The following is a 72,089-nucleotide window of genomic DNA, read 5'->3' as shown; positions in this document are numbered from 1 at the left end:
CTGGCGATCTAGTCCTTAGAAGAGTCTTCCCTGCAACCCAAGACCTGGGAGTGGGGATTCTAGGACCAAACTTGGAAGGACCCTATGAAATCAAAAACTAAATATGTTAGGGAACGTATCGCTTAAGGCGATTAGACAGAATGGAGGTCCCAAGTGTCTGGAACGCAGCACACCTCTGCCAGCACTATCAGTAGTCGGGAGGATCTGATTCTGTTTTCCTTGCTATTTTTTTTGCAATGTACGTCCTAGGGCGATTTCTTGTTTAATGAAAATGGTGTGCACAAAACATCATAAGAAATGTTGTAAGCAAAGAAAAAGTTCACGTCCGTCTTAATTTTTTACAAAAAAAAGTGACCTAAGACTACACTCTTCGATCACTTGGGGCGCAGGGGGGGGGGGGGGGGGCGGGGTATGACCATCTATAAAAGTAAGTCCAGGAATAAAGACAAAACAGGATGCAAAGCTCAAATCTTAGTCCTAATCTGGACTCGTATAGACTGGGGTGCAAAATCCAACTCCCAACAAAATAGGATGAAAGGCTAAAAGCCTAGTCCTAACCCGGAAATACAAGGTCTTGGGGGGTTAAAAACCCAATAGGGCGCAAGGCTCAAAGCCCAGTCCTAACCCGAACATACATGGTCTGGGGGGTTCAAAACCCAATAGGATGCAAGGCTCAAAGCCCACTCCTAACCCGGACATACATGGTCCAGGGGGTTCAAAACCCAATAGGACGCAAGGCTCAAAGTCCTATCCTAACCTGGACATACATGGTCCGAGGGTTCAAAACTCAATAGGATGCAAGGCTTAAAGCCAAGTCCTAACACGAATGTACATGGTCCGTGGGGGTTCAAAACCTAATAGGATGCAAGGCTAAAATCCCAGTCCTAACTCAGACATACATGGTCCGGGGGGTTCAAAACCCAATAGGATGCAAGGCTTAAAGCCCAGTCCTAACCTGGGTGTACATGGTTCGGGGGGTTCAAAACCCAAAAGGACGTAAGGCTCAAAGCCCAATCCTAACCCGGACATACATAGTCTGGGGGGTTCAAAACCCAATAGGATGCAAGGCTCAAAGCCCAGTCTTAACTTGGACGTACATGGTCTGGGGGGTTCAAAACCAAATAGGATGCAAGGCTCAAAGCCTAGTCCTAACCCGAACGTACATGGTCCGGGGGTTCAAAACCCAATAGGATGCAAGGCTCAAAGCCCAATCCTAACCCAGACCTATATGGTCCGGGGGTTCAAAACACAACTCCTAAAAATTGGTTGACCTAACATGCTCTCAAATAACCAAATCCCTATTCATGTTTCCTTTATAAAGGCCCAGAACCATTGGAACGTGAGTCTTTGGTTTAAGTTGTTTAAAATTAGTCTTATAAATGACCCAAGTCGTTGGAACCTGAACCTTAGGTTTGAATAAGCTAATCAACTAATCTTCGATGGTCTAGACTATTGGAATCTGAACACCAGAGTCAGGACAAATAAATCAGACGATAATTATTAACTCCTTAATGATCCAGGGCGTTGGAACTTGAACATCAGGTTTAGAACGAGTTAATTAATTAAGTCTTTTCTAAAAGAAATATCTAACGGTCCAGGCAATTGGAGCCTAAACTATAAAGTCAGGGTAAATTAGTTAAGTTATGTTGACAAGACCAAAACAGTCCAGGTCGTCAAGAACCAAGCATGGGTCTTAAGATAGGCTAAATGCCTTCTATAACATTTCCCTATTGGTTTGGGCTGTTGGAACCAGGACCCAACATTCGAACCAGATTCATGCAGAGTGATAACACACTTTGTGAATTTTGAGGAAAAACAGACGAATGTAAAATGGAAATCATAGTACAGAAAGTAAAATCAATATATAAATACGAATCATAAAAATTGTCTTAGACGCATCCGTGTCCATAAAATAATACAATTGCAAAAAATAGGAAGGAAGCCCAAACTAAAATACAAAGGCCCAGGCCTTGGCTTCATCCTGAACCGAGATATTCATAACATTCTCGCCTTCATCATCCCCAACTAAGAGCACTGCATCAACTTTCTCCTTGGCCTCAAATTCAGCCATTTTTGTAGCCTGATCCGAATAGACGAGGAGATTCATGTTCTTGTCCTAGAGCCAAGCCATGTAAATGGACTTGTCAAAAGTGGCCTCCAGCAATGCATCAACCAGCTCCTTCGCTTGGCAAGCCTCCTCGTTCTACTTCATCTCCACTGAAGCATGCCATCCAAAGCTTGGTTCTGGGACTCAAGGTTTGCCACCTTCTCCCGCTCCCAGCAAAGTTGAGCCTCAACTGCCCCCAGAAGAGCCTTGATCGAACCCTCTGAACCACAAACATGATGCACCTCCACCTCCAGGTTTTCCACCAACTTCTTATGGTCGGCGTCCTTCCTGGACAAAGCTTCCTCATGCTGGGCTTGAATCCGGGCAGTTTCCTCACAATCAGCCTTAATTCGGGCAGCTTCCTTGGCCAGGGCCTCCTTATCAACTTCTCATTGGTTAACAGCCCCCTCCAGCTCCATTTGAGTCGTCTCCAGCTTCATCGCCATTTCTGCCACAAGATCCGCGTTCCTATGTGCCAACAGGGCATCCTGGAACAAACGAAAGTTAGAAAATATACAAGCAATAAGTATGGTAAAGTAAAAGATCATACGGGCATGTGATTTACCGCGATGGCCTGGGAAACAAATATGGCATCCTAGCTAGCAATGGTAACATACCTCTTCAACTGGAGGGTGGACATGGTATTCCCCACCTGGGCTAGCAAATCAGCAGCCAATGGAGCTGTGTCTTGACCCAACGCAAGCTGAAACTCGATATCGGCCACCAATCGGTCCACGATGGGTTGGGGACCGTTAAAGGCCTCCAGACGAGTGGAAAACTCCACCTTCCGTCAGATGAGTAAAGCCCAAGCCACTTCATCCCATTGGTCCTGACCTTCATCCCATGACCGGGAAACCACTTTCATCCTCTCTTGTTGGAGGTTCAAGTCCTCCTCCTCGGGAAGGGCTAGATTGATAGAAAACCTGGGCGCATCCGGAAGCTGGGACGTGATGATCAGGCTCTCTCCATATGAGTGTTCCTTGGCCAAGGGAAGATCCTTGGTCCTGGCCCTCTTGGCCCGCTTTGGGGACTCGGCAAAAACAGGGTCGGCTTTCCTCTTGGACGCCTCTACTCCACTGAAAGGCTCTTGATCCAAATTGATAACTTGGAGATGAGCAGACGGGGATGGGACTATTTCGGCATGAGTCACCGGGAGGGTACTTGCAGCTGGAGCCTTCTTAGAAACTTCCTAGACTGGCCTTGAATCCCCGAGGATCAACTTTATGACCTTCTTCTTGGCTAGGCCCTTGGCGGCTCTCTTTGCCGATGCCTTGGCTGCGGCCGCCCTGGCATCGATCATTTCCTTCATCTTGGCCACAGGGTTGGACATCTCCGGATCACTTGAGATAGACAGACAAAGAAACTAATAAGCAAAATATACGAATGGGGATAGAAGTAAAAAATGAAGTAAATATTCAAGTCTAAAGTCCTCTAGGACGAACCCTTATCTAAAGAGCTGACACGACTCAATTCCCATAGGGTGAAAGAATGAATTTTGTCCCCCATGTCATCTAGGTCCAAAAAGTTACCGTATTGTAAGAACCAAGACGAGTATGTGAGGGTCAGTGTCTCTATAACAATGTGGCAAGGAAGCCCCACTTTCCTGCCGGTCCCGGTCAGATATTCTCGGTATTGTTGCCTATTCCTAACCAAGTCCTCAAAATGAGGAGCATATGTTAAAATTGGAGGCGAGTTACCCTACCCTGAAATGCTAGATCTGGGAGATCCAGTGTTTGGCTGCCTCCCCTTGAGAAGGGCATTCGGTAATTCCGGAACTCATTCTTCTCTCTGTCCATTTCCCACGTGTTGCTAGTGGGGAGTCTGGACCCTTCCAGGATTAAAGGGCCCACATGGACGACATCTTCTAGATGAAGAGTGACACCACGACTCATGTTTAGGGACCTGCAAGCGACAAAGAAGACAAACACCAAGCAGTTAGCACCAAAACCGAAGAAAATTGATTAAGGTACGGGGGTTCTCCTAAAACTGCTTGGAGATGTCCCCTTCGGACCCAGGTCCGGGATCAATAAAGATCCCAAGAGCTTTAGTCAGGAACAAAAAATCAGAGGTTTCTCTAACTCTCCTAAGTCAACCTTGGGACGTCCAAATTGATCCGGGACATCTAGACATAAATTATCGCCTAGAAAATCTACAATTCAGACCTACATTATCTTACCTAGAACCACCCTACACAGAGGTCATGGCCCTAACAGTTTTATGGTTACAAGAATAACATTACAGTAAAAAAGAATAAACAGAGAAAGAAAAATGACCAGAAAACTTACTGATAGGTGTTGGGTTTGAAATTTGTAAAGTCTCAGGTGACAAAGTCAGCAGAATCTCAGCCTTAAATCTGAAAAGGCGATGCAGCAACTCATCTGCTGGCAGAACTGAGGCTAAACTATCGGATGGCTAAACAGAAAGAGGTCTGGTTGGAAACAGACGGACACGGAAATGAACTAATTGCCAGAAAAGCTCTTCAGCAAATTAGGACATAAAAAGCTTTCTTTTCTGCTCTGAATATATATAATGTGTAAAGTTTGAAATAAAACTATCGAGGTATTTATAGGGCAGAAATCCACTATTTGATCCAACGGTCCACGGTGGGGATCCCAAGAGTATCCCCATCTAATGGTCCCAGATGCTGCAGAGGATTTAATTGCCCTAATCGACTCCTAAATCATGGATTCGTCAATCCATGATCCACACCTGCCTCATCCAATGGTCCATGTTGAAAATCTCAAGGCTATCCCCATCCTACTATCCCAATTGGTGCCAAAGCATTAAACAGCCCACTCGAGTACCCAATAGACTTTTTTCGTACAGACGAGACGTCTCGAGAAATATGCTGACACCCATCAGTCACTTGGGTCATCAAAAGATTCTTTCCAGATCTTTAGGGCACGAGTGGCACAGACGCACCATCAACCTGAAGACACGTGTGTGAAACATTGTGAATCTGAAAGGACGGGGATCGCCCAAGTGGCCCCCAAGTAAATGAACTCGACTTCTAGAAAACAAACTGGGATATTTGAATATGATCTAGGAGAGTAAGGCAAGTCTCCACCATGAAAACACGGATGAAGACTTGGGGGGTAAATGTTATCCTTGTTTTCCACTCGTAACAGGTGGCATGTCCCAGTGGGTTTGGGGGCTCTCTTAAGAGATCCGAGCCCATCCTGAGCCCGATGAACAGGGAAGAAGAGAGTCCTGATAGCCCAATCATCAATGATCCCAACAACGTTCGATAGGCATGACCATAACATGGGAACTGGGACCAAGATGCAGGCCCAACTCATCTTCCCGATCCCAACCTACCCGTATCCTCTGGGATGCCAATAGAGGTGGCAGGCTCACTAGTCTGGGAATAGACCTTGTTAAGAATGAACCCAAGTCCTGGTAAACGAACCAAGACTCTGGTAAGTGAACCGGGACATTAGCAAAGGAACCCGGATGCTGACATGTCCCCAATAAACACGAAAGTTGGTCTCCTCAACTAAACTGCAGAAGAGGTTACGCATGGAACGTACACTGTTCCTAGGAAATAGTACTCCCACTACTCTGGCAGATCCTATCCCCAGGATTCCCTTAGAAGCCCACGCGGACCAGTCTTAAATTACGTACTATTGGCAGCAGTAAGGCTTGGTCATGCCCAAGCCGGCCCAATGGGCCCAAATTACTATATTATGTTATATAACATTCTTTGTTTTATGAATCCATTAGTGAGTAAACTGTGATTATATCCCTATTGGGCCCGGATTAGTCCGGCCCAAGCCCACTGCACTTGACTGCCTATAAATAGGGCCAGTTGTGGACTGTAGTGGAAATCCTAGATTTTTGCTAGTAAGCAATTACTCTGCTCAAACTTGCAGAAAACTTCAATGTCAGAAGCTCTCTAAAATCTAATACAAAAGACTCGTGGACTCAGACTCATTAAAACCCCACCACGAAAAAAATTTGTTTGTTTTGTTAGGGTTTTATGCCCTAATTAAAACCCAATTTCTTTGTAATCTCATTTATTATCAATAAATGAATAGAAATCATTTTTTTGACTTGGTCAATCACTTTGCTCACATGTTTTATTTTCATGATTATTTGTTTAATATAAACTTCTATTTAATCCCGAGCATATAGCTAATCGTATTTATAGTGACGTAATCACAATGGAATATAAATATGATTATATGTTCAAAAATATGTTAGTCCTAATATTAGTTAGTGCACATGATTTATGCTAACTTGCCAATCTACGATATGTTCTACTTACACATTACAGTATTATGTTCTTTCCCGAACATTAGCAAAGTAGATAAGATCAGATGTATTTGTTACATCGGACTGGACCGATATTGACAATTGATAGGATAAGTAAACATACTGTTATTATCTATTCTAGTCATATCATATAGTTGACCATAGGTCAATTCAATCTCAATTGTGAGTGGTTAGTATTCTAATTGATTGTATTATTGGAGTTCTTTGACTTGTTCGTTACCAGCTTACCCTACAGACTTACCCATACTTACATCTTGGGAACTCGATAGTATAATTGAGTGGGAGTGTTAATCATAGATATGAACATCTATAGCTTCTGATTAAGAAGTGAAATGATGGTTTCCTTTTAGTTTGGTTCAAGGTGTTAAATGATAGAGATCTCATTTCAATAATTAAATTAGTTTACTGAAATATCATTTACAAGGAACTAAGTGTTTTAAGGATAAAATACAATGAGGGGGTAAAACGGTATTTTAGTCTCATCTCATTGTAGACCATCTATAGAGGATTTAGTGACAATTATGGTTGTAACAATGGATAATTAATAGCATATCTATATTTGTTATAGAGCATTCTATTAATTCAAGAGTGCAATTCTGAGTCTTTAGTGGAGTCACGAGGAATTAATAAGTTAGTAAATTTATTTGTTAGATTTATGATAACTTATTGGAGCTTGATTTCATAGGCCCATGGTCCCCATAGTACCTTGGATAAAATCATCTAGATAGTCTGAATTAATTAATTTAATTATCAATTAGAATTATCAAAGTTGACCAAGTCAATTTTGGATAGTTTCACAAAGTTATGTAATTTTGAGAAGAAAAGAGAAATTAGGGCAAATTTACTAATTAAGAGAAATTGGTATCTAAATTAATAAATAAATTTAAATGAAGGTTCAAATTATAAATAATTAATTTGATAAAGGATTTAAATAATTATTTAATTAATTAAATCAATAGAAAATAATATAGGCCTTGATTTTAAGTCCAATGGGCTCATAATCAAATGAGAAATTTCACGGGCCTAAAGCCCATGATAATTTCGACCTAGAGCTATTAATTGACTATTATTTTATTGATTTTTTTAATTAAATTAAATGGCCTAATTGAGTCTATAAAAGGAGTGCTAAGTGAGAGATGAAAAGAGAAGTTCAGATTTCTGAAACACAAGTTTCTAATAGGTTTTAGATTCTCTCTAAACATAAATCCTTTTCTAAGCCTTATTGCTCTTTTCTCTTCTTCTCTCTGTATCTATCTCATGTGTTGAGAATTGCCCACTCTAGTTTAGGTGACTTTAAGGATACTTTGGAAGGTTGTGAAGAAAATTGAAGATCGGTTCAGTTTCTTGGTAATACTCTGCTACAGAAAGGATACAAGGGTTAGTGAAACTGAAGGAAAGACTCATTCATTCCGCTGCGTATAATGTAAGTATTCTTATCATTATTTCTCTTTGAATTCAATTTTAGAAACGTGTTCTAGGTTATCTCATATTAATTTTTTTAATATTAGATCAACATGAAAATAAATAAAGATCATGTATAAGTTTCCTAACATGTTTATCTTTGATCCTTTCTTTATAGCTCTTATTTCTCATTATATTTCTAGTTTGCGAAAAACACGGTAAACAAGGATAAAATACAATGAGGGGTAAAATGTTATTTTATTCCTTTCTCATTGTAGATCGTCTATTGAGGATTAAGTGAAAATTATGGTTGTAACAATGGATAATTAATAATGTATCTATATTGCTTATAGAGCGTTCTATGAATTCAAAAGTGCAATTTCGAGCCTTTAGTGGAATCACAAGGAATTAATGGCCATAACAGCTCGGGATTTAATATTTAGCTATATGTTCGAGATTTAATGAAGGCGACCTATTCACAATTTTTTGCGAGAAATATGGCATAATGAAGGAAAACTTTAAAGAAGCGACTAGAAGAAGCTAAAGAGCTATGGCCATAGCAGCTCCCGCAAGTGCTCTGGGCCTACAGGACCTCACATCGCTCATCTACTGAGCACGCGCCCTTCTCTCTGACCTTTGGAAGCGAGGCTATGCTCCTAGTGGATGCTCTAGTAACGTCACATAAGCAAAGAACTTGAAACCATGATCAGAATCATGACCTACTTAATGCATCCATGGATTTCATTAAAGAGTGGCAGGAGGAATCTTAATTACACCTCGCCCATTACTAGCAAATGGTTAATCACTACTTTAACTCGAAAGTCAATGGACGAAGACTCGAACTGGGTGATTTAGTGCGCTGAAGGATATTTTTGGCAAAGAAAGATCCTAAAGATGGTGTATTGGGACCGAACTAGGAAGGACACTACAAATTCGTGGAAATCTTACGTGAAGGAACCTTCAAACTGGCTCGGTTAAATGGAGAATGGGTCCCACGGACCTGGAATGCTCTACACCCCAGCAAATACTATCAGTAATAGGACAACTTTGTTAGTTTTTAATGTTTTTAATATTTTTTCGTGTTAGGCTTATTTATAAATGTCGTTCTATTTTAATAACACAGGATTGCTACGAAATTTAAAAGTGGAGTCAATATTTTATCTTATTCTGGTGATGTATCACGAGCTCATTTATAAAAGCGACCTACAATATTCATAAATTCAGATTGCTTTGGGGGCATATAACCCTCGAAGAGTCTTTGAAGTATTCAACAAATTTAGATAAAAATTTCCCAACTTAGAATTAAAAAATTTGATTATTCCACAACTTTTAAAGCTTGAATTTTCAAAGAAATTATGAATACGAACTAAGTTAAGAATATTCAAAGAAACAAAATCTAGAAATCAACTAGAAAACCCTAGATATAACAAGGTCTGAGGTCGGATTCTGTACTGGTGTAACAATATTAGGAGAACAAACCATGGATATAACTAGGTTCGAGGCCTGATTCCAAACTAGTGTAACACTATTAGGTAAACAAACTCCTGAATATAATCAGGTCATCGATAAGAATTAACTGGTCAAGTCATCAGGCATTTATCTCGATCTAAAGTTATCCTCTATGATTATGCAAATGTAGGACTTAAGAAAAAAGTGTTCATAAACATGGAAAGATAATAGGTTAAGGGGAAAAAAAATAGATCAGAAATTAATAAACATGTACTAACGCTAGTATACGAATAACTCAAGGAAAAAAAAACCTCAAACTAAGCTCGAAGGTGATTTTCTCAGCTTTTAAAAGCTTAAGAACAAAGGGTTTTAAGAACCTAGAATGAAACATAAAAATAAAAACGATGAGAGGACCTTAGACATCACTGAGCTCTGACAACTTGCCCATGTGATGTCACCTCATCATCGCCTCGTTCAACAGCCCTAGAAGCATCCACGGTCTTGTAAGGCTTTTGCGATAATTGGTTTGAAACTTGGTGAGGTATAGCCTGATGAGATTTTATGCCCTAATTAAAACCCAATTTCTTTGTAATCTCATTCATTATCAATAAAAGATAGAAAACAACTTTTGACTTGGTCAATCACTTTGCTCACATGTTTTATTTTCATGATTATTTGGTTAATATAAATTTCTATTAAATCCCGCGCATATAGCTAATCGTATTTATAGTGATGTAATCATCGTGGAATGTAAATGTGATTATATGTTCAAACATAAGTTAGTCCTAAGATTAGTCAGTGCACATGATTTACACTTACTTGCCAATCTACAATATGATCTACTTACACAATGTTATGTTATTTCCATAACATTAGCAAAGTAGATAAGATCGGATGTATTTGTTACATCAGACTGGACCGATATTGACAGTAGATAGGATAAGTAAGCATACCATTATTATCTATTCTAGTCATATCCTATAGTTGACCATAGGTCAATTCAATCTCAATTCTGAGTGGTTTGTATTCTAATTGATTGTATTATTTGAGTTCTTTGACTTGTTCGTTACCATCTTACCCTACTGACTAGCCCATACTTACATCTTGGGAACTCGGTAGTATAATTGAGTGGGAGTGTTAATCATAGATATGAATATCTATAGCTTCTAATGAAGAAGTAAAATGATGGTTTCCTTTTAGTTTGGTTCAAGGTGCTAAATGATAGAGATCTCATTTTAGTAAATATTAGTTTACTGAAATATCATTTACAAGGAACTAAGTATTTTAAGGATAAAATGCAATGAGGGGTAAAATGGTATTTTTAGTCCCATCTCATTGTAGACCGTCTATAGAGGATTGAGTGGCAATTATGGTTGTAACAATGGATAATTAATAACGTATCTATATTGGTTATAAAGCGTTCTATGAATGCAAGAGTGCAATTATGAGTTTTAGTGGAGTCATGAGGAATTAATAAGTTAGTAAATTTATGATAACTTATTGGAGCTTGATTTCATAGGCCCATGGTCCCCACTGTACCTTAGATAAAATCATCTAGATAGTCTCAATTAATTGATTTAACTATCAATTAGAAGTATCAAAGTTGACCAAGTCAATTTTGGATAGTTTCATAGAGTTTTACAATTTAGAGAAGAAAAGAGATTTTAGGGCAGAGTTATTAATTAAGAAAAATTGGTGTCTAAATTAATAAATATGTTTAAATCAAGGTTCAAATTATAAATAATTAATTTGATAAAGGATTTAAATAATTATTTAATTAATTAATCAATAGAAAATAATATAGGTCTTGATTTTAAGTCCAACAGGCTTATAATTAAATGAAAAATTTCAAGGCCTAAAGGCCGTGATAATTTTAACCTAATGGATGTTATTATATATTATTTTTTTTTAATTAAAATAAATTGCCTAATATAGCCTATAAAAGGGATGCTTAGTGAGAGTTGAAAGATGAGCTAAGTGGCGAATCTGAGAAGCTCATAAGATGTATTCTTGATGCCCTAGGTTTTAGATTCTCTCTACAACATAAGTCCTTTTCTAAGCCTCAATATTCTCTTCGCTTCTTCTTCTTCTCTTTGTATCGATCTCATGTGTTGAGAATTGCCCACTCTAGTCTAGGTGATTCTTGTAAATGTGGAAAATTTTCCCTTGTGAATTCTACTCACAAGTGAAGCTCTATACTACGAGACATCCTAAAAGCCACTTATTGTCCGCACAAGGGGATAAGGACGTCACATGATGGTGAGGGAATTGGGCTAAGAGGGCCACCCTCGCTATGCGAGGGCCCTCGGCCGCTTGCCAATCCGAACGTCACCCTCGCTATGCGAGGGTCCCTGGCTGGCCATCTGCGTGCGCCCCATCCCATCAAGCATCGAGCCTCACCTCACCTGCACTCGGGAGAAGAAGGCCAGCCTCACTACGCGAGACACCCTTGCTGTGCGAGGGTGAGGCCTTGTTGTGGCGCCCGTGCCCCTTGCCTCACCACGCCTGCACCCGGGGGGAAGAGGGGCAGCCTCGCTATGCGAGGGTGCGGCCATGTTGCTCTGCCCGTGTCTTCAGCCTCAACTCCATGTGACCTGCGTAGGCCAGCCTCGACTCCTAGCGCCTTGGCTTCTCATGACACATACAGGTTGAAGCCTCCTTGACATTGGCATAAGGAGCACTTAGAGACACTTAATGGGATCGCCAAGCCAGCATAGGGTATCAAACGGGGACTGATGAGGACGATCGGGTACAGGACACGTGTACTGACACGGGGCGTACGATTGTGGAGAGAATAGAGGCACGGCCCTGTCATCTGCATCTGAGGAGTAGTGGCGGTACAGACCTGTACGAAGAGTAGTGGTACCACTTGGACACCCCTGACCATACGCCAGAGCTAACAGTACTATGTCCTAGGCCACGACTCTGGCATTATCAGGGTAGACACCACTACACCCTGAGCCACTACACTATCAGATTACCTGCGTACGTCCCTGTCGTCTGGGACTTGTTTGTATTAGGGGCCAATAGAGCCCCCCTATAAATAGGCCCCAACCCCTCAGGTTAAGGGGTTGGAAAACTGAGTGTATGAAAGAGACTTAAGAAATATGTGATCCTGATTTTCATGGTTGCTTTGGTTTTCTTCTGTTGATTCGAGTTCTTTCCATCTGATTCAAAGCTTTCTGTAGTATAGAGATTAAAGTTTTCTAACCATTAATCGTTGACGAGTTCTTACCGTCAACAGTTTGGCGTCGTCTGTGGGAACGTAATCACCAAGCTACTGTTCTACCATTACTTCCGGAAAGAGGAAATGCCAAGACGTTCGAAGCGACTCACGCAGCCACGAGAGGTGGAGGTCCACCTTAACGGAGTCCAGCAGAAGGCTTCCATGAAGGGTCCACCTCCACCCCGAGACGTGGAGCCCCCAAGGGACCCTGCGGTTTGCGATAATGACAGGGAGGCCTCATCACCGGCCATCCCGCCCGGTGAGAATCCTCCAAGGACAACTACCGCACCACCCGGGAGTGCCAATGAGTTCCCGCCTCCCAAACCACCGCAGGTACCGAACTCCAGCCGGCAGGATCCGGGCCCCTCGACGCGTAGACGTGATAAACAACCCCGGGTCCATTCTGTGAGCTCGAGTTCTAAATCTAGTTTCTATGAAGAGGAGATTTGTGAGCTGCACCGCAAGAATCAAAGGCTGGAGACCACCCTGGAGAACATGCAGGAGGTGCTGAATGGCCTGTTGCAAGGTAAGTCGAACGTGACCGTGCCCAAGAGGAAAGAGAAAGGTTAGGAAACCACTGTCTCGGTAGACGACGGGAGGACCATACACTCCACCAGTAACACCCCCGGGGAGAAGCCGCATGAACATCCCGGACCATCAAGGCCACCCCAGGCGCCAAGGCAAGGGAACAATGTTGGCTCTCGCAATGACATCGAGGTCACCTCAAAGAGGGCGCCCTCGGATCTACGAGAAGAGCTCAACAAGAAGAGGGCGGATAAGAGGACTACCCCTCCTACTGTCCCCCGGGACGGCAAAGGAAAGGAAGATGTCAACCCGTCCATGTTGAGAGACTCCCTGAAGAAGAGGAGGCAAGACCTCGATACAGAGATGAGGAGCCTGCGGAGTAAGATTGTCACCGCGTCTGGAGGGCAAAGCCTAGAGGAGGAGTTCGACCATGAATCACCCTTCACCAAAGAGATCTAAGCCATCCGACTCCCAGCCAACTTCAAGGAGCCTCATATGACCCCGTATGAAGGAAGCACCAACCCCAAATACCATCTAGACGCATTCAATGACTTGATGAAGTTGAGGGGGATTAGTAGCGGGGCTAGATGCCACTGTTTCACGGTCACGTTGAAAGGACCTGCGTACAAATGGTTTAAAAGACTTCGACCAGGATCCGTCAGGTCTTGGCAGTAGTTTTCAGATGAATTTCTCCAACAACATCATGCCGTGCGTGATTATACTATGCCGGGCACCAGCCTCGCCAATGTAAAACAGGGCGAAAATGAGAGTCTAAAAAGCTACATCCACAAGTTTAACATGGAAGCAGCCAAAGTGGGGAGCTTGACCCGCAGGGAGTTAAAAATGGCCATCACCACTGGGGTGCGTCCAGGAAGAAAATTGTGGGATAATATGCTCAAAAGGGAAGTCACAGACCTAGATGACTTCTACGAGAGAGTGCAGAAGTATATTCGTGTAGAGGATGGCCATGCGAACTTAAAGGCGGGAAAGTGTGAGTCCGCTGCAGAGCCCCCAATTAATGAAGGGTCGAATGGAGGAGAGAAGAATAGGGCATACGAAGGGTCGAGGGACGATCAACATAGAAATCCCAAGCGGGGAAGCGACCATAGCCAAGTGGCCTATACTTTCTATACGAACCTGACAGATACCAGGGAGCATATCTACCTCACCAACGAGAAACGAGTCCCCTTCAAGAAGCCCCCACCAATGAGAAAGGACCGGTCCCAGAGGGATCCCAATAGATACTGTCAATACCACAAGGATATTGGTCACACCACAGCAGAGTGTATTCATTTGAAAGAAGAAATTGAGGAGCTCATCCGCAGGGGGCATCTAGGCCGATATGTCAGGAGAGAAAGCCCGAAGTCGGAGGATGAACCAGTGGTATCTAAGACACAAAGAGGAGCTCCAGAGATCCAGGGAGAAGTGAGAACTATTTTCGGAGGTCCGGGGTTGGGAGAGACTCCCGGAAAGGACGAGATAGGTACGCTAGAGAAGCCAAGCGAAGTCCACCACCCTGTGTCATGAGTTTGGAACAGCGCCCCCCGAAAAGCTTTAAGGGAGAAAATGAGTCAATCACTTTTACAGAGGAGGATGCACGAGGGGTGCACTTTCCCCATAATGATCCTTTGGTTTTGACAATTCAGTTGGCCAACCTACGGGTGCATCGGGTCCTCGTAGACAATGGAAGTTTCGTAGATATCTTATATCGCCCCGCCTTGGAGAAGATGGGCTTGGGCGTCAGACACTTGAAACCTTGTCAATCCTCCTTATACGGTTTCGCGGGGGACTCGATACAACCTTTAAGGGTGATCGAATTAGCACTCACCATGGGAGAACAACCCCGACAGACCACAATCATGGCAAACTTCGTCGTAGTAGATTGTGCTTCAGCTTTCAATGCGGTATTGGGGAGACCATCCCTAAGAGAATTGAAAGCAATCACTTCAATATATCACCTCACCGTCAAGTTCCCGACTCCTGGTGGGGTAGCAAGTATGAAGGGAGAACAAAGAGAGGCGAAGGAGTGTTATTACACCTCCCTTCACATGTCTACGAAACCGCGAGAACTGATGGCGATGGTGGTGCATGGGGGCACAGACCCACAAGAACTAAACCCCAGAATCGTGGAGGGCCCAACCGGGTAAGACTAGTAGTAAGACTCCCACGTCTGATGCAAGTAGTATCTATGTTTAATTTGTTGCATTTTATGTTAGCCTAGTAGACGAGAATCAAAGGGGTGGCCTATATAACCTCCCAAGTAGATGTAAGCCTTTTATATGTATATCGTTGTAATCTGACTACTATGAATGAAAATGTTCTCAACTTCACATGTGATTTTTCTTTTTCATGCGAGCATCAACCGAACTGCCTGCTGAAATAAATCTCACCAAGCACTTGGGGGGTAGGACAGGAGGCACGAGTAAAAAAAAAATCTCTTATATTCAAAAGGATTAGCTACCCTTATGAATATCAAGGGAACAGTTTAGAAGGATGACCTCTAACTAAAAGCCGACACCCCAAGAGGTGAGGCCGTAAGGAGGGAATCACCCGATAAGTCTAGATTGGCCATTAAGCCGGCTAGCCAAAAAGGGTCTTACTAGGGACCCTTGAAAAAATAGTACTATGTATAAGGACGAGAAGGACGCTTCTTGCAAAAATTAACAAGCGCGCGCAAAGAATATAAAAGGACCCCAACAGCCCAACGGGTTAACGTGTCCTTACAAGTATAATCAAGGTGCACCAGAAAGATTATCGCCATCAGATCAAAGAAAAATATGTAATCCACGAACAATAGTAATAAGAGGGACTTACCAGAGCCCCTTAAGTTTGATAGAAAAAAAAAAGAGAAAAAGAGAAGAAGTGGTGCAAGGGATTACATAGCAAAAGCATACATAGACTGAGTACAAAGGAACCTACAAATCTCCACCTCGACCTTTCCACTCAGAAATCTTCTCGACGGCGTAGTCCCCAAAAGGAGATAGGTCAACGGTGGGGTTAGTCCTCCAGACAGCATGCAACATTTTCTCGATTATGCGATCCTCAACGTTCACAAGCTCAGCCTCGAGCACAGTTATCCTCCCGTTTAGAGTTTGGATGGTAGCCTCCAGCTGAATGTTGGTATGAGAGGTGGATGCAGCCCGGGCCAAGGCGGTATCCCTCTGGCACACCGCCTCTGCCAGTTGACTTGACAAGGCACCCTTTGCAGTCTCGGCCACCGATAGGTTCCCTAGTGCCTCCTCAAGCTCTTGTTGCAACCGTTGGGCCGATGAAGAGTGGGAGGCGAGCAGCCGATGGTTCAAGATGGAAGCCTGAGTGAGGGCGAGAATATGAAACAAAGCCTCAAGGGTCAAATGATATACCAGAAATAATATAAGAAGTATATATATGGCCATCATAAATGAATAAACCAAGTATCGCGACAAATACCTGCAGGGAGGCTCGCATATAGGCGTGCTCTAGCTCAGCCTCGGGGATATTGTGCAGCGTCCCCCACTCACCTTTGGGAAAGTTTCCCAAGTGATGGCTCATGGCTTCCCCATACTGGCTCGCCAGAGGATGATCTTCAAGGATAGAAACATGAGATGGGCTGGGGGAGGTGTGAGTGCCTGCCGAGGCCCCCTTTGGCAAGGATGGGGACCGAGAAGGCCCTGACCCATCTGCAGTGGTGCGGGGAGCAGAAGAGTGTTGAGTCGTTTCCTGGGGTAAAGAGGCGCCTGTAGATGCCCGCCTGGGATACCTCCTCGGGGGTGAAGGAGCCCCATCAAAAGGAGGAATGACAAAATTCCTTCTAGGCACGGAGGGGCAAGGGACAGGGGCATCGAAGGCAAACTCGCCGCCAGGCATTGACGGCGACATCCGAGAGGTAGCACCACCAGTGTGACCGTCATCGGCTACACCCTTAGCCCTGCCAGCAACAGAGTATAAGCAGGAGTAGTTCTCAGACACTACGGTCTCCTTAACGTCCATATGGTCGCCCGGGGGGTAGACACAATCCCTATCGGCTACTTCATCATAATTTCTTTCATCGTGACCATATACCCACGGACTCTCGAGTACGGGTGCCGCTGGGGGTAGATCCACAGATTCGGGTGATGTAGGGCGTGGACCCGCAGGAACGGGTGACGCGGGGTGTGGATCCTCAGATTAAGAGGAAATGGAGCATAGTGTAACTTTCTGGTCCAGGGTCAGCAACCCATACAAGTGGAGATTGCTCTCTGTGAAAAGGGCGCTGGCTTGTTTGCATACCTTCGACATGGCCAGGATTTGTATTACTCGGTCATGAGCCGACCGTTTCAAGTTGGGACCAACAACCCCTAAGAGACCTGCCATCAAACGAAAAGAAATAACCACAGTTAGAAGAGCTATAAAAGAAAAAGAGAGAGAAGTCGAATGATAAGAGAAACCTCTGATATATGGGATCAAAGTGAGAATAGCCTTACGTGGGGTGTTGAAGCTAGAGTGTCGGGTCTGCCCGCTATAAGTAAAGAAGTAGTATGACTTCCACGACCCCCTATTGGAAATAGATCCCTCCACGAGGGAACTCCCTTTAAGGGCCGCGGCTTTCTGGAGTTGGTAGAACCCGGGGGCCGATGTATTCTCCCTCAGGGTGAAGAAGTAATGAACCTCGCTTATCAAAGGCCCCCTAAAGTACACCTGACGATACAACACATATAGGCAGCTAAGCATCACCCAGGAGTTGGGGGACAATTGTAGTGGCGCCAATTCAAAGTAGTCCAACACTTTGATGAAGAAAGAGTGAAGTGGAAAAGCTCCACCAGATCGGATTATGGAATCGCTGAATGCCACGAACCCTTTTGGCAGTGCGGACGCGCGTTCCTTGTGCTCTGGTATAACGAACTTGAGATTCAAGGCTAACTTATGAGCTTTCAGCATGTTGCCCAGTTTCTTCAGGGTAACTGTGGACCTGCCGGTTTCATCGGAAGTGTCCAAGGCTCTCTTCAACATCTCGGGTACCTGGACAAAGATAGGCAGTTTATGAGCAACAGACTTTCTGAGGGTCCTGGAAGATCCCCCATATGTCCTATGTCTACCAGCGCTTTGCTTGACCCTAGGGCGCAAGACATGGGATAGGAGAGGAAGCACGGGCGGAACAATGGAAAGGAACTCCAGTTCAACCAATTCATGACTACCTCCTTCGAAGGAGGAATCCCTATGATCGGGAGACTCGTCATGACAAAAGGAAAAAGGCTCAGGGGGCAAGTTTTCTTCTAGGCAAGCAATTTTAGAAAGGCAATCCTGGAGGATTGATTGTAGCTGGGAAATGTATGTCGCTTGCTGGGGGGAGAGACCAGAACCCGCGTCCCTGGGATGGGATTCTAGATCCCTCTCCAGGCCGCACGCTTTATGTCTGAGGTAAGACAGTCTCCTGAGGTATAGCGCCTGCACACCCCCGTGGTTAGAGGGTCTGCGTGCGTCGACCTCTGAGTCGGAGGGTGACAACTCAATAAATTCAACATTGGACGGACCTTCGGGACATCGCCTAGACGCCATGGACCAGCTAAGACTCGAAGGCGTGTACGCATAAGGGTGACTCTATATCTACAACATGAGTGTGAGGGTATAAGAAAAGGGCCTATGTATGGGTACTGGAAAGGCTATACGAAGAGAATGTTAAACTCTGAAGAATGAGTTTCGTGCAACCATTAATTCTACCCTCGCATAATCAATGCAAAACAAAAGGGAGAAGAGAGGAAGGAGGCATACCTGTCGGAATAAGAAGCTGAAGGGGTGCAAGGATAGACTTGCAAAGGAGCAGGGGCAAGACCATAGGAGCAAGGGAATGCCCAGTGTCACCACGAAGCTAAAAAAGAAAAGGAAACAAAAAATATATATATATAAAAAAAGATGAGTAACGAAAATAAAAGAAAGGGTACCTCAAGAATGCTTTGGAGGAGGATAGAACCCTTGAACTCTTTAAAATAAGTTGGAGAGCATGTCATAAGGCTAGGCAAGTCTTGGTGTGGAGAAGTGGCTTCAAGCCTTGGGGTATTTATAAGGAAAGTCAAGGCTCCCTAGCCATTGGATCTATCTCCCTGTGAATGGTGGAGATCAAGAGTATGGGTAACCTTGGGATCCGCAATTAAGGATGATTGGTCCTTATGCAATCTTAGGAATTTTCATGGATCCCCCAAGAGTTAGGTGGTTGTTGTGTTTCTTTGGACATTATAAAGAAACACAACTCCAAGCCTCACCTCGTATTTCTTCGAGCGACGTTGGGAAATTTTCCAAGGCTAAGTCCCCCAAGGTTGGCCGTACTTGTCAAGCAAGAGAAATAGAGAGAGTCTACAAACACACTTAAAAGTGTACTTATAGACTCGGGGGGAAGTGTAAATGTGGAAATTTTTCCCTAGTGAATTCTATTCACAAGTGAAGCTCTATATTACAAGACATCCTAAAAGCCACTTATTGTCCGCACAAGGGGATAAGGACGTCACATGATGGTGAGGGAATTGGGCTAAGAGGGCCACCCTCGCTATGTGAGGGCCCTCGGCCGCTTGCCAATCCCAACGTCACCCTCGCTATGCGAGGGTCCCTTGCTGGCCATCTGCGTGTGCCCCGTCCCATTAAGCATCGAGCCTCGCCTCGCCTGCACTAGGGAGAAGAAGGTCAGCCTCGCTACGCAAGACACCCTCGCTGTGCGAGGGTGAGGCCTTGTTGTGGCGCCCGTGCCCCGAGCCTCGCCACGCTTGCACCCGGGGGGAAGAGGGGCAGCCTCGCTATGTGAGGGTGCGGCCTTGTTGCGCTACCCGTGTCTTCAGCTTCACCTCCATGTGACCTGCGTAGGCCAACCTCGACTCCTAGCGCCTTGGCTTCTCATGACACATACAGGTTGAAGCCTCCTTGACATTGGCATAAGGAGCACTTAGAGACACTTAATGGGATTTCCAAGCCAGCATTAGGTATCAAACGGGGACTAATGAAGACGACTGGGTACAGGTCACGTGTACTGACATGGGGCGTACGATTGTTGAGAGAACAGAGGCATGACCCTGTCATCTGCATTTCAGGAGTAGTGGCGGTACAGACCTATACGAAGAGTAGTGGTACCACTTGGACACCCCCGACCATATGCCAGAGCCGACAGTACTATGTCCTAGGCCACGACTCTGGCATTATCAGGGTAGACACCACTACGCCCTGAGCCACTACACTATTAGAGTACCTGCGTACATCCCTGTCGTCTGGGACTTGTTTGTATCAGGGGCCAATAGAGCCCCCCTATAAATAGGCCCCAACCCCTCAGGTTAAGGGGTTGGAAAACTGAGTGTATGAAAGAGACTTAAGAAATATGTGATCCTGATTTTCATGGTTGCTTTGGTTTTCTTTTGTTGATTCGAGTTCTTTCCATCTGATTCAAAGCTTTCTGTAGTATAGAGATTAAAGTTTTCTAACCATTAATCGTTGACGAGTTCTTACCGTCAACAATTCTAAAGATACTTTGGAAGACTGTGAAGAAATTTGAAGATCGGTTCAGTTTCTTAGTGATACCCTGCGACAGAAAGGATTCAAGGGTTAGAGAAACTGAAGGAAAGACTAATACATTCTGCTACATATAATGCAAGTGTTCTTATCATTATCTCTGTTTAAATTCAATTATAGAATTATGTTTTATGTTGTCTTATATTAATTTGTTTAATATAAGATTTTCATGAAAATAATTAAGATCCTGTATAAGTTTTCCCAACAACTGGTATCAGAGCCTTTGGTGATCTTTATTTTCTTGCATGGACATGGTAAAAATTGAATTATTTGATGTGTTGAGTAATTGGATGGATTTCATATTTTTTATGTGATTAGTAGCAAATTTGGGTCATTTTGTTGTGTTTTCTTTGCAAATAATTTTTATACAAATGTTTTATTTGATGTAAGACATGGTAAACATTATTTAGAAAACATTTTGGGGTTGAAAAATTACACAAATTTTATTAATTTTTTTTCTTTCGGGATGTGGTCACAGCCTGGGTAATAGCGGCTAGTGGCCGCGACCACCATTAATCTGTGGCCGCGGCCAGAACGCAATTTTTTTGCCCAGATCGTCCCGTGGGCACGACCACCAACTTTCACTGGCCGCAGCCTGCGATAATTTTTTCTTAAAATTTGAATTTTGAATGTATTTTTTGATGGGTGAATACAAAAATATAATATCTTTTCTATTATTTAAAAATATCTTTTTTGAAATACGATATTTTTTGTTGTTTGATCTTTAAAAAATAGATATCTTCTACAAAGATTCAAATTCAAATTTAAAAATAGGTTAACTAATTAATTTTAAATATTTATCAAAATATTAGAATTAAGTTATCAGATATTAAAGATATTTTTGAAATCTTTTATTTGAAAATAATAATATCTCATTATTCTATGGATTTTTATATTTAAATAATTTCAAATTTGAAAATTTGTTGACTAGATATTTTATTAAATATTTGATTTTGCTTAACAGTTTAACATATTTTTTCAAAAACAACAGATGGTATTTGTTTTAAAAATTTATAACTGGTTAAATTTTAAAAAATATCACGTTTTCAAACCAATTAATTAAATATTTTTAATAAATAGGATTTAAATTAACTTTGGTTAATTATTGATAAATCATATTTACATTAAATTAATATTTTTCAAAATGACCTAAACTAAGTTGATTGTTGATAAATGAAAGTTAAATTAACTTTTGTTAATTGTTGATAAATTTCATTTAAATGGACTTGTTTATTTTTGCAAAACAGCAATTATTTCAAATTTTTGGATAAATTCTAGAAAATTAATTGTGGTATTTTTGCAAATGAAATAATATGTGGTAATTTTGCATAAATTTGTAGACTTGCTCATATAGTAACATGATTAGGCCCATCCAATTAAACCATGTTTGTTTGCACTAAATGTGGTATTTTTGCAATTGGGCTTAGATGCATATAGTGGCCCATATGTTTGCTAAATATATAGATTTTGCTAAATAAAACATTCATAAACTGATAGGTATTATTTGGGCCCATTAGAAAATGTAAAGTTTAAATTCCTCTCTTGTGGGTGATTCCACTTGTGAATGCCCATTTGCTTTACATGACTATAGTGGACCTAATCAATTAATAAAGCGAAGGTTTAAATTCCTGTCTTTTGGATCTTGTATGGAAGTATGAGGGCCTTAGTAGTGGGAACGGCATACTGGACTCAGTCCTCCTCCATACAAGCCTAATTGTTAAGGCCTATTTGCCTGAGTTGGACTTAATTCTATAGGTTCATTATAATAGTTAAACCTAAATATTGATTAGCAACAAATTAATTCTAATTTAATTGAATTTGTTTCAATGTGACACTTTAGAATTAATAGAAGATTATAGGACTTTGGTTTTAAAATTTAATTTTACAATTTTTTGGAGAACCATAGTCATCAATTTTCAAAATTTAATAATAAAAATACTATTTTTATAATGAGCTTACTTTAAGAATTAAGATTCGATCTCCACCATTAGTTTAACAACGTCAATACCTTAATGGGGCCTTGAGACACTTTGATTTGTCCCCCTACGGAAGGTGTTCATTAGTTATTTTGACAAGGTTGGTGTTGACCACGTTTTTGGCCAACGACATGAGAACGTCAAATACGACAAAAACCTTCAAGAGAAATAAACGACACAGACGATTTTGAAAAGAAAGTAAATAACACACGTAATTTTTATAGTGGTTCAGCCCCAATATGTTGGTAATAGCCTAATCCACTTAGAGTTGTGATTATAGACCTGTACCCAAGATCAGATGAACCTGAGTCAACTGAGTTTCTTCAGTGCAGATTACAAGAATACAAATACTCTCTCAATTACAAGCACTTTCTCTCTCTAGAAAATAAGAGTTCAAAAAAGAAGAGCCCCCTTTTATGATGCCATAAGCCTTGTATTTATAGGCTTAGGATCGTACAGATGATATCCCCCCACAATCGGGATATTTTATTATATTTATTACATTTAAATTACAAAAATATTCAAAATGTAACAGAACACCAAATTTGTGGGAAGAATGAGAGATTCCCGTGTATGCCAAGACCGATTCTTGTTGAAGCCGTTTTTCTGGGAATCTTGACGTAGTCTGTTCTACCTGGTTGATGAATATCACCTTCTGGTCGGCCATACCTCTACTGGGCAGTCATGCACTTAGCTGGTAGGACATGCACTTGGCTGGTAGGACATGCACTTGGCTGGTAGGACATGCACTTGGCTGGTAGGACATGCACTTAGCTGGTAGGACATGCACTTGATTGGTCGGACATGGCCATGACCGATTGGCCAAGTTCATGACTGGTTGGACAAAGTCATGCCTGGGCAGGTAAGGTCACTCCTGGGCAGACAAGTCACTCTTAGGCAGACAAGTCATTCCTGGGCAGACGAGTCACTCCTGGGCAGACAAGTCACTCCTGGGCAGACAAGTCATTTCTGGTCGGTCATGACACTCCACCGGTCTAACATGACACATCTCTGGTCTAACATGGCACATCTCTGGTCTAGCATGACATTTCTCTGGTCTAACATGGCACATCTCTGGTCTAACATGACACATCTCTAGTCTAGCATGACACATCTCTGGTCTAACATGGCACTTCTCTAGCTAGTCAAAATTCTTCAATGGCTTACTGAGCTACTCCTAAGCCAAGTCACCCATCCATTCCTTGCCACTTGTCATTCCTATTGCCATGTCATCGATCTCCATTTTTTCGAGATAACAGTTGGATTTCTAAAGATAGAAAATTATAGGTCAAATTCTACTAGACTCACCCCTACGGTGACTACTAGGACTAAATCTATTGATTATCAAAATCGTGGGTCTGGCTCATAAAATAAGAGATTTTGTTTTCTTATTTTGATCAAATAGTAGATTGTTAATAACAGTGTCCATTATTAAATGAGCTTACAACTATATTTAACTAATGCTATTTTTTACTCTTGCCAACCGAGACATGCATATCATAGATTAGTTAAAAACCTAAAGAAATAGAGATATGATTATTTTGGTGTTTTTTACATATTTATGGTATATGTTGTGCTATTTCTTGAAATTAGAGTGAATAGAAGTTTCATTGAGCAAAAATGATTGATTTCTATTTTATTGATAATTTGTAGTTTTAAGTATGGTTGTGTCCACTCCCATCCTTTCTCAACTTTCTATGGAGAAACTCACTGGAGAAAAATTCCTTAAGTGGAAGCAGAATATCAACATAGTGTTGATTGGTGACAACGACAAGTTCATCATGACTGATGAATCTCTGGAAGTTCTAGTTGAAGGAGCTACCGAGGTTGTTAGAGATGAATTTGAGCATTGGCAGGCGGCCAATAACAAGGCACAATACTACATATTGACTAGTATGGTCAAAGCTCTCAAGAAAAAGATGGAGAATGTTGAGACGGCCTACGAAATCATGGATCAGCTCCAAGACATATTCGGTGCAAAGTCTGTGTAGACTTGTTTTGAGGCCACGAAGAAATATGCCAATGCTCGGATGGCACCATCTCAGCACGTTCGTGATCACTTGATCAAGATGACCAGCTACTTTCAGGAAGTTGAACTGCACGAAGCCATAATAGATGATGAGATTCAAGTCAGCTTATTCCTCAACAGTCTCTCTCCAGCTTTCCTGCCGTTCACCACAAACTATGTGATGAATAAACTCAACTATGGTCTGACGCAGCTCATGAACAAGCTTCCGAATTTCAATTCTATCATGGGTGGACCTAGTAAGGGAGGAGAAAGGAAGACTACTGTTGTTGCTGCTAATCCAGCTAAGGTTGAAACTAACCAAGTTTCATCTTTGAAAGCTGGAAACAAGAGGAAAGATGGACAAAACAACCCCAGGCCTGCAAAGGCTGCAAAGATGAGTGCACAACCAAGTGAACAGACGCCTAAGGGGAAGAAAGAAAAACAAGAAAGGTAAAGGTAAATTTTTTCACTGCAAAGAGAAGAGGCATTGGAAACAGGATTGGCCCAAGTTTCTAGCAGCGAAAAACAAAGGTAATGATTATAGTTCCTATATCTTAGAAACATGTGTTTGAGAGAATGATAAATCTATTTGGATTATTGATTATGGATCTACTAACCATGATTGTAACTCATTACAACTTCTTGAATCGTGGGAGGAAGTGGATGAAGGTGGATTAAAGCTTAGAGTTGGGAACGGAGCATTCATTACGGTCCAAGCTAGAGGAAGAGCTCGCCTAAAGTTCAGAAATAAATATTTAATCTTGAAGGATGTATTTTTTATTCCAGATTTTAGTAGAAATTTAATTTCAGTTTCCATGTTGCAATTACAATAATTTGTTATGACTTTCACAAGTTAAAATATTTCTTTCAATGGATCACAATTGTGTATTGCATGTTTAGAAAATGGGCTTTATATTCTGCGACCTAACGAACCCCGCGCTCTTAACAATGATTTATTCAAAGTAGCTAAACCTAGGACCAATAAACGTCAAAAGACTGATAATAAGGTGATGTATTTATGGCATTTGAGACTAGGTCACATTGGCTATGATAGAATTCAAAGACTTACAAAGGGCGGGCCTTTGAGGGAACTCACCTTAGGTGAATTACCTGTCTGTGAATCTTTTCTAGAAGGCAAACTGACCAAGCGTCCAGTCTTTGCAAAGAGTGATAGGGCCAAGGAACCACTTGGACTTGTTCATTTAGATGTTTGTGGACCTTTGAATGTACATGCCAGGGGTGGTTTTGAGTATTTCGTCACTTTCATTGACGGTTACTGTAGATACTCATGCCTTTAACTAATGTAGGAAATCAGAAACATTTTCAAAGTTTCAGGAATTCCTAGCTATGGCTTAGAACCAATTGGGTAAAATGTTAAAGATCTTGCGATCTGATAGGGGTGGAGAATATTTGGATATGTAGTTCCAAGATCATTTAACTGAACTTAGGATTTTATCACAACTTACTACCCTGGGTACTCCGCAACAATATGGTGTAGCGGAACATCAGAACAGAACTTTATTGGAAATGGTTAGATGCATGCTAGTTACTCAACTCTGCCAACTTCAATTTGGGGACATGCAATTGAAACTGTGAACGACATTCTAAATGTCGTACCAACGAAATGAAATCCCAAAACACCTTTAGAACAATGGAATGGTCGTGAACCTAGCTTACGTCATTTTAGAATCTGGGGGTGTCTCGCCCACGTCCTGAGGAAAAAGGAAGCAAAGCTAGAACCGCAAACTAAAGTTTGCATGTTTGTTGGCTATCCTAAAGGTACTCGGGGTGTACTTTTCTATAGTCATTCAGAAAAGAAAGTGTTTACTTCTACGAGTGTTACTTTTTTGGAAAATGACTATGTCCAAAACTTCAAACCGTGCAACAAAGTAGTTTTAGAAGAGATGGTTGAAGAATTGACTCCAACCAACGTTCCATCGTCATCAACGCAAGTTGATGATGAAGTTCCCATTCTTCATGCACAACCGCTGTAATGCCCCAGATTCCCTAAGATGGTTTAATGGCTGGTTTAGTAGGCCGGGAGGGCCATAACTGTTTAATTATGCCATTAAATGTGTTTATGCATGTTTATGAGAATTATATTATAATATGATGTTAAATGCATGCATGTGGGTCCACATTTGTTTACAGGGGTGTTTTGGTAATTTGGCCCGTTGAGGGTATAATTGAATATTTGTTTGCATGTCAATGATGTATATTGTGAGACCACATTATAATGTGGATTGGTTCGAGTATTTCGGCATGAGATGATCTTTAAATGTGATTTATTGGTTTGGTCATAACAGGTTTGAGCTCGGGGCTCGGGGTGAGTCTCGGGGTGATTTTAGTGATTAGAGCGTTACCGGGGATTTTAGGGTAACGGGATATGAATTATTGGTGTTTGAGAATATTGAGATTAGCGGGAATTGAGAAGCGTTAGTTATGATTAACGGGATAGGTGGAAGTACCAATTTTACCCTTAGAATAGTTTGAGAAGCTTTTGGTGACTTAAGGGTATTTTAGTCATTTGAAAGGATTTATATTACCCTTTAGTTGGTTGTAGAAGGTTATAGATTAAACAGAACAAAAACAGGGTTTCTCTTCCTCTTCCCCGTACATCACTTCCCTTCATCTCTTCTATGGTGTTCTTGAGCTCGAGGTGGGATATTAAGCTAGGGAACTTGAAGGCTAAGGTTGTGGACTTAGCTCAGCTGTTGAGGAAGGTTCAAAGATGGTTTTAAGGTGAGTTCTAGCCATTGAATTCAGGTTGTGCTCTGTTTTCCTTTTAGTTTTCAGCTTATGGTTTTTGATGTAGAAAGTGGGGATCAAGGGGAGTTTTTGTGTATGTTTGGTTGGGTTTTGATGAGGGTGAGTTATGGGTGATGTTTAGAGGTTAAATTGAATGTTTGGAGGAGGTTTGGAGCTGGTTAGGGGGTTTGGTTCCAAGGGAAAACACAGGGGAGAAATCTGGTGTGCGAGTTGTCTTTTTGTTGGTCTGGGCTGGGCGCTGCGGCGCGGCTGTGGTGCGCCGCGGCCCTTGGCATCTGGCAGGGAAGGCCCTATCTGTCTGGAGGGCGCGCCGCGGCACATCAGGGGAGGGCCGCGGCCCTTTAGGTCATTTTGGCCAGAATCATGTTTTTAGCTTGGGGATTCAAACCTTAGGCCTCGGGGTTGAACCTAGTACCCGGTTGGGTAGTGCTTGATGTATCGGAGGCTGGGTTTTGGTTTGGGAACCCTCAGTTATCATTTTTATTGATGAATCCTATATTTTGGTTATGACCAGGTGACCGTCAAGGAATTTAAAGGTTGATCGTTCTCAGGGGTCGTTCATATAATAATTCTCACTCGAACCAGAGGTAAGAAAATAGTGTATGAATACAGTTGCACCCTGTATAGGTATATGATATGTTGATTGATATATGTGGACATGGATTGCATATTAAATGCTAGTGAACGCTGATTACTTGTCTATGGCACTGACTAGTCAGGAACCGACCCTAAAGTCGATGAACACGCATTGAATGGCTCTATGACATTAATGCGGGACCGACCCTAAGGTCGAAGAACTTATAAGCGCTTGCCTGGTCTAAGACTAGATGTTTATAGCCAAGGTGTATGACCCCGGTGACCGCTTGTCACATGGCTAGGGGACGTTGTCCATAGTTACGACTCTAGAGTCGGGAGAAAGGTTATGTTGGTGACCAATCACCATGCACCTGTCCTGATCAATTTATGAAAGAACTACTTATTGATTAAGCCCTGGTGACCCTATCGTCACATGGCTAGAGGGAGCTGTACCCACTATTGTGACTTTTGGCTATTGTCACCTATCTGCTTGGACTGTTGATCCTAAACGATTATTATGACTATTGTTGATATTATGTCATGTCTTATTGTGTTTTCTTGCTGGGCCTTGGCTCATGGGTGCTATGTGGTGCAGGTAAAGGGAAAGAGAAGCTCACCCAACCCTGAGTGGAGAGCTTGGGCGATGTTGTGTACATATTGGGCCGCTTGACCACCACGGTCAGGGAGTTCTCAGAGAGACTAGGGGTTTACCCTATTTTTGCCGCTTAGGCCGGCGGGGATTGTAAATTTGAAACAGTAGCGACCCTTTTGGTATTATGAACAGCTTATAAACATTTTGAAAGGCTCATGAGCAGTTTATTTACTTAATGAAATGTATCCTTTCCTTTTACTGATTTTCACCTTAACCCAATAATAACACTTAGATCACGTTTTTAACCAAAGGACTCGGGCAGCGGGTCAAATTTCCAGTTCACTGTTCACCGTAACTGTTTTGGGGTAGCCAGGGCGTTACAACCGCCGCAAGTGGATTCAAATGAAGAAAGTACTACTGTTCTTGAGAAAACAGTCACGGAGCCTCGTCGTAGTGGGAGTGTTTCTAGGAACCTAGTTCGCTATGGTTTGGATGGTGAAACCAATATGGTTGTTGGTGACATGGGTGATGATGATCTCTTGTCTTTCAAGCAGGCAATGGCTAGCCCTGAATAGGAACTATGGCTCAAAGCCATGAAATAAGAAATGGAGTCCATGTACTTAAATTCCGTCTGGGGTCTTGTGGAAGCACCTAGTGACTTTAGGGCCATTGAGTGCAAGTGGATCTACAAGAAGAAACGAGGTGTTGATGGAAATATCAAAACTTATAAAGCTCGATTAGTGGCAAAGGGTTATACCCAAAGAGAAGTTGTGGGCTATGAGGAAACTTTGAGTCTGGTAGCCATGCTCAAGTCCATTCGCATCCTCCTATCCATAGCAGCCGCTCTCGACTATGAGATCTTGCAAATGGATGTCAAGACAACTTTTCTTAATGGGAAGCTTAACGAAGTCATTTATATGGGTCAGCCAAAAGGATTTAAAGTAGCTGGACAAGAAGGAAAATTTTCAAGTTGAATAGGTCCATTTATGGACTTAAGCAAGCTTCTCGCTCCTGATACCTTGGATTTAATGAAATAATCAAAACCTATGGCTTTGAACAAAATATTAATGAGCCTTGTGTTTACCATCTGAGGGAAAATCAAATAGTGGTATTCCTGGTTCTTTATGTAGATGATATCTTACTCATTGGAAACAATCTTAAGAAATTATCATATGTGAAGAATTAGCTGAGCACTCAATTCCAGATGAAGGATTTGGGTGAAACAAGTTATGTTTTAGGTATCCAGATCATTAGGGATAGAAAGAACAAACTCTTAGCTCTATCTCAAGCATCTTACATTGATAAAGTGCTTGAACATTTCTCAATGACAAATTCCAAGAAAGGATGCCTACCGTCTCGCCATGGAATTCATCTTTCAAAGAAGCAGTCTCCTTAGACTCCTGAAGAGGAAGATGAAATGAGAAAATTTCTTATGCGTCTGCAAATGGAAGTCTGATGTATGATATGTTGTGTACAAGACCAGATATCTACTATGCAGTGGGAGTAATGAGCATGTATCAGTCAAACCCAGGACCGGAACATTGGATAGCGGTTAAGCATATTCTGAAGTATTCAAGACGGACTAGGGATTATATGTTAGTCTACAAGGGTGGTGTTCTGAACCTTGTAGGCTACACTGATTCAGATTTTCAGACTGATGTCAATGACCTCAAGTCTACTTCTGGAATGTTGTTTGCTCTTGGGGTGGAGCTGTGATATGGAGAAGCGTAAAGTAGTATGTGATCTCATATTCCACTATGGAGGCTGAGTACATAACTGTGTTTGAAGTAGCAAAGGAAATAGTATGGCTAAAGAAGTTCTATTCAGATCTTGGTGTTATTCCAGATATGGATAAACCGCTTGTGTTGTTTTGTGCCAATACAAGAGAGACAACCAACTCGAAAGAACCTCGAATTCACAAGAGGAGTAAGCATATAGAAAGGAAGTATCGCATAATTTGAGAATATGTGGCTAGGGGAGATGTGAAGATTTTGAAGATTGCATCTGAAGACAATCTTGCAGATCCATTTACAAGGACACTACTAGAAGCTACATTTTATAAGAATTTAAACGAAATGAGTTTAGTAGAATTAAGACATTAGTTTCAATTAGTAAAAGTGGGAGTTTGCTGTGGTCTTATGCCCTAATTAAAGCCCAATTTCTTTGTAATCTCATTTTATTATCGATAAAAGAATAGAAATCAATTTTGACTTGGTCAATCACTTTGCTCACATGTTTTATTTTCATGATTATTTGTTTAATATAAACTTCTATTAAATCCCAAGCATATAGCTAATCATAATTATAGTGACGTAATCACTGTGGAATATAAATATGATTATATGTTGAAAATAAGTTAGTCCTAAGATTAGTCAGTACATAGGATTTACACTGATTTGCGAATCTATGATATGATCTACTTACACATTGTAATGTTATGTTTTTTTCCAGAACATTAGCAAAGTAGATAAGATTGGATGTATTTGTTATATCGGACACGACCGATATTGACAGTAGATAGGATAAGTAAACATACCGTTATTATCTATTCTAGTCATATCATATAGTTGACCATAGGTCAATTCAATCTCAATTTTGAGTGGATAGTATTCTAACTAATTGTATTATTTGAGTTCTCTAACTTGTTCGTTACCAGCTTACCCTACGGACTAGCTCATACTTACATCTTGGGAGCTCGGTAGTATAATTGAGTAGGAGTGTTAATCATAGATATGAACATCTATAGCTTCTAATGAAGAAGTAAAATGATGGTTTCCTTTTATTTTGGTTCAAGGTTCTAAATGATAGAGATCTCATTTCAGTAACTAATATCAGTTTACTGAAATAGCATTTACAAAGGTACTCAGTGTTTTAAGGATAAAATACAATGAGGGGTAAAACAGTATTTTAGTCCCATCTTACTGTAGACCGTTTATAGAGGATTGAGTGACAATGGTTGTGACAATAGATAATTAATAATGTATCTATATTGCTTATAGAGCATTCTATGAATTCAAGAGTGCAATTATGAGTCTTTAGTGGAGTCACGAGGAATTAATAAGTTAGTAAATTTATTTGTTAGATTTATGATAACTTATTGGAGCTTGATTTCAAAAGCCCATGGTCCCCATTGTACCTTGGATAAAATCATCTAGATAGTCTCAATTAATTGATTGAATTATCAATTAGAATTATCAAAGTTGACCAGGTCAATTTTGGATAGTTTCACAGAGTTATGTAATTTTGAGAAATTAGGGCAGATTTATTAATTAAGATAAATTGGTATCTAAATTAATAAATAAGTTTAAATCAAGGTTCAAATTTAAAATAATTAATTTGATAAAGGATTTAAATAATTATTTAATTAATTAATCAATAGAAAATAATACATACCTTGATTTTAAGTCCAACGAGCTTATAATTAAATGAGAAATTTCATGGGCCTAAAGCCCATGATAATTTCGACCCAATGGACTTTATTATCTATTATTTTATTGATTTTTTAATTAAAATAAATGAACTAATTGAGCCTATAAAAGGGTTGCTAATTGAGAGTTGAAAGACGACCTAAGTGGTGAATCTGAGAAGATCATAAGATCTATTCTTGATGCTCTAGGTTTTAGATTCTCTCTATAGCATAAGTCCTGTTCTAAGCCTCAATATTCTCTTCTCTTCTTCTTCTTCTTCTTCTTCTCTTTGTATCTATCTCATGTGTTGAGAATTGCCCACTCTAGTCTAGGTGATTCTAAGGATACTTTGGAAGACTGTGAAGAAATTTGAAGATCGGTTCAGTTTCTTGGTGATACTCTGCGACAGAAAGGATTCAAGGGTTAAAGAAACTGTATGAATGACTAATACATTCCAGTGCATATAATGTAAGTGTTCTTATCATTATCTATGTTTAAATTCAATTATAGAAACATGTTTTAGGTTGTTTTATATTAATTTGTATAATATAAGATTTACATGAAAATAATTAAGATCTTGTATAAGTTTTCCCAACACAAACATAATACTTGAATCGCTCACTCCTGCTTTCTCTGCATTCAAAACCAAGTATGTTATGAATAAGTTGGAATTCAACATGACCCAGCTGTTGAATGAACTGCAGACATTTGAGTCTTTTAACAAAATCATAAACAAAGAGACTAAGGCAAATGTGGCAGAGGAGAAATCTTCAACCTCTGAGGATAAAACCAAGAAGAGGAAGAAGAACAATGAAAAATGAAAGGGCAAGAAGTCCAAGAAAGGCCAGAAGGAACCAAAGGCCAAGAAGAACAAGAATGACAATAACTCCAAAAAGAAAGAACCAAAGGGAAATTGTTTCCACTAGAGTTGAAGGTCACTGGAAGAGAAACTGTAAAAGGTATCTCACTGGGTTGAAAAAGAGCGGTAAATTTGATTTGCTTGTACTTGAAGATTGTATAGTGGAAGGCGATATGTCATCCTGAGTTTTAGATTCAGGAGCCACTAACCATGTTTGTTCTTCTATGCAGATACTTAAGTCATCAAGGGAACTTGCTGATGGCAAGGTGACTATGCGAGTTGGAAGTGGTGCGCTCGTTTCAGCAAGATCAAAGGGAACAATCCGTTTATATTTTGGGAACAATTATCTTATTTGAATAATGTATATTTTATCTTGGATTTTCTAGAAACTTAGTTTCTTTTATCTATGTTGCATGAACAATCTTTTGACATTTCTTTTAATAATAATGCAATTTTTATTTCATAGAATGGTTTCAAAATTTGTCAAGTACAACATACAAACGGAATGTATAAGCTCAAACCTAATTGTAACGCCCCAAATTTGCTAATAAGGCTTAGTGCCTTGATTATTGTGCAAGGAGGGCATAATTGGATGTTTATGTGTTAGTCTAATTTAATCGTAATTATATATGTGAATTTTATGAGTTATCTTATGATATGACTACTTATGTATGTTTAAGTGTTTTAAATGTGCTTATAGGCCTGTTTTTGTTAAAAATGGCATTTTCATAATTTTGACTCGCTAAGGGTATATCTGTAAATATATCTGCTTTATGAGTGGGACCACATTATTATGTGGATATATTTGATATGTGTGGCACGAGGCGATCCTAGTGAGCGATTTGGCAGAAAAGTCACAGAAGAGATTAATACTCGGCTCGGGTGAGCCTAGGATTATTTTAGTAATTTGGTGAATAATCGGGGGTATTAGAGTATGAGTCATAATTAAGGGAAAATATTAGTGTTTGGCAGATTAGTGGGTTAATTAGGAATTTTAAATGGAATCTGAGGTTTAGCGAGAAAGTGGTGTCAAATGACCATTTTTCCCTCAAGGGCATTAGAGCACCAAGGAAATGGCTAGGGGTATTTTTTCCTTTTCCCTAACCTTGGATTACCTTAGCCACCTAGAAGCCTTGAGAAAAATCAGAAACCAAACAAAAGACTCAGCTTTCCTTCTCTCCCTCATTACTATCTTTCTCCCTTGGGCACTTGTTCATGTTTTGAATTTTTGGATGTAAAATCTTGGAAAATCGAAGGAAGATGGAGCTAGAATTAGGATAGGAGCATCATAGAGACGGATTGCACAACTGAGGTAAGGATTTACACTCTGTTTTCTTGAGGAAATTCTGGTTTGTCTTTGTGTTTTTTAAGTTTTAGAACTCTAGGTGGGGATGTTGAGTTTGGTGAGGTTTTGGCTTGGATTTTTGGGGTTTATATGCTGCTTGTTAGGACTTTAGAACCAAATTATAGGTTTGGATATTGTTTGGGGTGAATTTTGAGGGATTTGGCTCGAAGAAAATGTTGGAAATTCTGGGTTCACGGGTTTGTGACGCGGCGCTGTTCTTGGTGCTCTGCAACCCGCAAGAACCCAGAGGATTGGGCAGTTCTTTGAATTGCCTTGGCGCCACAACGCCTGGTCGGTTGCGTCGCGGCACGTGTCCAGGGAGATTGTAACACCCTAATTTATCATAGATTACCGAGAACACAGCGTTGGGTCATAAGCGTAAATATTGCTCTTTTATTTAATAAATACTTAAAAAAAATAAATACATGGATCCATGGTTTTATAAAAATAAAATACTTGTCTTTAACATAAAAATGAGCATATTTAAATAAAACTTTAAAATAAACTTAAGAAAAAATAAATAAATAATTTGGCCCGCTTGATCTTGGTCGACTATATGGTCCCCAACGAATACATCACGATGCTCTTAGGTCCCACTCGCCACCAACCTTTCTATCCTTAATTTCTTGAAATAACAACATCATAAGGAGTGAGCTTCTAAGCCCAGTAAGGAAAATACAAACAAAAGGGTTAGTCATATAATCAAACATAACATAAATTCACCAAAGTCATATAAACACAAACATCTAGATCATATCATATCTTAAGTCATAATTCTAAATCATAAATCTAAGTCATAGATGATAGGTCATACTCTAAGTCATATGTCATAGGTCATAAGTCATAGATCATAAATCATAGGTCATAAATCATAACTATAGGTCATATACCATAATCATAACTAAAATAACAAGTCAGATATAATAAAAGGATGAGTGTTTATACAGGGGTGGCAATTAAGCCCCAAACAATAGTCCGTCATACACCGGACTTAGGTCCGTCATAAAGTTTTGCCAACCGAGCCTACCGGACATAGTCTGTCATACATCATTGGACACCTTAGGTCCAGACACACTTACCCCTTTATTGTACCTGGAATGTTAGGCCATACAAACATAAACTATATCATACATTACATAAACTAGATCATAATACTAAACTATCTAATTTTCCTTACCAACACGGGGATAATTGAGAAAAAATGTGGGACTTGGAACACTCCTAAAACCAGCAATAGAATAGTGAGTATTTCTAAAGGAAAGAGATGAAAAGAATAGAACTAAACCACCAAGAGAAAACTTACCGAAAAGACACCTTAAGTTCAAAGAACTTAAGAACCTAACCACAAAACCATAACAAAAGTTAGAATCTGAATGAGAACTAAAGAAACTAAGGAATCAAACATAAATGAACTTAAGAATAAGGGTACCTTTATTGACCTTATGGATTGGTCTATCCCCGATACCAAAATGCACTAACCTCACTTCCCAAAGTGTTTTATAAAGCTTAAGAATAGAAAAGCTTTTTCCCAACCCAAGTATTTATCACTCTTATGGTCTCACTAGCACCTTGGAGTCTGATCACAGCTGAAGAGTAAGTGAAAGGGCTGGAAACTAGGTCCCATTTATAGAGGTAAGGAGTGAAACTAACCCCATTTTGATTTGAATAAAAATAATGAATTTAATTGAAGATAATTGAATATTCGTAAATTAAAGTTGAAGACTCGGTCAAAACTAACAGAGGTAGGTCTACGGAGTCAAAGGTGGTTCTTTTTAAAAAAAAAAAATTAATATAGGCGATATATCGCCCCTATGTGGCGATATATCGACTGCCCTCTAGTTCCGAGTCTCCGTCCGTACGATCGTGCAACGTCAACGTGTTTTTCGTATTCAGCGTCAGGCGATATATCGGCTCCAATGCTACGATATATCGGCATACATGATTATTTTAAACACGTAATTTCACTTTTTCAGCATAATTAAAGTTGGATAACTACTTTGACTGAGTCAAACTACGACCCTAACAGTTTTTTGGTGAAGACTAAGTCTTATATTCCATTATTTTATCATTAAAATAATAATTCCTTATTAATCATGCTTATGACAAGTATCATAATCCTATTGGCTCTATCTAAACCTTAGGTTATAATAATTATCATATTTATAACCAACAATATTAATCAAACCTTATGTTATAATTAATATTCTTAAACTATAGGTTAAACTTATAAAATCCATAACTATTGCTAGGAGTTTCCAACTAAGTCCCGGTTTGAACCAAAATCCATGAAATTTAAAATACTACAACTACTACTAGCTAGCTAACTAAGTAAAATTCTGGAACACTACAATTCTCCCCTACTTAAAAGAATTTCGTCCTCAAAATTTACTTACCAAACATTTTGGGATACCGCTCCCTCATATCTGCTTCCAATTCCCATGTTGCCTCTCTTTCTGCGCTATTGCTCCACAAGATTTTAACCATAGGAACACTTTTGGACCTTAACTCCTTAGTTCCCCGTTCTAGAACGCGTACTGGTCGTTCTTCATAACTGAAATCTTGTTTTAACTCTAGAGCCTGGTAATCGAGCACATGGGATGGATCTGATATGTATTTTCTCAACATCGATACATGAAAAATGTTATGTGTTTCAGCTAATTATGGCGGTATAGCCAACCGATATGCCACATGCCCTACTTTGTCCAATATCTCAAAAGGACCTATAAACCTCAGGCTTAACTTTCCTTTCTTTCCAAAACACATAATCCTCTTCATCGGAGAAATTTTGAGAAAGACTCGGTCGCCTACTAAAAACTCAACATTTCGTCTCTTCGCGTCGGCATAGCTTTTCTGGCGACTTTGAGCGGCAATCATCTGTTGTCTTATCTTTTCTACTGCCTCTGTTGCTTCTCTTACAGCCTCAGGTCCTAAGTATCGCCTTTCACCAACCTCATCCCAATGAAGTGGTGATCGGCACTTCCATCCATATAGAATCTCATAAGGCGCTATGCCTATCGTCGCTTGATAACTATTGTTGTAAGAGAATTCTATTAATAGAAGATACTTGCTCCATGATCCTGAGAAGTCTAAAGCACACGCTCTCATCATATCTTCTAATATTTGTATAGTGTGTTTTGACTGACCATCGGTTTGAGGGTGAAATGACGAACTTAGTTTTAACTTAGTGCCCATTGCATGATGTAAACCTTCCCAGAACTTTGATGTGAAAATTGATCCTCTATCAGAGACTATCATCTTTGGAACTCCATGTAGTCTCACTATCTCCGCCATGTAAAGCTCTGCGTACTACTCAGCATTATAAACTGTTCTTACTAGTAAGAAGTGAGCAGATTTTGTGAGTCTATCTACTATCACCCAAACAGAGTCATGCTGCTTGGTGGTTCTTGGTAATCCCGTCACGAAGTCCATCGCTATATCTTCCCATTTCCATTCGAGAATCTCCAATGGTTTCAAAGTTCCAGCGGATCTTTGATGTTCGGCTTTAACTTGTTGACATGTAAGGCATTTTGCTACAAATTCTGCTATGTCTTTCCTCATCCCCGGCCACCAGTACATTGTCTTGACATCGCTGTACATCTTGGTCGATCCCGGGTGAAGTGAATACGGAGTAGTGTGCACTTCCTTCATAATACTTTCTCTTAATCCTCCACTTTCTGGCACACATACTCGGTTTCTATATCGTAGCATGCCTTCTTTTGTCAAGGAGAAATCAGCATTCTCTGAACTTTGTAATGCTGGCTTCATCTTAAGAAGAAACTCGTTCTCTTGTTGTTTCTCTTTTATTTCCTCCATTAGAGTTGACTTGATTGCGAGGTCAGCTAGTTATCCGGTTATTAGCTCTATTTTGGACCTCTTAATATCTTCTTGTAAGGGTTGAGTTATCCCCTTAAGTATTGACAAGCTTCCGTAACTCTACTTACTAAGTGCGTCTGCCACAATGTTAGCCTTTCCCAGATGATATAAGATCTCACAATCATAGTCCTTTACTAACTCGAACCACCTTCATTGCCTCATATTAAGCTCCTTCTGTGTAAAGAAGTACTTTAGACTTTTGTGATCCCTATAGATTTTTCACTTTTCTCCGTACAGATAGTGCCTCCAAATCTTTAGAGCGAAAACCACTGCTGCAATTCTAAGACATGGGTCGGATACCGCTGTTCGTACTCCTTAAGCTGTCTCGAGGCATAGGCAACCACTCTTTCGTCTTGCATCAAAACGCATCCAAGTCCCTGCTTCGACGCATTGTAATACACTACAAACTTGCCCATATCGTTTGGAATGCACAGAACTAGGGCTGATATAAGCTTGTCCTTTAACGTTTGGAAGCTTTCTTCGCACTTCTCCATCCATTCAAATTTCTGTTGCTTCTGCGTCAAATTTGTTAAGGGTGTAGCTATTCTGGAGAACCCTTCAACGAATCATCTATAATATCCTGCCAATCCCAGAAAACTTCTCACCTCCATGGCAGTCTTGGGTTTGGGCCAGTCCTTCACTGCTTCTATCTTGGATGGATCTACTTCCACGCCATCTTTAGACACAATGTGTCCTAGAAATGCCACCTTATCTAACCAGATTTCACATTTCTTAAACTTAGCGTATAAAGTATGACCTTTGAGTCGTCCCAACATCAGTCACAGGTGCTCTTCATGCTGGACTTTCATTTTTGAGTAGATCAATATGTCGTCTATAAACACCACAACGAAATTATCCAGGTAGTCCTTAAATACATGGTTCATAAGATCCATGAACGCTGCTGGTGCATTTTTTTAAGCCAAAAGACATTACCAGAAACTCGTAGTGTCCATATCTAGTCCAAAAAGTCATCTTTGGGATATCTTCTTCTCGTACTCTTAGTTGATGATACCCCGACCTCAAATCTATCTTCGAGAATATTGTAGATCCTTGTAGTTGATCAAAAAGATCATCTATTCGAGGTAAAGGGTATTTGTTCTTGATCGTCACTTTATTAAGTTCTCGATAGCCGATGCACATCCTCATACTCCCGTCCTTCTTTTTGACAAAAAACACGGGTGCTCCCCAAGGCGAATAGCTCGGTCGAATAAAACCCTTGTCTAATAGCTCCCGTGGTTGGATCTTTAACTCCTTTAACTCGATAGGCGCCATTCTATAGGGAGCTTTCAAGATTGGTGCCATCTCAGGTGCCAATTCTATTTCAAACTTGATTTCCCTACTCGGAGGTAATCCCGATAGATCTTTTGGAAATACCTCGGGAAAATCACATACAATAGGTACATCCTTTGGTTCGAGCTGCGTCTCTCATGACTTGTCCACCACACTAGCTAGAAATGCCTAGCAACCACTATTGATTAATCGTTGTGCTTTGAGAGTTGAGACTATCGGTATGCGAGTTCGAGAAACTTCTCCTTTGAAAGTGAACTGCTCTCCGCCTTTTGGTTGAAAGTTGACTATCTTACCCTTACAATCTATTGTTGCCCCATGTTTTGCTAACCAATCCATGCCTAAAATTACATCATAATCCTTAAGGTCTAACTCTATCAAATCTACTGGTAATTCTTTTCCTTCAATTCTAATTACAACACTACGCACCCCTCTACTAGATAGCATTCTTTCCCCCGAGGGTAACTCCGTGACAAACTTATCTCTAAAAAGTTCACATGGTCTATCTAAACTATCAATCATATTTATAGAGACAAAATAATGCGTAGCTCCTGAATCGAATAACACATTGCATAATTTACCAGAGATAGTGACCTGACCTGTTACCACTGTACCATTAGTTTCTGCTTCACCTCTAGTAAGAGCAAAAACTCTGGCTGGCACGAGCTTGTCATCTTTCTTTTGATCCTTCAACTTTGGGCAATATTTTTTAATTTGTCCTTCTTCTCCGCAATTGAAACAACCTTTTGTCTTATATCTGCATTCTCCTGAATGCTTCCTCTTACAGATAGGGCACTGGGGATATTCCACGTATGGCTTCTTATTCCCATTACTTTATGACGCAGTCTTATTCTTTTTATTGGCCTTTTGATTTTGACCACCATCATGTTTTCTTTTGTGGTCATTCTGGTCATTGTTATTCCTTTTGGCGTCCCTTCAGGTCTCACCTTCCTTCCAGGTCCTTTCTTCAGCCTACTCAACTTCCAAGGCTACCTCTAAAGTTTCCGCATAAGTGGTTAATTCCCAAATCAGCTTCACATCACGGGCTATCATAGGTTTTAGTCCCTTCACAAATCTTTGAATTCTTAGCATCTCAGTGCGTACCATGTCCGCCGCGAACTTAGCCAACCTATCAAACTTCCTGGCATAATATGTCACAGAAGAATTCCCTTGAGTAAGCGAGACAAATTCATCCACCCTTGTGGCTAGAATCGCAGGACTGTAATACTTCTTATTGAATACTTGGATAAACTCATCCCATATCATAATGCTCACATCCTAGTCTGCTTCACTATATCCCACCAGATGCGGGCGTCCTTCTTTAGCAAGCTTGAAGCACATGAGACTCGATCTTCGTTTTCCAGCTGCATATGTTCTAGAATGGACTCCACTGATCGAAGTCATTCTTCTGCTTCTATTGGGTCTGACCCACCATCGAAGTTCGGTGGTTGCTGCTTCCTAAAGCGTTCATATATCGCCTCGTAGCGAGGTTCTGGAAACTATAGCAATTTCCCTAGAGGAACGAGTTGCTACGCCACTTGTTGTTGTTTCCCTGAGTTTATTTGGAACTCTTCTTCCCTTCTCCTTAGCTCTGCCCTAAGACGGGCATTCTCCTTTTCCAAATTTTCTTGAGTAGCAACATCTATCGGATCTTCCACTACATTGGTTGCCTCTAACTCTCCTGGGGCTGCTAGAAATTCTTCATAGGTTGGGGTGGCGGCTACTCTTCTTCCTCGCCCCCTTCCTCGACCTCGGCCCCTGCCTTGGCCATTTAGTCTTTCAGATCTTCTTGGTTCCTTCTCCATGTGTCTTCTTTGTTTCCCCAAAAGAGAAAAGAATCAAAACAAAAGGGGGTACAACTTAGCCTATTGTACTACTGTCTATTAGGTCCATCTATCTATAAAAACTACCCTATTACAATTAAGTCCAACTCGGGTAAATGGGCCTTAACAATTGAATCTTCCATGGAGAAGGGTTGGGTTCAATATATCGTACCCACTACTAAGGCCCCCTAACTTCCACTTGGACCCAAAAGACAGGAATTTGAACCCTTGCTTTATTAATTGTTATTTATTTTAAATTGGACCCAATCTAATAATGCAAAGCAAATGGGCCTTCACAAATGGGCTAACCCATAAGAGAGGAATTTAAACTTTACACTTTTCAATTGAATCCAAAAGGTTCTTAACACTTACTAAATAATGAAACAATAATAAAAGAAAATAACATGTTAAATTTTTTTTTTTTAACAAACTAGTGAAAAAAAAATCTAAAACATCATAAAATAAAATTTAACGATGTGTTCTTATATGCATCTAATCCTCCACATCGAATCCATCTTCATACTCAGGGTCTGGTATTTTTCTTATAGCTTTAACCTTTGTCCATTGGGCTAATATATGAAAATAACACAAGAAAAGCATTACAAACATATTTGGAAAACAATGTATATACTTACTTGGTAATGAGTAGGTCCTTTGTAGCTATAGTGTGTATTTCGTGGGAACGTTCAGGACCAATATAGCCGTGGCTTTGATACCACCTGTAACGCCCTAATTTCTCATAGATTACCAAGAACACAACGTTGGGTCATAAGCGTAAATATTTCTCTTTTATTTAATAAAAACTTTAAAAAAAAAATACATGGATCCATGGTTTTATAAAAATAAAATACTTGTCTTTAACATAAAAATGAGCATATTTAAATAGAACTTTAAAATAAACTTAAGAAAAAATAAATAAATAATTTGGCCCACTTGATCTTGCTCAAATATATGGTCCCCAACGAATACATCACGATGCTCTTAGGTCTCACTCACCACCAGCCTTTCTATCCTTAATTTCTTGAAATAACAACATCATAAGGAGTGAGCTTCTAAGCCCAGTAAGGAAAATACAAACAAAAGGGTTAGTCATATAATCAAACATAACATAAATTCACCAAAGTCATACAAACACAAACATCTAGATCATATCATATCTTAAGTCATAATTCTAAATCATAAATCTAAGTCATAGATGATAGGTCATACTCTAAGTCATATGTCATAGGTCATAAGTCATAGATCATAAATCATAGGTCATAAATCATAACTATAGGTCATATACCATAATCATAACTAAAATAACAAGTTAGATATAATAAAAAGATAAGTGTTTATACAGGGGTGGCAATTAAGCCCCAGGCAAAAGTCTGTCATACACCGGACATAAGTCCGTCATAAAGTTTTGGCAATCGAGCCTATTGGACATAGTCCGTCATACATCATTGGACACCTTAGGTCCAGACCCACTTACCCCTTTATTGTACCTGAAATGTTAGGTCATACAAACATAAACTATATCATACATTACATAAACTAGATCATAATACTAAACTATCTAATTTTCCTTACAAACACGGGGATAATTGAGAACAGATGTTGGACTTAGAACACTCCTAATACCAGCAATAGAATAGTGAGTATTTCTAAAGGAAAGAGATGAAAAGAATAGAACTAAACCACCAAGAGAAAACTTATCGAAAAGACACCTTAAGTTCATAGAACTTAAGAACCTAACCACAAAACCATAAAAAAAGTTTGAACCTGAATGAGAACTAAAGAAACTAAGGAATCAAACAGAATTGAACTTAAGAATAAGGGTACCTTTATTGACCTTATGGATTGGTCTATTCCCGATACTGAAATGCACTAACCTCACTTCCCAAAGTGTTTTATAAAGCTTAAGAATAGAAAAGCTTTTTCCCAACCCAAGTATTTATCACTTTTATGGTCTCACTAGCACCTTGGAGTCTGATCACAGCTGAAAAGTAAGTGATAGGGCTGGGTACTAGGTCCCATTTATAGAGGAAAGGAGTGAAACTAACCCCATTTTGATTTGAATAAAAATAATGAATTTAATTGAATAAAATTGAATATTCATCAATTAGAAGCTGAAGACTCGGTCAAAACTAACAGAGGTAGGTCTAAGGAGTCAAAAGTGGTTTTTAAAAAAAAAAATTAATATAGGCGATATATCGCCCCTATGTGGCGATATATCGGCTGCCCTCTAGTTCCGAGTCTCCGTCCGTACGATCGTGCAACGTCAACGTGTTTTTCGTATTCAGCGTCAGGCGATATATCGGCTCCAATGCTACGATATATCGGCATATGTGATTATTTTAAACACGTAATTGCACTTTTTCAGCATAATTAAGGTTGGATAACTACTTTGACTGAGTCAAACTATGACCCTAATAGTTTCTGGTGAAGACTAAGTCTTATATTCTCTTATTTTATCATTAAAATAGAATTCCTTAATAATCATGCTTATGACAAGTGTCATAATCCTATTGGCTCTATCTAAACCTTAGGTTATAATAATTATCATATTTATAACCAGCAATATTAATCAAACCTTATGTTATAATTAATATTCTTAAACTATAGGTTAAACTTATAAAATCCATAACTATTACTAGGAGTTTCCAACTAAGTCCTGGTTTGAACCAAAATCCACGAAATTTAAAATACTACAACTACTACTAGCTAGCTACCTAAGTAAAATTCAGGAACGCTATAGAGATAGCTTGGGGGGCTCTCTGACTTGTAGAGTGTCGCATCCCTTAGTGAGGGGCATCGCGGCTCAAATTGGGAAAGTTAGCCAAAAGTGGGTTTAGAGTACGAGAATTCAAACCTAAAAGCTCGGGAAGGATTATACTACCCGGTTTAGTAGAATTTATGGTCCCGAAGGCTAGGAATCAATCTTGAAGCTTTTAATTGGTTCAATTCTTGATTAATATCCATTATTGTGTTGTGATTGGGGGTAGCGTAAGGCTCGGGAAGGAAGGATTGTGCTCATTGTCGCCTTAACTTATCGCAGAGGACTTGAGGTAAGAAAACTGTCACTTGCACCGAGTGTAGGGTGTGTGCCCAATTATAGGACACGGGAATGACCGTGTCATGAATCCATTTATATTTCAATGTCTTTTGTGTTTGAATATATGATGATATATTTGTTTGTACTGATTTCTCGGTCGAAAGGTCGTTAACGACATTTCATGTGTAATGTATAGCGTAGTGGTGGGGACATAACGCGGATGCGATATCCACCATAGTGGCGAGGCCATTGTAAAGATGTGACATCCATCTACTCAGCATGATTCGTATATTTTGTGGAAAGTATATGGTTTGGAAAATCTATGTGAACCAGATGTTGTTATAGCGTATGCAATGCATGTTTAATGTTTATCTGGTTACATGTATGATCTGCTTGGGGTTTTCTTGCTGGGCCTTGGCTCACGAGTACTTCATGGTGCAGGTAAGGGCAAAGGAAAGTTGGACCAGCCATGAGTTGAAGAGCTATAGGGGCATCGTGTACATACTCATCCTACTCAGCTGCCACGGCCGAGATATTTTGAGGAGCAGGAGTCATTAGTTTAAAATTTGCCGCTTAGGTCAACTAAGCCTGTAGTTTAGATAAACTTGTACTTTATTTAGAAACTTTTGGGATCCATTGTAATTATTCAATTCTTTTCATGAAAAGTTCAACTTTTTGACCAAATCTTTTAATACTAAACTATCATTTAACCTTAATCACATTTTTCAGTCCAAATGACTCGCTTAATGAGTTAAGCACTATTTTTAACACATGGTGTAACGGTCTTGACTATTCAGGGTGTTACACTAATGAACGAACGCTAAATAACTTAGAATTATTTAAAGAAGCAAAACCGCAGGAAACAAAAGACAATAAATTTCAAATGAGGATGACACATATCTTTGGCATCTTAGACTAGGTCATATAGGACTAGACTGAATAAATTGCTTAACAAAAGATGGACCTTTGAGAGAACTAAGATTTGGAACTCTTTTGGTATGTGAATCTTGTCTAGAAGGCAAAATGACAAAATGTCCTTTCTCAGAGAAAGGCAATAGAACTAAAGAGCCTTTGGAGCTTGTACAAAGTGAAGTCTGCGGTCCAATTAGTGTACAAGCAAGAGGTGGGTATGAGTACTTCGTCACTTTTATTGACGATTACTCAAGATATGGTCATACTTATCTAATGCTTACAAAATCTAAAACCTTTGGTAAGTTTCAAGAAATCAAAGTTGAGGCTGAGAAGCAATTAGGTAAGACTCTTAATACACTTCAATCAGATCGAGGTGGTGAATATTTGGATTTAGAATTCAAAGATTTCATGTTGGAGCATTGTATTCTATTCCAACTCATACCACCTGGAATGCCACAAGAAAATGGTGATTCAGAATGAAGAAACAGGACCTTGTTGGACATGGTCAGGTCTATGTTAAGCTACTCTTCACTTCCTTTCTCATTCTAGGGATCTGCACTTCAAACGCCGACTTACATTTTGAATGTGGTCCCATCTAAGACCATAAGAAAAACATCATTGGAACTGTGGAATGGAAACAAGCCTAGTTCGCACCATTTCCACATTTGGGGATTTCCTGCTCATGTTCTTAGACCTAAATTAGGGAAACTTGATTCAAGGTCCAAAGTATGCATTTTTGGGCTATGCTCCAGAAACAAGAGGCAGTTACTTATATAGTCCCAAGGACCAAAATATATTTGTTTCAACAAATGAGACCTTCCTTAAACATGATTATATGAATAACTGTAAACCTCGGAGCTAGGTAGTTTTGGAGGAACTCACAGCTGATAAGATTCCATCACCTTCATCATCATCATCAAATGATAAACAACAAACCAAGGAAGCCATTATTCTTGAAATGGAAACCCCAGTGCAACGTTGTTGTGGGAGGGTTGTGAGACAACTTGTTCGCTACCAACATGAAGCACATGTCCATGTTTCTGATACAGAAAATGACAATCCATTAACCTTTAAAGAGGCTATGGATGATCCTGAAAAGGAGAAATGAAAGGAAGCCATGAACCAAGAAATAGAATCTATGTATTCCAATTTTGTCTGGGAACTTGTAGACCCACTTGAAGATGTTAGGCCCATTGGGTGAAAATGGATATACAAGAAGAAAAGAGGTGTAGATAGGAAAGTGGAGACTTTCAAGGCAAGGCTAGTAGCCAAATGTTAGACTCAAAGAAAATGTGTTGATTATAAAGAAATATTCTCTCCTGTGGCCATGCCGAAATCCATTCGCATCCTCTTATCCATAGCTGCTGAAATCAAGAATGAGGAAATGTGTGTAAGTTGCTGCAATCCATTTATGGATTAAAGTAAGCATCTAGGTCTTGCAATATCACCTTTGATGAGACAATTATAACATATCGCTTCAAATGGAATGTCGATGAAGCATGTGTATATAAATATATCAAAGGAAATGTGGTGGTTTTCCTATTTCTTTAAGTGGATAACAATCTCCTCATTGGCAACAATGTAGAGACACTGTCAAATGTAAAGAAGTTATTAGTCGAAAAGTTCCAAATGAAAGATTTAGGTGAGGCAAACTATGTTCTTGGAATCCAATTTCTAAGGGATAGGAAGAACAAGCTCTTGGCACTTTCTCAAGATAATTATATAGACAAGGTACTTGAAAGGTTCTCTATGAAGAATTCCAAGAAAGGTCAGTTACCGACCAGACATGGAATTACTCTTTCCAAAGAAAAATGTCCAAAGATACCTCATGAGGAAGAGGACATGAGAAAGTATCCCTATTCTTCAGCAGTTGGGAGTCTTATTTATGCTGTGTTTTGTACTAGGCCCGCATATGCTATGGATTAAGGATTGTGAGTCGTTATCAATCAAATTCTAGTTTGGAACACTAGATTGTAGTAAAGCACATTCTCAAGTATCTTAGGAGAATGATAGATTACATGCTTGTATATACAGGGGTGAGTTAAACCCTACTGGATACACTAATTCTAATTTCCAATCAAACAAAGATAGTCATAAGTCGGCATATGGGTCAGTGTTCACTCTTGGTGAAGGAGTTGTAGTCTAGTGAAGAATTAAACAATCCAGTATTGCAGATTCAACCATGGAAGCTGAGTATATAGTGTCTTGTGAAGCAGCTAAGGAGGCGGTTTGGTTAAGGAAGTTCTACACTGATGTGGAAGTAGATCTAGATATGGATACGCCACTGATCTTGTATTGGGACAATAGTGGAGCAACAGGTAGCTCCAAAGAACCTAGAAGCCACAAGAGAGAAAAACATATAGAAATGAAATACCATATGGTTAGAGAGATTGTGCACTGAGGTGATGTGAGTGTTATGAAGATAGCATCCGAATAGAACCTGACAGTCCCATTCACCAAGAAACTTCTTGCAAAGTTATTTATGGGTCATGTATGCAACATGGGATTAAGGGAGATGTCTCACTTGCTTTGAGGGCAAGTGGGAGATTGTTAGGATTAATGCCCTAAGAGCATGTAAAGAAATTTTATTAATTTAAATGAAAGTACAATTTTATTATATTTGAATGTTATAATTATTGTTTGAATTAATTTTATAATAATATAAAAAAAAATCATTATTCATTCATGAGAATATGATCTTGTATTAGTACGAGATAATTAAGATCATATATAATGAATAAAATAGTCAATAACATATTAAATTAATGAATCTTTAGTGAATGGTTACTAATGCAGTTTACTAAGCATACAAGATGCAAGTGATCTAGATTCAGATTGCTGATGTGGATAGACATCTTAGTAAATGTGTTGTATATAATAGAAATTATATATGACAGGACTGATGAGAATTAATTATCTTTATAAACTTATTGTTTGACATACAGATTTAAATCTTATCATAATGGATGATCATTTGTAGATCAGTCTAAATCCTGAGTATTCATGATTTCATGTTTGTGTTTATTGGAATTTTTTATTCACTCGTTAAGGTTTCTTAGTATAATGAGGCTATGACTTTTGTTTTGGAGATTCAATATCATGAATGGCTGAGAACATAATTTACAATAATGGAATCTATACTTTCCTAATAGATCGAATTTTGGTTCCCTTAAGGGTTAATCTGAATAATTATTGAGATCAAATCTATAATTTGATTATAGATTAATTATTTGCTAGTGAATTAATGCTACTTAAGTATCAAGATATAGTTAGAAGGGTAAAACGATAATTTTGACCAGCTCTAATTATTAACAAACCAGTAAATAGAGGACAAAAGTACATTTATTGATTATAGCAATGGACTATAAGAGAAAAATCTGTAAATATAATTCTATAAATACTTAAAGTGCAATTCCATATTCATAGTGGAGTAATCATGAAATTGATAAATAAGATTATTAGATTAAAGAGTTTAATAAATAATTTGGTTTATTAGAGCTTCGTATTATAGGTCCATAAATCACCTCTGTCCTACACTGTCAAGGGTAATGATGTCAAAAAAAAGATTTGTAGAGAGAATGACTTAATTGCAAAGGAATTAATTTTCCAGGGCAAGGAAATAATTATGTGATATTTATGGGCAATTGATTAATTATTTAACTATATAGTTTTTATTTTGAAAAACTATATGTTAAAATAAATATTAATCATGTTTGGATTAATATATAGAGTGACTAATAATTATCTTATTTATTTATTTAAAACTGATATTTTAAGATAAAGTTAATTTTGAATTAACTAATATTTATATTGAGATAAATATATTGTCTTAAATATTAATTAAAAAAAATTAAGGAAATCCCTAATGTGGCTCACGCCACTCACTGTATTGTATAGTGAGTGGCGCTACACAAGGATATTTTCTATCCCTGGATTTTTGAATTTTGAATTTCAAATTAATTTTTTTATTTAATTATTTTTTAAATATGATTTAAATTAAATAATTAAATAGGTTATAACTGATCAATTTTATTTTAAATAAAATAAACACTAATTAATTAAGTTAATTATCTTTATAAAACTGAAAGACGATACTTTCAGGAATAAGAATTATAATCAATAAAAAGTTGTTTGAGTATGAGACTCTCTCTCAGGAAAAGAAAGCGATAAATTTTTCTTAACGTTAAAATCTATTCACAACATCCTCTCTCTTATCAAACCTCTCTAGATCTCATGTGTTCAGGACATCTAGAGAGTTCTAAATCAATATTTTGAATCCTATGTGCCCACACACGTGCTTGTATGTTGAGGATTGGTCTAGAAGATTAAGGTGTGAGCTTCCAGAATAAAGATAGGAAGATCGTTGATTTATACAAAAAGATTCATGGACTCTTGATAGACTACAACAGGTAATCTCTAATCTATTTGTGTTTGATTTAATATATCTATATATGTATGATCCTGGTTGGTATTAGTTTTTTTTTTTTAAAGATCCATTCTGTTTCGCATTATGATTTTCATATTTAATACCAACAGCATCACCCTCTAAGAGGTGATGCATCACTTGAGTGACTCTCCTACTTTTTTAAATTTGTCTTAAATATTTCTAATTGTTCCAAAACTTTTTGGGCACTCTTATATACATCACTTTATCACTTTAGACCCAAAATTACAATTTTTAAATGCCTACAACAAAAAGTCAAATTTCACATAACAATTATGTGAAATCGTTAAGGTTTTTACACCTACTTGTGTAATACCTCTTTTTGGCTTTGTATTTTAACCAATCCTAACATTCCCCCACTTGGTTAAATACAAACCTCAACCTCAACCTCTAGCTCAAACAGTATTGATGCATAAAATAAAGTGCTTTCTGCTTGAACTTTACCTTAGTAAAAATACCACAAAGCCTTATCAAAATAATTGGTTGCTTAAAAGCTTGAACCAAGTATTCTAATGATAATACTGGTGATAACTTACACACCTTTACTTGATCGTTCATTTTCCCATTTTTATCGCTTAACACTATTATGTCCATGGGATCATCCATTCATGAGCTTTCTGGAGAAAATTCCAATTCCCATGCGAGGCGGCACCACCTCTAAGTTCATATGAGTGAAGTTCTTACATCATCTTTGCTACCTTTAAAGATGCTTGCTGCACTCAACTAAACTTAATTAAAAGCCCTAGGCTTAACCCTCCCTCGGTATTAACCAACACTAACAATCTTAGATTGGACTCACAATTGTTTTAGTGTTGAAAACTATTCTCTTATCAATGACTTGTTCTTACTCATTGAACTCTTGCCCATGATGTTAACAAGTTTAGAGTTGGGTTGTCATCATTGGTGAATCTCTTATTCTAGGAGTTTCAGTTCCATCCCTCTAGATGTAGAACTTACTAACCTTCTCGCAAGAGGTTTTGTAAATGGATCCACTAAATTCTCATTAGTCTTAACATATGAGATAGATATGATGCCATATTGAATTAATTGTCTCACATATTTAGGTCTTAAACTTATATGCCTAGAATTTCCATTGAACACGCTATTATATACACTAGCCAGAGTAGCTTTCTTAGCGAGCGACTACCCCTCAACGCGGTTTCCACATTCCCCTTCATGTATCTAAGACAATATTTTATCCTCTTCTAATGTTTCTACGCACTTTAGTAAAGGCATGGTGAATCCTCTTTTGTATGATTTCCCATCCATTATGGTGTATCTGGCCACTCGATAAGCCACCTTTCTTGCTTCTTTATTATCTGATGTTGGTTAATTTTGTGATAGGTAGTTGAAAAAGGGTTCCATCTAGGATTGATCACCATCGATTACCATGGTGGCGATCTCCTCATTGTTTGTTCCTTCAATGCTAGGGGTTGCCAAAAATTCCATGGGGATAGACTTAAGGAGTTCTTGGTTGTGGGTTTAAGTGAGCTTGGACAATGCATCCATCCACAACCATATTTTGTTCTCTTTGGATTTGGGAGATCTCTTACTCAGATTTTCTAAGTATTTCTTGGTTTTGGCTAAGTAAGAGAGCACTCTTATCCTATGAGCTTGATAATTTCCCTTGACTTGGTATACAACAAGTTGCGAGTCACTGTAGATATTGAGGGATTACACACCTAATTATTGAGCAAGCCACAATCCTACAAGTAATGCTTTGTATTTGGCTTCGTTATTCGAGGCTTGGAAGCCTTAACACACAATATACCATATTTCTTTTGGGTGTAGGGAATTTCATCGTGAGGTGGTACATGGAGACCGCAACCCTTAGTTTCCATAACGTTAGTCTCCCAAGGATTATACTGATGGTGGTCATGTTTTCAACCATGACGAAGGTATTTTAGATGGTTTTTTATGAGGCTTCTCACCTACAGTAAGGGTCAACTGGATTGTTCATGAAGGCTCCACCACATCCGCAATGAAACTATATAAGGAAGCGGGAGATGACTTTAAATGTTGCACTCCAAATCCTATCTTATCTAAGGTCAGTTTGTATAGGATGTCTACTAAGCTTTCACTGCATTAAGAACTCAATGAACCCACTTGTTAGTGAGTTGCATTGTTAAGATAAGAGGCTTGGTTGGACAGGAAGTGTACGTGTCTTGCATCCTATTCTATGAAGGTGATTGAGTTGTTACTTTCTTTAAGGCTTCCCCTGTTAGGTTTTATGCCCTTATTAAACAACATTTCTGATGTAACATTTTTTATTATCAATAAAGAAGTATAAATTATTTTTGTTCATCAATTGCATTATTTGCTTGTATTTATTACATGGTTTTATGCTTAATACAAACATATATAAAATCTTGAACATATAAATAAGTTACACTTATAATGATTGGGTCACAATAAATTATAAATGTAATTATATGTTTATGCACATGAGTTTCACTATTTTGTTAATCTACGTTATGATCTACTTATACACTAGGTGTGATGTCTTGTCCATGACATTAGTTAAGTAGATAAGATCGAATGTATTTTGATATATTGAACTAGGACCAATACTAATTATTGATAGATAAATAAGCATCATTATCATCGGATCTAATCAGAGTCACAACGTTGATCATTGGTCAAGCCAATCTAAATTTTGAGTGATAATATTTCTATTACTTATATTATGTGAATCTTTTGATTTGTATGTTAAAAGCTTACCCTACGACATAGCCTATACTTACATCTTGGAGGTTCATTAGTATAATTGAATGAGAGTATGTATCATAGATATGAAATCTATAGCTTCTATACGAGAAGTGAAAAGATGACTTCCTTAATAGGTAGTCCAAATGGTTAAATGATTGAGCGCTCATACTTGTGATTAAGTTCACAGATATATCATTTATAAGGGGCTTAGTGAGAATTAAGGATAAAATACTAATGAGGGGGTAAAACGATAATGTATACCTAGCTCATTAGTAAGTCATCAATTTTTGGATTAGTGCCCTTTAAACCATATGTATTGAACAATGTTTTATGAAATAAATAATTGAAATGAATTTTAGCGTATATTTATTGTTTATTATTATTATTATTAGAATAATATTATATGAATATCAGAAAATTCCCAAATTCGTTATTGTGACTACAATCTTGTATTGGTACGAGAAGATTAAGATTGTAGGGAACGAATTTAAATAGTTCGCAGTAAAACAAAGTTATATGGAATCTTTGGATTAAATACTCTAAGTACAGTTCACTAGTATTATGAATGGGTGCACTCTTAATGGTTACTACTCGTGGATGGTTACTTTAATATTAACCCTTAGATTAAGATCAATGGTCCATATTTATAGTTGTTAATTAATATTTCTAAAAATAAATTTTGATTTTTTTTAAATTTTGGAAGGGTTGCCTGATGAAAAACGTGTATTTATTATAAAAATATAATATTGTAAACTTTTTCATTTTTCAAATGCATGTCAATTTCAAAATATAGCTAATATCTCTCATTGGTTGGAAACAACATTAATTATGTAAAAAAAAAAACTAAATTCGAAATTAATGTTGGAAAAAAAATATTTACCTGTTGGTGACTTGCTATACCAAGTCACTATGTTTCCACATCATCATAATTGTTAGTACCCATCTATGGGTAGTAACCATTGAGAAGTCTTCCATATGAATATATGTAATCTAGTTGTGGATTACTGATGTAGTAGGACATCTTTGTGGAGGTACTTTGTATAAAGTGGTTATACATTAATATGACCCGATATGTTATTAATACTTAATAATGCCATTTACTTTATAGGTAATAATTTAACATATCAATAAGATGATCATATACAAATTCATCTTAATCTTGAAGTTATTATGAACTCCTGTTTATGTCATATGAGTTCTTTGATTCACTTGTTATGGTTTGTCAGAATGATCAGGCTACAAACTTTTGTTTTGGGAACTCATTGATGTAAATGGTTGGGGACATAATATACAGATATGGAATCTATACCATTCCGAAAGGAATTGAATAATGGTTCTCTTAAGGGTTGGCTTTTTGAACTGAAAGGTTATTGAGCTCAAATTCATAAATCAATCTATGAATTAACCTTCACTAGTAAAGTTAATGGCACTTAAGGAAACATGATATAATTAAAGAGGTTAAATGATAATTAATTCCTACTTTAAGTATGAACCATTAATAGAGGATTAAATTGTATGTAGTGATTGAATCGATGAACACTTCTTATATATTTTAAAGTACTCAATAAATAAATGCCTATAATTACAAGAATGTAGTCTCATATTTTTAGTGGAATACTATTGAGATTAACCAATTAAGGTTAATAACCTAAGTTTATTGGAGCTTGAAATTATAGGTCCATAGGTCCCCGAGATGGCTCTATCAACACTATTCAAGGTAAGAGTTGAAATTGGGGAAAATGAGGAAAATGACATATTTGGAAGAAATTTGTTCTTCAGGGTCAAATATGTAATTGAGAAAAATTAATTAACTAATATATTAATTTGAAAAATTAATATAATTTTCGAAAATTAATTTTTTAAATAAAATGGGCATTTTCAAAAATGACATTTAACTAATTAAAATAATTAATAAGTTTTTGTTATCCAAAGAATAGGCGTGGATGACATGGTAGACATTTTTAACACGTGGCTGACGCCCGGCAAAGGTTTTGTTCGACTATCGACCAGGGAGGTTCCCCTAGCGTAACATTTGGACTTTATATACGAATAGCTTAGTCGTATACTCCGTATATTTTGAGAAGATCTTATGCAATTATAACGATATCTGAGATTATCTCTCATAATTCCTGAGTATCCAATTATTTAGGAAATAATATCTGTAACAAATTTATGTAATTCTCCTTGAGCCTATAAATAGAGGAGAAATAGCTGAAGGAGGGGACCTTTTGACTGATTGAAGTTTATGCTTTACAAGAGAATTTGGGCGATTATTTTACGATTGTATGATTCATCCTTCTAAGGCTTGTGAAACTCAGAGAACCCTAGTTCTTTGATCACTCCTTTGAGAACTAATATCAATAATAGCTTAAGTGGACGTAGGTCATTACCAATTCGTGGGGCCGAACCACTATAAGTTGTTGTGTCTTTGACTGTTCTTTCCATTAGATCTATTTCAACACCTTCCATCACATCAAGCATTTGACTCCGTGTCAGTTGACCAAAATGAGGGTCAACATTCTGGTGCTTTCATTGAGAGTTTGAGACGAGGTTGTTGAAGCACTAATGGAAAAAAAAACAAAGAAGACTAGGCAGGCGGCTGGCACTGCACCATCTCAACCTCCTCCTCCGAACATGGCTGAAAATGAGCCACACTTGGAATTTGATGAAGAGGAACTGGACTCCGAAACGCTGAGAAATACCTTGGGGGTATTGCAAGATGAATTGGCCAATCTGAGGGCCAGTCAAGAAAGTGTTGCGGAGACTATGGCGCGACAACAGCAAGAAATAGAGCGCCAGCGCCAAGAGCTGAGTGAAAGACAGGTGGAGATGGACCGTCGTCAGAGGGAGGCCATGGCAGCCCTCGAAGTAGCCCTGCAATTGGATAGGAATTAAGTTGCACCTGCCTCACAGCTTGATCAACCCTCGAATGGGCCACCTCAAAGGGGTCCCAATCCTAGCCCTCCGATCCAGCCAACAAGCCCTCAAAGGCCGGAGCAGCCACCAATGCCTCAGGATGATGTCCCACCAAGGGATCCTGAGATGCAACCTCCATCCTAGGCTGGTTGAGGCAATCCCCCATAGCCAAGGCAGAATAGGGTCGGCAGCCCCGCAGTCCTAGACGCCAAGGGGGTGAACAGTCGAACCTACCGAGTAGGAGACAGCATCCTTCTGGCAACAGAAGGAACTCGGAGATAAGCTCTGTGGTGAGGGGCTGCCCACGGCATGATAATGCACGGGGACCTACCGACCAGCACAAGCCTCCCCCTAATGCTCGGGAAGTTCCAGCCCGAGGAGGCAACCGAGGGGACAGTCAGTCCCACCATAGCCAATCGAGGTTCAGAGATGGCCATTTCTACAATGAGGCCGACTCAGGCAGAGGGAATGCCGGTCGGAGAAATGAAGAGAGAGGTGGAGGTAGAAGCCCACCACCTAGGGAAGACCAACAAGCAAGACGTAATGCTGGGGGGCAGCCCAGACAAAACAATATCTTTAACCGGCTCAGAGCAAGCGAGCAACGGTGAAGAGACGAAGACTTAAGGGATGTACTCAACGACCGCCGAAAATGGCACGACGAGTACATTCCCCCGGAAGATGAGGCCCCGGCAATTCCTGAGGCCGTTCAGGCCCAGATAGATGCCTTGAACCAAGCAGTACAATAGCTGGTCGGGGGAAGAACATCTCACATTGAGTACGACAGGAGAAGGGGCACTCCTTTCGTCCAAAGGATTGCTGTGACAGAAACTCCCAGCAAGTTTAAAATGCCCACACTTCCAAAATTTGACGAGTATGGTGACCCAGTATCTCTTGTCAACAAGTTTGAGATACAGATGGACATTCAGAAGGTGTCCGAAGACGCTCGGTGCAGGATCTTCCCTGCAACACTTTCTGATGCTGCACAGGAGTGGTTCTTTAAATTCCCTCCTGCAAGTATTGTATCTTGGGAGATGTTCAGAAAGGAGTTTTACGGACAATTCTATCCGGGTCGTGTGCACCCAACTGAGGCAAACCAGCTGGTCGAGATACACCAGCAAGAAGGAGAACCACTGAAAGACTACGTCCAGCGTTTTATGCGAGCAGTTGCTGGAGCCAAAACAGTGGGAGACGAAGGAAAAATGATGGCCCTAACTGCAGGAGTTAGGCGTCGTACGCCTCTTTGAAGTAGCCTCAGGAAGCGTTGGGTTAAAACTACCCAAGAATTCTTGGATCGAGCTGATCGATACATCAAGCTCGAGGATGCCATTGCCAGCGAGGGAAAGACCCCAAACAAAGATAAGGGGACTGAAGACCCAGCCAAAGCCGCCAATGGGTCAAAGCCAGACGGCAATGGCAAAAGAAATGGGAATGGCAATGGAAAGAATGGGGGGAAGAGGCCCCATAGCGAACCCTCTACCTCTGAGAGCAAGCGCGCTAAGTGCAATCGTTATGAGCCACGGCTCACTAACTACACTGCCCTTGTCGAGTCTCAAGCAGAGGTGTATCAGGCCACAAGTTCCAGTGTGCCTTACAAAAGACCCGCTACCATTCGAAAGGATATTTCGAAAAGGGATAACACCAAGTTCTATTTTTTTCATAACGACTACGGCCACGATATGAACGAGTGCAACCAGCTGAAAGATGAAATCGAGTTCCTTATTAGACAAGGACACTTGAGGAGATACGTACGGGCCTCGGGGGCTTCCCAATGAGAGGCTCCAGGTGGCAACGAGCAGGCGCCTACACGCCAACGCTCGCCACCTTAGCAGCCTGATCCCGTAGCTGGCACTTTACTCACCATCTGCGGAGGCCCGCACCTTGCGAGAAACATCGGGAAGGCAAGGGAACGATATGCTCGGACCCTACGCCAAGACCAGGACATCAAGATGATGACTATGGAGGATTGGGCATCAAAGAAGGCTCGGTCAGAGGACGGTGAAATAACCTTCTCTGATCATGACGCCCAGCATGTCCGGTTCCCACATTCTGATCCGCTAGTTGTGGATGTTCAAATTGCCAACATGATGGTGAAGAGAGTGCTGGTCGATACAGGAAGTTTAGTTAACATCATGTATAAATCTTCGCTGGAACGAATGAAGTTGTCCGTCAAGGACTTGGAGCCCTGCAACCAAACAATTTACGATTTCTCTGGTGAGGGACTCGGTCCAATAGGGTCAATCAGGCTTCCGGTAACAGCAGGTACAACGCCCGCTACCAGGACATTACTCACAACTTTCATAGTGGCGATTGTCCTTCGGCTTACAATGCTGTAATTGGAAGACCCATACTGGTTGACCTTCGGGCTGTCACCTCAATATGGCACCTGGACATGAAATTCCCAACAAACGCATGGGTAGGACGCGTGTTGGGAAATCAAAGGGAAGCAAGGGAGTGCTATAATGCCTTAATTACTAAAGCCAAGAAGGGAATGTCGAGGAGTGCTCCCCCAGAAAGGTTGCAGATGACCATTGATATACAAGCCCAATCAGGTGATGAAGTCACCAAATAGGGTGTTGCCCAAAGTGAGGATAGAGACTTAGATCCTCGCTTTGGGGATTTTGAGGAAGATGTTGGACCTGTCGAGGACCTTGAGGAGGTCCAACTTGATGAAAAGTTTCTGACCAAAGTAGTAAAGGTCCGCAAAAATTTGGAAGCAACAACAAAGCACGCACTGGTGGAATTTTTAAGGAAGAACCAGGAAGTTTTTTCCTGGTCACATAAAGACATGGCTGGGATAGACCCTGCAGTCATCAGCCATGTCCTGAACGTCGACAAAAGCTTTCCACTCGTGCAACAGAAAAGAAGGCTGCTCGATAAAGATAGATCGAAAGCCTTAAAAGAAGAAGTTGAAAAACTAAAGGAGAATGGGTTCATCAGGGTGGCATTTTATCCATCGTGGATCTCTAATCCAGTACTGGTTTCTTGATGACAAAGATGGAAGAACCCCGTGCCTTCTTGGTTGGGGTTAGATTTGAGGTCGAACAGGTAGTTGACCTCTTGTGGCGACGGCGCGGGCCATTTTTTTTGGCTATACAGGATATAGAGTGCATCGAGCATTCTATATCCGTTTAGGGTAATTTGGAAGGGGGCAACTCCGAAGTAGTTGGCCACCCCCTGAAAGAATGCATGAAGAGGCAAAGTGACTCCTGCCTCAACATGAAACCGCGACCAGGCACTGTAAGCACCCCCAAGCAGATTAGCCCTTTGGTCGGGGTTAGGTTTGACTAGGGTTACCCCTGTTAGATTGTATTTATTTAAGTAGTTGGCGATCATCCTGATCGTCACCCTACTCTCAGCGACAACATGCCACTCGACATCCGATTGAGTAGCATGTCAAGGGCGGGCATGCCTTTGCACATTTGGGTCAGGAATATTTTCGTCTCGACCACTGGTCGAGGGAGCATCAGCAATAGGCTGATGAGAAGTGTTGGGAGTTTTTCTTTTTCGAGCTTTAGTTTTGGTACGAGCCATGTTTTGGGACAGAACTGGAGAAGTGTTTAGGTTAAGGCGGGAAAAAGGAATATCTGATATTAGAGTCGAAGGTTGTTCTTCGTCTTCAAGCAGTTGAACTAAGAGATCGTCGTTGATGGGTCTTTCTCCTCCCCACAGGTCTTGCATATGAACTGCAAACAGACAAAGGAGGAGATAAGACGCACAGTCTGGGAACTTATGTTGAAAGTTGGAATAACGTTGCTTGCGTCTATCGACCAACAGCATTCTAACCGAACACTAAGTTTTATGCTAGCAGTTTGAAAAATGGATCAAAAAGGAAAGTAAAAGGTTTTCTGAAAAGAAGCTTTTTCAACTCCTAAGGGGCGGGAAAAACCCAGTTTTTCAACTAGCCTAAAAATCGAATTTTTACGTTGATTTTACGCCCTAAACCTATGATCCTGACTATCAGACTAATTCCTAACTTATATAGATGAAAAGTACACTGCCCTATCAAGCATCAACGGTATATACAAAATCCTCACAAATCTTTGCTCAAGAACACGAAAAGTCTCAGAACTCAAAAGCAGTATGCATGGCATCTCAAAGAGTTTAAAAGACGAAGAAAATTACCTGGATGAAGGTTGGAGATACTGAAAAATAGAAGCTTTGGGTCTGTAGGATCCTCGGCAAGGCGTCTGAGACCTGAAGCTCTGAGTTTTGGGATGGAGTTCTTGAAATTTCTTGGTAGAAAATGGTGAGTAAAAGATTATAAGGTGAATGAGGGGGTTACTTATAGAAGCCGAAGTGTGACAAAAAGTAGCCATCACGACTTTCCCTTTTTCGAAGCATGGGGGAGTGTAACAGCCGTTGGAGTGGTTTCTTGAAAACTGAAGAGGTTTGATTAGACGTGATTAGATCACGGTTTTCAAAAACGCATGAGGGCTCTGACAGATTTCGTGGGGCATATGAAAGGTTGTTTTCCTAAGTTTACTTATTGCTGGTCGCAATAAATAAACTTGGGGGGCAAATGCTATCCAAAGAATAGGAGTGGATGACGTGGCAAACATTTTTAACACGTGGCTGATGCTTGGCAAAGGTTTTGTTTGACTATCGACCAGGGAGGTTCCCCTAGCGTAACATTTGGACTTTATATACGACCAGCTTGGTCGTATACTCCATATATTTTGAGAAGATCTTATGCAATTATAACAATATCTGAGATTATCTCCCATAATTCTTGAGTATCCGATTATTTAGGAAATAATATCTGTAACAAATTTATGTAATCCTCCTAGAGCCTATAAATAGAGGAGAAATAGCTGAAGGAGGGGACCTTTTGACTGATTCAAGTTTATTCTTTACAAGAGAATTAGGACAATTATCTTACGATTGTATGATTCATCCTTGTTGACGGTAAGAACTCGTCAACAATTGATGGTTAGAAAACTTTAATCTCTATACTATAGAAAGCTTTGAATTAGATAGGAAGAACTCTAATCAACAGAAGGAAACTCAGGCCACAATGAAAACCAGAAACATATATTTCTTAAGTCTCTTCAATACATTCAGTTTTCCAACCCCTTAGCCTGAGGGGTTGGAACCTATTTATAGGGGGGGCTCTATTGGCCCTGGATACAAACAAGTCCCAGACCACAGGGACGTACACAGGTACTCTGATAGTGTAGTGGCTCAGGGCGTAGTGGTGTCTACCCTGATGGTGTCAGAGTCGTGGCCTAGGACATAGTACTGTCGGCTATGGCGTATGGTTAGGGGTGTCCAAGTGGTACCACTACTCTTCGTACAGGTCCGTACCGCCACTACTCCTCAGACGCAGATCATAGGGTCGTGCCTCTGTTCTTTCCATAACCGTACGCCCCGTGTCAGCGCACGTGTTCCGTACTCGGTCGTCCTCATCAATCCCCGTTCAATGCTCCATGTTCGTTTGGCATATCAACAAGGTTCCTTCAAGTGCTCCCGTGCCTATTTCAAGTAGGCTTCAACCTATGCATGTCCTAAGAAGTCAAGGCGCCAGGGATCAGGGCCGGATTATGCGGGTCACATGGACACGAGGCTCGCAGCATGGACGTTGTGGCAAGGCCACACCCTCGCATAGCGAGGCTGGCCTTTTTCCCTCAGGCGTAGGCATGGCTCGGGACACGGGCGTCGTAACAAGGCAGAACCCTCGCATAGCGAGGCTACCTCTCCTTTCCCCGGGTGCAGGCATTGCGAGGCTAGGGGCACGGATGCCACAACAAAGCCTCACCCTCGCATAGCGAGGGTGCCTCGTGTAGCGAGGCTGGCCTTCTTCTCCTGAGTGTAGACGAGGCTTGATGCCTGATGGAACGGGGCGCACGCGGACGACCAGCTGGGGACCCTTGCATAGCGAGGGTGAAGTTTGGATTGGCAAGTGGCCGAAGGCCCTCGCCTAGTGAGGGTGACTCTCTTATCCCAACTCCCTCACCATCATGTGACGCCCTTTTAGGATGTCTCGTAGTATAGAGCTTCACTCGTGAATAGAATTCACAAGGAAAATTTTCCACATTTACACTTCCCCCCGAGTCTATAAGTACACTTTTAAGTGTGTTTGTAGACTCTCTCCATTTCTCTTGCTTGACACGCACGGCCAGCCTTGGGGGACTTAGCCTTGGAAATTTTTCCAACATCGCTCGAAGAAGCACGAAGTGTGGCTTGGAGTTGTGTTTCTTTTTAGTGTTCAAAGAAACAGAATAGCCACCTAACACTTGGGGGATCCATGAAAGTTCCTAAGATTGCATAAGGACCAATCATCCTCCATCGCGGATCCCAAGATTACCCATACTCTTGATCTCCACCATTTATAGGGAAACAAATCCAATGGCTAGGGAGCATTGACTTTCCCTATAAATACTCCAAGGTTTGAAACCACTTCTCTACACCAAGACTTGCCTAGCCTAGTGGCATGCCCTCCAACTTATTTTCAAGAGTTCAAGGGTTTTATTCTCCTTCAAAGCCTTCTTGAGGTACTTTTTCTTTTATTTTAGTTATTCATTTTCTTCCTCCCTTTTTTTTAAATTTTTTTTTTTTTGTTTCCTTTTCTTCTTTAGCCTCGTGGTGACGCTGGGCATTCCCTTGTTCCCGCAGTCTTGCTCCTGCTCTTTCGCAAGTCTATCCTCGTATTCCCACAGGTAGGTTTCCTTCATCTCTTCTCCCTTTTGTTTTGCATTGATTACGCGAGGGTAGAATTGTTGGTTGTACGACACTCATTCTTCAGAGTTTAACATTTTCTTCGCATAGCCTCTCCAGTATCCATACACAGGCCCTTTTCTTATACCCTCACACTCGTGTTGTAGATATTGAGTCGCCCTTATGCGTACACGCCCTCGAGTCTTAGCTTGTCCATGGCGTCTAGGCGATGTCCCGAAGGCCGTCTAATGTTGAATTTATTGAGTTGTCCTCCTCCGACTCGGGGGGCGACGCATGTAAACCCTCTAACCACGGGGGTGTGCGGGCGCTCTACCTCAGGAGACTATCTTACCTTAGACATAAGGCGTACTGCTTGGAGAGGGAGCTAGAATCCTATCCCGGGGACGCGGGTTCTGATCTCTTCCCCCGTCAAGCGACATACATTTCCCAACTACAATCAATCCTCCAGGATTGCCTTTCCGAAATTTCTTGCCTAGAAGAAAACTTGCCCCCTGAGCCTTTTTCCTTTTGTCGTGACGAGTCTCCTGATTACGTGGATTCCTCCTTTGAAGGCGGTAGACATGAGTTGGTTGAACCGGAGTTCCTTTCCATGGTGCCGCCCGTGTTCCCTCTCCTATCCCATGTCTTGAGCCCTAGGGTCAAGCAAAGAGCTGGTAGACATAGGACATGTGGGGAATCTTCTAGGACCCTAAGAAAGTCTGTCGCTCATAAACTGCCTTACTTTGTCCAGGTACCCGAGATTCCGAAGAAAGCCTTGGACACTTCTGATGAAGTCGGAAGATCTACCGTTACCCTGAAGAAATTGGGCAACATGCTGAAAGCCCATAAGTTACCCTTGAACCTCAAGTTCGTTATACCAGAGCGCAAGGAACGTGCGTCCGCACCGCAAAAGGGGTTCGTGGCATTTAGCGATGCCATAATCCGATCTGGTGGAGCTCTGCCACTCCACTCTTTCTTCATCAAAGTACTGGACTACTTTGAATTGGCGCCACTACAATTGTCCCCCAACTCCTGGGTGATGCTCAGCTGTTTTTATGTGTTGTACCATCAGGTGTACTCTAGGGGGCCTTCAACAAGCGAGGTTCATTACTTCTTCACCCTGAGGGAGAATACGTCGGCCCCCGGGTTCTACCAACTCCAGAAAGCCGCGGCCCTTAAAGGGAGTTCCCTCTTGGAGGGATCTATTTCCAATAGGGGGGCGTGGAAGTCAGACTACTTCTATACTTACAGTGGGCAGACCCGATATTCTAGCTTCAACACCCCACGTAAGGCTATCCTCACCTTGATCCCATATACCAGAAATTTCTCTTATTATTCGACCTCTCTTTTTCTTTTTTTTTATAGCCCTTGTAACTGTGGGTATTTTCTTTCATTCGATGGCAGGTCTCTTAGGGGTCGTTGCTTCCAACTTGAAACGGGCGGCTCATGACCGGGTAATACAAATTCTGGCTATGCCGAAGGCATGCAAACAAGCCAGCGCCCTTTTCACAGAGAGCAATCTCCACTCATGCGGGCTGCTGACCCCGGACCAGAAAGTTACCTTATGCTCCATTTCCCCTGAATCTGAGGATCCATGCCCCGCGTCACCCGACTCTGTTGATTTACCCCCAGCGGCGCCCGTACTTGAGAGTCTGTGGGTATATGGTCACGATGAAAGGAATTATGATGAAGCCGCCGATAGGGATTATGTCTACTCCCCGGGTGACCATATGGACGTTGAGGAGATCGTGCTGTCTGAGAACTACTCCTGCTTGTACTCTGTTGCTGGCAGGGCTAAGGGTGTAGCCGATGACGGCCACACTGGCGGTGCTTCCTCTCGGATGTCGCCATTAACACCTGGCGGTGAGTTTGCCTTCGATGTCCCTGCCCCTTGCCCCTCTGTGCCTAGAAGGAATTTTGTCATTCCTTCTTTCGATGGGGCTCCTTCACCCCCGAGGAGGCATCCTAGGTGGGAATCCACAGGCGTCTCTTTACCCCAGGAAGCGACTCCGCACTCTTCTGCTCCCCGCACCACTGCAGATGGGTTGGGGCCTTCCCGGTCCCCCTCCTTGCCAAAGCGGGCCTCGGCAGGTACTCACGCCTCTCCCGGCCCAGCTCATGTTTCTATTCCTGAAGATCATCCTCTGGCGAGCCAATATGGGGAAGCCATGAGCCATCACTTGGGAAACTTTCCCAAAGGTGAATGGGGGACGCTACACGATGTCCCTGAGGCTCAGCTAGAGAGCGCCTACATGCGAGCCTCCCTGCAGGTAACTGTCGCGATACTTGGTTTATTCATTTGTGCTAGCCATATATATACTTTTTATGTTATTTCTGGCATATCGTCTAACCCTTGAGGATTTGCTTTATATTCTCGCCCTCACACAGGCTTCCATTTTGAACCATCGACTACTCGCCTCCCACTCTTCATCGAGCCAACGGTTGCAACACGAGCTTGAGGAGGCACTGGGGAACCTATCGGTGGCTCAGACTGCAAAGGATGCCTTGTCAAGTCAATTGGCCGAGGCGGTATTCCAGAGGGATACCGCCTTGGCCCAGGCTGCATCAACCTCTCATGCCAACATTCAGCTGGAGGCTACCGTCCAAACTCTGAACGGGAGGATCGCTGTGCTCGAAGCTGAGCTTATGACCGTTGAGGATCGCATAATCGAGAAAACATTGCATGTTGTCTGGAGGACTAACCCCACTGTTGACTTATCTTCTTTTGGGGACTATGCCGTCGAGAGGATTTCTGAGTGGCAGGGTCGAGGTGGAGATTTGTAGGTCCCCTTGTACTCAGTTTATGTATGCTTTGGGTGTGTAATCCCTCGCACCACTTCTTCTCTTCTTTTTTTTTTTATCAAACTTAAGGGGCTCTGGCAAGTCCCTCTTATTACTGTTGTTCGTGGGCTATATGTTTTTCTTTGATTTGATGAAGATAATCTTTCTGGTGCACCTTGATTATACTTGTAAGGACACGTTAACCCGTTGGGCTGTTGGGGTCCTTTTATGTTCTTTGCGCGCGCTTATTACTTTTTGCGAGAAGCGTCCTTCTCATCCTTATACATAGTACTATTTTTTTCCAAGGGTCCCTTGTAAGACCCTTTTTGGGCTAGCCGGCTTAATGGCCGATCTAGACTTATCGGGTGATTCTCTCCTTACAGCCTCACCTCTTGGGGTGTCGGCCTTTCGTTGGAGGTCATCCTTTTAAACCGCTCCCTTGATATTCATAAGGGTAGCTAATCCTTTTGAATATAAGAGATTTTTTTTTTTTTGTTTACTTTTGTCGTCCTACCCCCCCCAAGTACCTGATGAGATTTATCTTGGCGGGGACTTTAGTTGATGCTTGCACAAAGAAGTAAATAACATACGAAGTGGAAAACAATTTCATTCATAGTAGTCAGATTACAACGATATATAAATAGATAAAAGGCTTACATCTACTTGGGAGGTTATCTAGGTAACCTCTTTGATTCTCGTCTACTAAAATAGCATAACCTGCAACAAACTAAACACAGCTACTACCTGCATCAGGCGTGGGAGCCTTACGGCTAGTCTTACCCGGTTGGGCCCTTCACGATTCTGGGGTCTCGTTCCTGTGGGTCTGTGCCCCCATGCACCACCATCGCCATCGGTTCTCGCAGTTTCGCAGAAGTGTGAAGGGTGGTGTTATAACACTCTCTAGCCTCTCTTTGTTCTCCCTTCATGCCTGCTATCCCACCAGGAGTTGGGAACTTGACGGTGAGGTGATATATTGAAGTGATTTCTTTCAATTCTCTTAGGGATGGCCTCCCCAATACCGCATTGAAAGCCAAAGCACAATCTACTACGACGAAGTTTGCCATGATCGTGGTCTGTCGGGGTTGTTCTCCCATGGTGAGTGCTAATTCGATCACCCCTAAAGGTTGTATCGAGTCCCCCGCGAACCCGTATAAGGAGGATTGACAAGGCTTCAAGTTCCTGATGCCCAAGCCCATCTTCTCCAAGGCGGGGCGATATAAGATATCTACGGAACTTCCATTGTCTACGAGGAACCGATGCACCTGCAGGTTGGCCAACTGGATTGTCAACACCAAAGGATGATTATGGGGAAAGTGCACCCCTCGTGCATCCTCCTCTGTAAAAGTGATTGAGTCATTTTCTCCTTTAAAGCTTTTCGGGGGGCGCTGTTCCAGACTCATGACACAGGGTGGTGGACTTCGCCTGGCTTCTCTAGCGTACCTATCTCGTCCTTTCCGGGAGTCTCCCCCAAGCCCCGGACCTCCAAAAATAGTTCTTACTTCTCCCTGGATTTCCGGAGCTTCTCTTTGCGTCTTAGATATTACTGGTTCGTCCTCCGACTTCGGCCTTTCTCTCCTGACATATCGGCCTAGGCGCCCCCTGCGGATGAGCTCCTCAATTTCTTCTTTCAAATGAATACACTCTGCTGTGGTGTGACCAATATCCTTGTGGTATTGACAATATCTATTGGGATCCCTCTGGGACCGATCCTTCCTCATTGGTGGGGGCTTCTTGAAGGGAACCCGCCTCTCGTTGGTGAGGTAGATATGCTCCCTTGTATCCGTCAGGTCCGTATAGAAGGTATAAGCCATTTGCCTAGGGTCGCTTCCCCGCTTGGGCTTTCTATGTTGATCATCCCTCGGCCCTTTGTACGCCCTCTTCTTCTTTGCACCATTCGACCCTTCATTAGTTGGGGGCTTTGCAGGGGATTCACACTTTCCCGCCTTTAAGTTCGCGTGGCCATCCTCTACACGAATATACTTCTGCGCTCTCTCGTAGAAGTCATCTAGGTCTGTGACTTCCCTTTTGAGCATGTTATCCCACAATTTGCTTCCCGGAAGCACCCCGGCAGTGATGGCCATTTTTAACTCTCTGCGGGTCAAGCTCCCCACTTTGGCTGCTTCCATGTTGAACCTGTGGATGTAGCTTTTTAGACTCTCATTTTCACCCTGTTTTACATTGGCGAGGCTGGTGCCCGGCATAGTATAATCACGCACGGCATGACGTTGTTGGAGAAACTCATCTGAAAACTGTTGCCAAGACCTGACGGATCCCGGTCGAAGTCTCTTAAACCATTTGTATGCGGGTCCTTTCAGCGTGACTGCGAAACAGTAGCATCTAGCCCCGCTACTTATCCCCCTTAACTTCATCAAGTCATTGAATGCGTCTAGGTGGTATTTGGGGTCGGTGCTTCCTTCATACGGGGTCATATGAGGCTCCTTGAAGTTGGCTAGGAGTCGGATGGCTTGGATCTCTTTGGTGAAGGGTGATTCATAGTCAAACTCCTCCTCAAGGCTCTGCCCTCCGGACGCGGTGACAATCTTACTCCGCAGGCTCTTCATCTCTGTATCGAGGTCCTGCCTCCTCTTCTTCAGGGAGTCTCTCAACATGGACGGGTTGACACCTTCCTTTCCTTCACCGTCCCGGGGGACAGTAGGAGGGGTAGTCCTCTTATCCGCCCTCTTCTTGTTGAGCTCCTCTCGTAGATCCGAGGGCGTCCTCTTTGAGGTGACCTCGATGTCATTGCGAGAGCCACCATTGTTCCCTTTCCTTGGCCCCTGGGGTGGCCTCGACGGTCCGGGACGCTCATGCGGCTTCTCCCTGGGGGTGTTGCTGGTGGAGTGTCTGGTCCTCCCGTCGTCTACTGGGACAGTGCTTTCCCGACCCTTCTCTTTCCTTTTGGGCAAGGTTACGCTGGACTTACCCTGCAGTAGGCCGTTAAGGACCTCTTGCATGTTTTCTAAGGTGGTTTCTAATCTTTGGTTCTTACGGTGGAGTTCACGTATCTCCTCTTCATAAAACCGGGATTTCGAACTCGAGCTCACGGAGTGGACCCGGGGGTGCTTGTCATGCCTACGGGCAGAAGGGCCCGGGTCTTGCCGGCCGGAGTTTGGTGCCTGCGGCAGTTTTGGAGGAGGGAACTCATCAGCGTTTACCGGTGGTGCTCTTGGAGGACTCCCTCCAGGTGGAGCGGCTGGCAATGAGGCCACCCTATCACCTCCGTGAACCTCAGGGTCTTTCGGAGGCTCCACGTCTCTGGGTGGAGGAGCGTCCTTCATGGAGGCCTTCAGCTGGACTTCGTTCAGGTGAACTTCTTCCTTCCGCGTCTCCCTCAGTCGCTTCGAGCGTCTTGGCATCTTCTTCTTGTCGGAAACAACGGTGGAACAGTAGCTTGAAACTAACGTTCCCACAGATGGCGCCAAACTGTTGACGGTAAGAACTCGTCAACGATTGATGGTTAGAAAACTTTAATCTCTATACTATAGAAAGCTTTGAATTAGATAGGAAGAACTCTAATCAACAGAAGGAAACTCAGGCCACAATGAAAACCAGAAACATATATTTCTTAAGTCTCTTTCATACATTCAGTTTTCCAACCCCTTAGCCTGAGGGGTTGGAACCTATTTATAGGGGGGGCTCTATTGGCCCTGGATACAAACAAGTCCCAGACCACAGGGACGTACACAGGTACTCTGATAGTGTAGTGGCTCAGGGTGTAGTGGTGTCTACCCTGATGGTGTCAGAGTCGTGGCCTAGGACATAGTACTGTCGGCTATGGCGTATGGTCGGGGGTGTCCAAGTGGTACCACTACTCTTCGTACAGGTCCGTACCGCCACTACTCCTCAGACGCAGATCATAGGGTCGTGCCCCTGTTCTTTCCATAACCGTACGCCCCGTGTCAGCGCACGTGTTCCGTACTCGGTCGTCCTCATCAATCCCCGTTCAATGCTCCATGTTCGTTTGGCATATCAACAAGGTTCCTTCAAGTGCTCCCGTGCCTATGTCAAGGAGGCTTCAACCTATGTGTGTCCTGAGAAGTCAAGGCGTCAGGGGTCAGGGCCGGCTTATGCGAGTCACATGGACACGAGGCTCGCAGCATGGACGTCGTGGCAAGGCCACCCCCTCGCATAGCGAGGGTACCTCGCGTAGCGAGGCTGGCCTTTTTCCCTCAGTCGTAGGCATGGCTCGGGACACGGGCGTCGTAACAAGGCAGCACCCTCGCATAGCGAGGCTGCCTCTCCTTTCCCCAGGAGCAGGCGTCGCGAGGCTAAGGGCACGGATGCCACAACAAAGCCTCACCCTCGCATAGCGAGGGTGCCTTGCGTAGCGAGGGTGCCTCGCGTAGCGAGGCTGGCCTTCTTCTCCCGAGTGTAGACGAGGCTTGATGCCTGATGGAACGGGGCGCATGCGGACGACCAGCTGGGGACCCTCGCATAGCGAGGGTGAAGTTTGGATTGGCAAGTGGCCGAAGGCCCTCGCCTAGTGAGGGTGACTCTCTTATCCCAACTCCCTCACCATCATGTGACGCCTTTTTAGGATGTCTCGTAGTATAGAGCTTCACTCGTGAATAGAATTCACAAGGAAAAATTTCCACATTTACAATCCTTCTAAGGCTTGTGAAACTCAGAGAACCCTAGTTCTTTGATCACTCCTTTGAGAACTAATATCAATAATAGCTTAAGTGGACGTAGGTCATTACCAATTCGTGGGGCCGAACCACTATAAGTTGTTGTGTCTTTTACTGTTCTTTCCATTAGATCTATTTCAACACCTTCCATCACATCAAGCATTTGACTCCGTGTCAGTTGACCAAAATGAGGGTTAACAGTTTTATTTATTTAAATAATATGAAAAGATAATTTAGATGATTCAAAATTGGTTTAAATTAATTTGAAATTTATTAATTAATTATTCTGATAAAGTTAGTTATCAGGTTTAGATATTTTTGAATAAATAATTATTAAATAATAGTTAAATAAAAGTGGTTATGACACATATTCTTGAAATTGGGATATACTACACGCCAATCACAGTGCACTGTTATTGGCATGTGACTAGGTCCAAGACTGGATCTTTGATATTTCTTTTATTTATATAATAAGTGACTTATAATTTGAATTTTGAATTTAAATAAATATTTTATAAATCTATCTGATAGAAAATTAGTTTAAACACACACAAGAGATTCTAGAGAATTTAAAAAAAAAACACAGAGAAAAATATATCATATTAATTTTCTCTATCCCTCAAAACTGTCTCAAACCTAATATTTCAAGATCTCATGAGTTGAGTACATCTTGTGAATAAGAAAATTTCCCACCATTACTCTACGTTCCCATACACGTCATGAGGTGTAGAGATACATCTTGGAATATCTTGGCATGAGTACTCATAAGACTACTTTGGATTGGATGTTGGAGTTACTAAAAGATAGCAAAGATTCTTGATTTTTCTACAACTGGTAAATCCTTATCTCCTTCTTCCTCATTGATTAATGTTTTGCATATTAATGGATATGTTATTTAAAGATTGTTTGAATAATTTTTTTTTAAAAATATTTGGGCCCACCACCCCGTGATTTTCGCTGTGCACATGGTAAACTAATTACCAATAATTGGTACCAGAGCGGTCATTAATCTCTGCATACATTAATTGTTGTGTGGGTATACTATGCATTCTTATATTATTGTAATATGTGATGAATGGATGGATTTTTGTCTGATGTATGGTTGTTCTTAAGAGTCGTTAATTAGATGGTATTTTGGGTTTAGGAATTTGTACGCCCTAAACATCCACGGGTTATTAGCGAGTTAGAAAAGGGCATAATTCTATCAGCCACGTGGAGGCCACCTACCCGGAGCTGCTGTTACTAGTCTCCACCTCTTTAGCTCGAGGTAGTCAGAGGTTTAGTAAGAATACTCGAAGGCATCGGGTCAGCAATGTGGACACCACGAGCTGGATCTACATCAAGCTCGAGGTACGACATAGAGCTGACACCCCTGAACATTTATGAAGTCAACCACGCAATGTAAACGTGCGCATAACAGACATCACGTGTCTACTCCATTCCTAAATTCTCGGACACGCAGCATAAACATGCGTGTTCAGGCACCCCACGACTGGTTTGGGCCATGCGGCCCATTATCCCCTTTACCTATTGATTAGACAACACTTCATTGTCAGATTTTAGGAATTAATCATAAATGTCACAGAAGTGACATGATGGGTAAGAAGGTCATGGGATGACCCCCTTTACCAACACCCAGGTGTCCTCTCCCTATAAATATGGAGACCCTGGGCGTTGCAAGGGGTTGGCGTCTAGTTTGTAAAGAAACACCATGTAAGGAATACGAGAGATATATCAATAATATTGACTAGTGGACTAGAGGGATTTTAACCTTCGAACCACCTAAAAGGAAAGGAGTCATAACCTTCCCCCTATACTGTTTTCATCAGTTTGGAATATAAATATTTACATATTACGGTTCATTATCTAGCACTAATCCATCCCGTTTATTCGTATAATTATCTGTTGCCAAAAAATCGCATCAACAGTTTGGTGCTTTCATTGAGAGTTTTTAGATTGGTGCTATTGCAGAAACCCAACCATGGTGGTTACTCGCTCGAGGCATGGTAATTAAGTGGATCAACGTGATGGGCAGGAGGCCCACCATCCCGCCATGTCTGATGAGCAAAACCCTGAGGTTCAGCAATGACCAAGAAAGCAGCCAATGGACCAGGGCGACACTGGAAGTTTGGCTCCCCGGCCGCCTAATCCGAACCCGGATTTCTACACGGCGATAGAAATGGAAAATGCACAGTTGAGAAGTCAGCTGTCGAAAGCAAACAAGCAAATCGAAGAGGCCTTGGCCCAATTACCCCCTCTTACAACTGACGCTAACGTCGGAAAGAGGCATGGTGGGACTCATAAGTCCCGCCGGAGGAACCGATCCAGGCCCAGCCGGTCGGTCAGAACCTCAACTCTGGATTCTACTCCCACGTCACACCACCAGGAAACTGTGTTTGAGGAACTTCCTAAGGCCGACCAACAATTCAGCCGATCGGTCCGAACCTCAACTCCTAGCTCAGTTCCCCCCTCAAGTGCACCCAGGAGAGCCCGAGGAAGCTCACGAAGGAGATCCGGGGAGGGCTCGCGACGACAGCCCACCCCGGCCAGCCGTCCTGCACCATGGTAAGACCACCGAGCGCAGGACGCGGGGAATGGTAGAGCGGGGTAGCCGTGACCTAGCTTAGTCCGCCCTGACGGGACTAGGATCATGTCACCAGTTAGGAATCCCCCATCACCAATAAGATACCCATCTCCTCCCCATCCAGGCCGAGACATTCTGGCTCATGGGAGTAGTAGGAGAAATCCTCCTTCCGCCGGACCTTCCCATCACAGCCGGGCGCGCGGGGAAATCCTAGATCCTCACCCTCAGCGGCGGGCTCCAAGTTTTTCAAATGGAAATTACTGGACCGGGAGTCATTGAAGTGGCATGTCCAGCGAAGACCTGCGCCATCGTTTGAGTTTGGCTCAAAGCCCTCGGGCCGACCTCCAAGATCGCCTCAACTCTCAGAGAGGAGACCCAGCTAGAAATGGTAGTCGTGCTCACCAAGGGGAGGGTCTGTCAGAA

Source organism: Humulus lupulus, chromosome 1, assembly GCF_963169125.1.
Source record: "Humulus lupulus chromosome 1, drHumLupu1.1, whole genome shotgun sequence".
NCBI lineage: Eukaryota > Viridiplantae > Streptophyta > Magnoliopsida > Rosales > Cannabaceae > Humulus > Humulus lupulus.
The sequence above is the reverse complement of the archived record's forward strand: the minus strand, read 5'-3'. Positions refer to the sequence as shown.